This window comes from Moschus berezovskii, chromosome 6, assembly GCF_049115385.1.
Source record: "Moschus berezovskii isolate FMDL1 chromosome 6, NW_MosBer_1.0, whole genome shotgun sequence".
Lineage (NCBI taxonomy): Eukaryota > Metazoa > Chordata > Mammalia > Artiodactyla > Moschidae > Moschus > Moschus berezovskii.
The window spans coordinates 61,828,117-61,900,205 of NC_142465.1; the positions used below are offsets into that span (position 1 = coordinate 61,828,117).

General features: G+C 42.8%; 1 protein-coding gene and 2 pseudogenes across 2 annotated transcripts; 1 reads left to right on the forward strand and 2 right to left on the reverse strand.

The window, feature by feature from the left end:
* The first annotated feature begins 10,418 nt into the window (after positions 1–10,418).
* LOC148777628 (elongin-C-like) lies at positions 10,419–12,827 on the forward strand. Of its 2 annotated transcripts, XM_088836701.1 has the most exons (2): positions 10,419–10,428; positions 12,499–12,827. In XM_088836701.1, the coding sequence occupies exons 1-2, from the start codon at positions 10,419–10,421 to the stop codon at positions 12,825–12,827; spliced, it is 339 nt and encodes a 112-aa protein (XP_088692827.1). The 2 variants fall into 2 exon arrangements, with proteins under 2 accessions (XP_088692827.1, XP_088692828.1); XM_088836702.1 differs by lacking the exon at positions 10,419–10,428 and having other exon boundaries at positions 12,492–12,827.
* Positions 12,828–19,002: 6,175 nt separating this feature from the next.
* Positions 19,003–30,096, reverse strand: LOC129536323 (retinol dehydrogenase 16-like; annotated as a pseudogene).
* Positions 30,097–67,294: 37,198 nt separating this feature from the next.
* On the reverse strand, positions 67,295–67,977 carry LOC129536471 (exosome complex component CSL4 pseudogene; annotated as a pseudogene).
* Positions 67,978–72,089: the final 4,112 nt, after the last annotated feature.

Sequence of the window (72,089 nt, forward strand, 5' to 3'; positions counted from 1 at the left end):
GCTTTGACTATAAGGACATTTGTCAGAAAAGTGACGTCTCTGCTTTTTAATATGTGGTCTAGGTTTGTCATAGCTTTGCTTCCAAGAAGCAAGCATCTTTTAATTTCACGGCTGCCATCACCATCTGCAGTGATTTTGGAGCCCCCCCAAAATAAAATCTGTCACTGTTTCCCTTTTTCCCCCTTCTCTTTGTCATGAAGAGATGGAACTGGATGCCATGATCTTAGTTTTTTGAATGTTGAATTTTAAGCCAGTTTTTTTTTCACTGTCCTCTTTCACCTTCATCAAGAGGTTCTTTAGTTCCTCTTTACTGTTTTAGAGTGGTATCATCTGCATATGTGAAGTTGTTGACATTTCTCCTGGCAACATTGATTCCAGCTTGTGATTCATTCAGCCCAGCGTTCCGTATAATGTTTATGCAGAGTATATCATGCAAAATGCTGGGCTGGATGAAGCACAAGCTGGAATCAAGATTGCCAAGAGAAATATCAATAACTTCAGATATGCAGTTGACACCACCCTTATGGCACAAAGCAAAGAGGAACTAAAGAGCCTCTTGATGAAGGTGAAAGAAGAGAGTGAAAAAACTGGCTTAAAACAGCATTCAAAAAACTAAGATCATGGCATCTGGTCCCATCACTTCATGGCAAATAAATGGGGAAATAATGGAACAGTGACACACTTTATTTTGGGGGGGCTCCAAAATCACTGCACATGGTGATGGCAACCATGAAATTAAAAGACGCTTGCTCCTTGGAAGAAAACCTATGACAAACCTAGACCGCATATTCAAAAGCAAAGACATCACTTTGCCAACAAAGCTCTGTCTAGTCAAAGCTATGATTTTTCCAGTAATCTACATGGGTGTAAGAGTAGGACTTGAAGGCTGAACACCGAAGAACTGATGTTTTTGAACTGTGGTGTGGGAGAAGACTCTTGAGGGTCCTTTGGAATGCAAGGAGATCCAACCAGTCCATCCTAAAGAAAGTCAATCCTGAATATTCATTGGAAGGACTTATACTGAAGCTGAAGCTCCAATATTTTGGCCACCGGGTGCAAAGAACTGACTCATTGGAAAAGACCCTGATGCTGGGAAAGACTAAAGGCAGAAGGAGAAGGGGGTGACAGAGGATGAGATGAATGGATGGCATCACGGACTCCATGGGCATGAGTTTGAGCAAGCTCTGGGAGATGGTGAAAGACAGGGAACCCTGACGTGCTGCAGTCCCTGGGGTCACAGAGAGTCAGACATGACTGAACAACTGAACAACAACAACACTGTGCGTGTAAGTTAATAAACAGGATGACAATATACAGGCTTGACGTACTCCTTTCCCAATTTTGAACCAGTCTGTTGTTCCATGTCCAGTTCTAACTGTTGCTTCTTGACCTGCATACAGGGGTTTCTTAAGAGACAGCTAAGGTGGTCTAATATTCCCATTTCTTTAACAGTTTTCTAGAGTTTGTTGTGATCCACACAGTCAAAGGCTTTAGTGTAGTCAATAAAGCAGAAGTAGATGTTTTTTCTGGAATTCTCTTGCCTTTTTTATGATCCAATGGATGTTGGCTGCCTGTTCTAAATCCCTTGTACATCTGAAAGTTTTCAGTTCATGTAGCGTTGAAGCCTAGCTTGAAGGATTTTGAGCATTACCTTGCTAGCATGTAAAGTGAGCGCAATTGCACAGTAGTTTGAACACTCTTCTATTATTGCTTTTCTAATAGGCAGAGTAAATTAGTACAACTCTTTTAAAAATTATTTTGAGAACACTCATCAAGATTCTTAATGCTTTACTATTGGCATTAGCATTTTCACTTTCTATAATCCATACTTTTAAAATATGCAAATAGATAACACTTCTGCACAAACATCTTAGTCGAACCATTATGTATACAGTGAAAAGTTGGTAATTACCTAAATGTTCCACAGCAGTTTTAAAAAGTTATTTTCCTTTTTAACAGACAGACTATTACACAGCCATTAAATTCATGGCATAATAAAAGACAAAAAGAAAAAAAAATGGCTTATGTTAAATAAAAAAGAGCAGGAAATAAAACTGTATATATAGTATAAACTCAACAATGTACATATATGCATTATAAATAAATCTAGAAGGAAATATACCAAAATTTAAATCTTAATTATCTCTTACTAGTAGGATAATGGATTATTTTTCTTCATAACTATTATGAATTGTCTGTAATTTATATTTTTGTAATGAGCATAGAATATTTTATTCATAATTTATAATAAGTATAAAATATAGTTCACTTTAAAGCAATTTAAATTTTTGTAAAAGAAAATACAATCAGTTCTGCTGGAATATTTGTTTTTAAATGTGAATTTATTCCCTAATAATTAGTGATGTTGAACTAATTCTCATGTGTCTGTTAGCCATCCGCATGTCCTTTTTGGAAAAATGTCTATTCAATTCTGCCTGTTTTAAAATCACTGAATCCAAAATTCATTTTTTATTATTTTATTTATTTATTTCTGGCTATGGCAGGCCTTTGTTGCTGCTTTTCTCTAGTTGTGGTGAGCGGGGGACTCCCTCTACTTGTGATGCACAGGCTTCTCACTGTGATGGCTTCTCTTGTGGAGCACAGGCTCTAAGGCACTCGGTCTTCAGCAGTTGCGGCTCACGGGCTCTAGAGTACAGACTCAGTATCTGTAGCACACGGACTTAGTTACTCTGTGGCATGTGGGATCTTCCTGGATCAGGGATCAAACCTGTGTCTCCTGCATTGGCAGGATGATTCTTTACCAGTGAACCATCAGGGAAGCCCTGAATCCCAAATTCTTAATGGACCATTTTACCCCATCACTTGCCTTCTCCACAGATCACCCTCAGATATTAAATCCCAACCAGAGCTTTCTTTCTCTCTGGATGGTGCCTCCTGAACTGATACCACCCTTTCTCAGAATGTCACCTTCTCAGTATACTTGACCCATACCATGGATCCCACTAATTCATTAGCCTATCATCAACCCTCTATACTGCCCAATACTGTCTCACTCCACTTGAATTCTGACTCAGTCGGACTTGGTTCAAATCCAGCTAATCACTGTCCCAGAAAGCTCATCTCCAGGTAATAGGTATTAGTTTGCATCTTCTGTCCCAGTAACTTTAGGCTGTGCAAACATTCTCATTTCAGCCTTCTCCACTTGGCAGACATCAGGGAACAACTTGTTCCTCTCTACCTCTTCATGTGATGATTTTCACCAAAACCTTCCTTCTCTGAGGTTGCCAGAGACCTGTCTCTTGAGAAACCCAGCAAACCAGGCATGTTGAAGCTGATAGCCTTTTGCCTCAGCCCTGATGTTGCAGAGCTTCTGGAGATAAAAATCTTTCTTGGAAGAAGTAAAGGGAAAGAAAGGGATCATTTTCAAATAACTCATTCTGGCTTACCATCTGAATTCTTCTGGGGATACTTCTGGGCAAGATTTCTCAACCTTGTTACTATTAACATCTTGGACCAGATAATTCTTTGTTGTGAGGAGCTGGTCTGTGCATTGTAGTATATTTAGCAGCATCCTGGTCTCTACTCTCTTGATGGCAGTAGTACCCACCTCAAGTATGAGAACCAAAAAAGTCTCCAGACATTGTCAAATGGCCCTGGGGGGACAAAATTACCCTTCCATTGAGAAGCACTGCTTTGGAGTCACTTAATGACAGGCAGGATGCTTGAGCTCTGTTCTTTCTGGAGGAGCAAAAGCAAGTCAGACCGTAGCACAGTTTTCAGCAGCACCCTGATTCCAAGAACTTCAGAGGAAACATTTGCAGCAGAAATGAAGCCAGCCTTTCTAGGGTCTCCTTTCTCTGTACAGCTGGTCCCTGATGTCTTCTATCTGATAGTTATTTCCCCAAAGTCTCCCTTTATCTTATTCAAAGGACTCAGTAATAACTCTCCACATTCAAATGTAGGCTGAAGTATTCCCATTGTTTCCCCAATTCCAGAGATGCCACATCCTGAGGCCCAGACTCTATATTTACCACAAATTCTGCCCCAAATCAAGCCCAAAGCTCTGGTTAATGTCTGCCCCATGTTCACTTTGAAACTTTTTCTCCAGTTCCTGCTCCTTCTCCCCACAAAGAGTCAGTTAGGTATGAGATATGGTCTCTAACTCAAACTGAAACTCAGCAAACTCTGCAGAGTGGCACTACTGCAGAGGCAGCTAGACAATGGGTGGGGCTTGCCCTCCCCTGAGGTTCAAGGATCTTGGAAAGTATTTAGTCCTTTATCTCCTAATCTTTCTGCTTACAACCTCATCTTCTGTGGATCAGCCTCCATCCTTCCCACAGCATTCCCCCCTTCCCTAGTAGCAAGTTCCGAAAGCACCTGTCTGGTGGGGTGTGGCCCACAAGAATCAAGAGTCTCTAGCACTCATGAAATATCAGAGCAAATTCCCAAAGATATTGCAGTCCAAGAGCAAAAATGAACTCTCATGGCTTCTTGGTTAAGGACCAAATGAGCAAAACTCCAGGGGTAATAGTGTCGAGGCACTCAAGAAACTTTCATGTGAGCAACTCAGGAAACAACCAACAAGGAAATGACAAAACAAGTCTGAGGAGAGGCCCAAAAGATCATTTATCAAAGGGCTCAGAATGCTGTCCCATGAGGGGTCTGGGGATTGACTGTGAAGGAGGTAGAAAAGGATTTAATGAGTCTCTGAAGGATTGATTCAGAGTGACTTATTGGGATCTCAAAGACCTGGAGAAGAGAGAAGTAGAAGACACCTTCATGGTACATCTGGGCAAGAGCTGGGACAGAGCAATCAAAATAGGATCCCTGTCCATGTGTGCCACTCGTGGCTTGCTGCCAGCTGTACATCATCCTCCCTGGGAAGTTCCATAGCCACTTCCAGATCAGAAATTTAGTATCCTCGCTGGGTGGGAAATTTGCCTGACTGTACAATGAGAGTACTTTTTCCCCTTGATGCAGGAGCTTAACCAATACAAGTCCATATTATGTGACTTGGGTGTGGCAGATGTTGGATTTCCCTCCTAATCTCCTTGAATCCATAAAACTGCTTCAGTTGAAAGAGGACTAATCCCAGCCCATTTCCCTCCTTAGTCACTCATGTTTCAGGGGCTAACCCCATAGTAAAGTTTGCCAAATTCCTTGGAGGAAATTCTCAGACAGGTTGCAAAGATAAGGTACTGTAATCAGGTGCTCAGGCCAAGTTGTCTTTGCAACTATGGACTGTTAGCCCGCCAGGCTCTTCTGTCCATGGAATTCTCCAGGCATGAATACTGGAGTGGGTTGCCATGCCCTCTTCCAGGGCCCAAACCAAGGGTTTAACCCATGTTTCCTACATATCCTGCATTGGCAGGCAGTTTCTTTACTAATAGACACACACACACACATACACACACACACATACACACACACACACATACACACACACACACACACAGACACGAATTGGTCCCCACCCCAAACAGATAACCCTTTATCTTCTCCCTGCCCTCTCACCTCAGGGTAAACAAGGGCCAAAGAGTGCTGAGACCATCCCCTCAGATATTGTCCATGGCTTGCAGAGAGCCCTGAGATGAGGGAAGAGAGCAGACTCTTCAGTCCCTCATACCCAGCCTACACACAGAAGCTCTGCCTTCTGATATAGTGAACTTCTTCAGTTCAGTCGTTCAGTCATGTCTGACTCTTTGTGACCTCATGGACTGCAGCACACCAGTCCTCCCTGTCCATCACCAACTCCCGGAATTTACTCAAACTCGTGTCCATTGAGTCAGTGATGCCATCCAACCATTTCATCCTCTGTCTTCCCCTTCTCCTCCCGCTTTCAATCTTTCCCAGCATCAGGGTCTTTTCCAATGAGTCAGTTCTTCGCATCAGGTGGACAAAGCATTGGAGTTTCAGCTTCAGCATCAGTCCTTCCAATGAATATTCAGGACTGATTTCCTTTAGGATGGACTGGTTTGATCTCCTTGCAGTCCAAGGGACTCTCAAGAGTATTCTCCAACACTGTAGCTCAAAGGCATCAATTCTTCAGCACTTAGCTTTCTTTATAGTCCACTCTCACATGACTACTGGAAAAAACATAGCTTGACTAGACAGACCTTTCTTGGAAAAGTAATGTATCTGTTTTTTAATATGCTGTATAAGTTGTTCATAACTTTTCTTCCAAGGAGCAAGCATCTTTTAATTTCATGGCTGCAGTCACCATCTGCAGTGATATTGGAGCCAAAAAAAATTAAGTCTGTCACTGTTTCCACTGTTTCCCCATCCATTTGCTATAAAGTAATGGGACCAGCGGATGTTGGCAATTTGATCTCTGGTGCCTCTGCCTTTTCTAAAACCTGCTTGAACATCTGGGAGTTCACGGTTCACATATTGCTGAAGCCTGTTTTAGAAAAGGCAGAGGCACCAGAGGTCAAATTGCCAACATCCGCTGGATCATGGAGAAACCAAGAGAGTTCCAGAAAAACATCTATTTCTGCTTCATTGACTATGCCAAAGCCTTTGACTGTGTGGATCACAATAAACTATGGGAAATTCTGAAAGAGATGGGAATGCCAGACCACCTGACCTGCCTCTTGAGAAACCTGTATGTAGGTCAGGAAGCAACAGTCAGAACTGGACATGGAACAACAGACTGGTTCCAAATACGAAAAGGAGTACGTCAAGGCTGTATATTGTCACCTTGCTTATTTAACTTATATGCAGAGTACATCATGAGGAACGCTGGGCTGGAAGAAGCACAAGCTGGAATCAAGATTGTTGGGAGAAATATCAATAACCTCAGATATGCAAATGACACCACCCTTATGGCAGAAAGTGAAGAGAAACTAAAAAGCCTTTTGATGAAAGTGAAAGAGGAGAGTGAAAAGGTTGGCTTGAAGCTCAACATTCAGAAAACGAAGATCATGGCATCTGGTCCCATCACTTCATGGGAAATAGATGTAAAAACAGTGGAAACAGTGTCAGACTTTATTTTGGGGGGCTCCAAAATCACTGCGGATGCTGATTTCAGCCATGAAATTAAAAGACGCTTACTCCTGGGAAGGAAAGTTATGACCAACCTTGATAGTATATTAAAAAGCAGAGACACTTTGCCAACAAAGGTCCGTCTAGTCAAGGCTATGGTTTTGCCCGTGGTCATGTATGGATGTGAGAGTTGGACTGTGAAGAAAGCTGATCGCCGAAGAATTGATGCTTTTGAACTGTGGTGTTGGAGAAGACTCTTGAGAGTCCCTTGGACTGCAAGGAGATCCAACCAGTCGATTCTAAAGAAGATCAATCCTGGGTGTTCATTGGAAGGACTGATGCTAAAGCTGAAACTGCAATACTTTGGCCACCTCATGCGACGAGTTGACTCAGTAGAAAAGACTCTGATGCTGGGAAAGGTTGGGGGCAGGAGGAGAAGAGGATGACAGAGAATGAGATGGCTGGATGGCATCACCAACTCTGTGGACACGAGTTTGAGTGAACTCCGGGAGTTGGTGATGGACAGGGAGGCCTGGCGTGCTGTGATTCATGGGGTCGCGGAGAGTCAGACATGACTGAGCAACTGAACTGAACTGAACTGAATGGGACCAGATGCCATGATCTTAGTTTTCTGAATGTTGAGTTTTAAGCCAACTTTTTCAGTCTCCTCTTTCACTTTCATCAAGAGGCTCTTTAGTTCTTCTTCACTTTCTGCCATAAGGGTGGTGTTATCCGCATAACTGAGGTTAATGATATTTCTCCTGGCAATCTTGATCCCAGCCTGTGCTTCATCCAGCCCAGCGTTTCTCATGATGTACTCTGCATGCATATAAGTTAAATAAGCAGGGTGACAATATACAGCCTTGATGTACTCCTTTCCCGATTTGGAACCAGTTTGTTTTTCCATGTCCGGTTCTAACTGTTGCTTCCTGACCTGCATACAGGTTTCTCAAGAGGCAGGTCAGGTGGTCTGGCATTCCCATCTCTTTCAGAATTTTTCACAGTTTGTTGTGATCCACACTGTCAAAGGCTTTGGCATAGTCAATAGAGCAGAAATAGATGTTCTTCTGGAACTCTCTTGCTTTTATGATGACCCAGCAGATGTTGGCAATTTGATCTCTGGTGCCTCTGCCTTTTCTAAATCCATCTTGAACATCTGGAAGTTCAAGTTCATGTACTGTTGAAGCCTGGCTTGGAGAATTTTGAGCATGACTTTACTAGTGTGTGAGATGAGTGCAATTGTGTGGTAGTTTGAGCATTCTTTGGCAATGCCTTTCTTTGGGATTGGAATAAAAACTGACCTTTTCCAGTCCTGTGGCCACTGCTGAGTTTTCCAAATTTGCTGGCATATTGAGTGTAGCGCTTTCACAGCATCATCTTTCAGGATTTGAAATAGCACAACTGGAATTCCATCACCTCCACTAGCTTTGTTCGTAGTGATGCTTCCTAAGGCCCACTTGACTTCGCATTTCAGGATGTCTGACTCTAGGTGAGTGATCACGCCATCATGATTATCTGGGTTGTGAAGATCTTTCTTATATAGTTTCTCTGTGTATTCTTGCCACCTCTTCTTAATATCTTCTGCTTCAGTTCAGTTCAGTTCAGTTCAGTCGCTCAGTCATGTCCGACTCTTAGCGACCCCATGAACCACAACACGAAAGGCCTCCCTGTCCATCACCAACTCCTGGAGTTCACTCAAACTCATGTCCATCAAGTCGGTGATGCTGCTTCTGTTAGGGCCATACAATTTCTGTCCTTTATTGTGCCCATCTTTGCATGAAATGTTCCCTTGGTATCTCTAATTTTCTTGAACAGATCTCTAGTCTTTCCCATTCTATTGTTTTCCTCTAGTTCTTTGCACTGAACACTGAGGAAGACTTTCTTATATCTCCTTGCTTTTCTTTGGAACTCTGCATTCAAATGGGTATATTTTTCCTTTTCTCCTTTGCTTTTCATTTCTCTTCTTTTCACAGCTATTTGTAAGACCTCCTCAGACAACCATTTTGCCTTTTTGCATTTCTTTTTCTTGGGATAGTCTTGATCCCTGCCTCCTGAATGGTTTCATGAACCCCCATCCATAGTTCTTCAGGCACTCTGTCTGTCAGATCTCATCCCTTGAATCATTTTGTCACTTCTGCTGTATAATTGTAAGGGATTTGATTTAAGTCATGTCTGAATGATCTAGTGGTTTTCTGTACTTTCTTCAATAAGTCTGAATTTGGCAATAAGGAGTTCATGATCTGAGCCACAGTCAGCTCTTTGTCTTGTTTTTTTGCTGACTGTATAGAGCTTCTCCATCTTTGGCTGAAAAATATAATCAATCTGATTTTGGTATTGACCATCTGGTGTTGTCCATGTGTAGAGTCTTCTCTTGTGTTGTTGGAAGAGGGTGTTTGATATGACCGGTGCATTCTCTTGGCAAAACTCTATTAGCCTTTGCCCTTCTTCATTCTGTACTCCAAGGCCAAATTTGCCTCTTACTCCAGGTATTTCTTGACTTCCTACTTTTGCATTCCAGTCCCCTATAATGAAAAGGACATCTTTTTTTGGTTGTTAATTCTAGAAGGTCTTCTAGGTCTTCTTAGCCTTGTAGGTCTTCATAGAACCATTGACCTTCAGCTTTTTCAGCATTACTCATTGGGGCATAGACTTGGATTACTGTGATATTGAATGGTTTGCCTTGGAAATGAACAGAGATCATTCCATTGTTTTTCAGATTGTAGCCACGTACTGCATTTCAGACTCTTTTGTGTCCAATATAATGCAATCTGACCTCAAATTCCAGCTCCATTTGACCCTTTCTTCAACTTTCTGCCCCTCTATCCTCACAGTGGTGTGCTGGGCCTCCACAAAGGAACTAGAAGTCACCCAAAGGGAACTTTTCTCTTAAACACCTTAAAAAATACTTGCCTGCCATCCCTGCTTTTCTCTTTCTTTCCTGCTAGAGTGAAGATCCCCCAAACTAGGACTGATTCCCTGATGTTCCCCATCACAGCACTTTTCACACTGTGTTGTAACTGGCGGCTTAACTGTCCATCTTTCCTGAGGCTGGAGACACTGCTTACCTTTCTTAATGCTCTACCCCTAGCATAAGGTGCTTAACATCCAGTAGGTACTCAATCTTCTGGGAGAATGAGAATCCTCAAGGGAGCATACCTGGGTGAGAGGCTCCACTCCGGGGGGTGGGTGAGGCCAGTTCCTGGACAGGGGCAGCTTCCTAGAGGCACCTCTCTGGCTTCATAACTAGAAGTTACCTTGTCTTCACAGCTTCCAGAAGATGTAGCTGGAGATATAATCTCACTGATGAGGTTCTGGCAGAGTTTTCTAGATCTTTGAGGGATCTTTAAGCCTCCCTGGCCTGAAAGATTCAGCTGGACAAGATTGATCCAAGCAGGGCTCTTCAGAAAACTTACGCTAAAGTTCTGTGCATGCTTGCTAAGTCGCTTCAGTTGTGTCCAACTCTTTGCAACGCTATGGACTGTAGTCCACCAGTTTCCTCTGTCCTTGGGATTCCCAGGCAAGATTACTGGAGTGGGTTGCCATGCCCTCCTCCAGGGCATCTTCCCAACCCAGGGATCAAACCCCCATCTCTTTTTTTTTTTTAAGTATTTTTATTTTTATTTTATTTATTTATTTTTTTACTATGAACTCTGTATGTTTCTTTCTTTTTTTTTTTATTGGAGGCTAATTACTTTACAATATTATATTGGTTGGTTTTGCCATACATTGACATGAATCCACCCTGGGTGTACATGTGTTCCCCTTCTTGAACCCCCCTCCCACCTCCCTCCTCCCCATATCCTCCCTCTGGGTCATCCCCATGCACCAGCCCCGAGCATCCTGTATCATGCATCAAACCTGGACTGGTGATTCATCTCACATATGATAATATACATGTTTCAATGCCATTTTCCCAAATCGTCCCACCCTCACCCTCTCCCACAGAGTCCCAAAGACTGTTCTATACACCTGTGTCTCTTTTGCTGTCTCATATACAGGGTTAAGGTTACCCTCTTTCTAAATTCCATATATATGCGTTAGTATACTGTATTGATGTTTTTCTTTCTGGCTTACTTCACTCTGTATAATAGGCTCCAATTTCATCCACCTCATTAGAACTAATTCAAATGTATTCTTTTTAATGGCTGAGTAATACTCCATTGTGTATATGTACCAAAGCTTTCTTATCCATTCATCTGCAGATGGACATCTAGGTTGCTTCCATGTCCTGGCTATTATAAACAGTGCTGCAATGAACATTGGAGTACACGTGTCTCTTTCAATTCTGGTTTCCTCGGTGTGTATGCCCAGGAGTGCGATTGCTGGATCATATGGCAGCTCTATTTCCAGTTTTTTAAGGAATCTCCACACTGTTCTCCATAGTGGCTGTACTAGTTTGCATTCCCACCAACAGTGTAAGAGGGTTCCCTTCTCTCCACACCCTCTCCAGCATTTATTGCATGTGGACTTTTGGATAGCAGCCATTCTGACTGGTGTGAAACGGTATCTCACTGTGGTTTTGATTTGCATTTCTCTGATTATGAGGGATGTTGAGCATTTTTTCATGTGTTTGTTAGCCATCTTTATGTCTTCTTTGGAGAAATGTCTGTTTAGTTCTTTGGCCCATTTTTTGATTGGGTCACTTATTTTTCTGGAATTGAGCTACAGGAGCTGCTTGTATATTTTGGAGATTAATTCTTTGTCAGTTGCTTCATTTGCTATTATTTTCTCCCATTCTGAAGGCTGTCTTTTCACCATGACCCACCTCCCAGAATATTGGAAATAAAAGCAAAAATAAACAAATGGGACCTAATTAAAATTAAAAGCTTCTGCACAGCAAACCCCCATCTCTTAAGTCTCCTGCATTGGCAGCCAGGTTCTTTATTACTAGCACCACCTGGGAAGCCCACTCTAAAGGTCTGCTGCTGCTGCTGCTAAGTCACTTCAGTCGTATCCAACTCTGTGTGACCCCATAGATGGAAGCCCACCAGGCTCCCCCATCCCTGGGATTCTCCAGGCAAGAACACTGGAGTGGGTTGCCATTTCCTTCTCCAATGTGTGAAAGTGAAAAGTGAAAGTGAAGTCGCTCAGTCGTGTCCGACCCTTAGTGACCCCACGGACTGCAGCCTACCAGGCTCCTCCATCCATGGGATTTTCCAAGCAAGAGTACTGGAGTGGCTTGCCATTGCCTTCTCCGTCTAAAGGTCTAGGTTGGGCTAAATAACACTTTCTCTGATCCACATCATGCTTCTCTATATCTAATTATACATTTTACTGAAATTATCATTTTAAGTGTATATCTCTCTATAGTAGAACACTTGGGGTACAAGTGATAGAAATCCAAACCAAACTATCTTAAGAAAAAAAGAAAGCAGCCACTACCCCGGAACCTAGGCAGGGTGGGGATGGGGGGTGCAGGGAATCCCTGGTGTAGGGACTGTGGTGGTGTGCAGGGACCCAGTGCAGTGGCTGGGATTGCTGCGGAGCTGATAAGAAACTACTAAAGTTCCTGTGGAAGCCAAGTAGAATTTCATAAGAACATAATTAATGGAGAAGAGAAAACCTATGGTGGCTGTGAGGGCCCTGATACCATGTATGTCAAACTGATATCTTCAGATGGTCATGAATTTATTGTAAAGAGAGAACATGCACTAATATCAGGAACAATAAAAACCATGCTGAGTGGCCCAGGTCAGTCTGCTGAGAACAAAACTAATGAAGTCAATTTTAGAGAGATTCCTTCACATGTGCTATCAAAAGTATGCATGTATTTTACCTACAAGATTCAATACACTAACAGTTCCAAGGAGATTCCTCAATTCCCAATTGCACCTGAAATTCGACTGGAACTGCTGATGGCTGTGAACTTCCTAGATTGTTAAATAAAATAAATTATAATAAATGGCTAACTCTTTTTCGGTATTTAACACCTGTAGTTCAGGTAGTAATTTTTTCATACGTAACATGTTGCCTGTGTACAGTTGAACTTTAAAGTTCATTGCAAAGCAGATTATCTTCTATTCTTTTGCATAGCAATCAGAGTTGAAGTTGAAGTTTGTTTGCTACATCAACAAACTAAGGACATTTCCACAAATTGAGAGATAAACAAATATACAAAAAGAAAAGAAAGCATCTCCACATAACCAGGACAGGGAAATCCAGGGAGGTTACTAGCTTCATGGGGTCGCAAAGAGTCAGACACAACTGAGCAACTGAACTGAACTGAACTGAACTAAATTAGCTTATGGCCCTACTGAATCCAGGGAACCAAATAATGTCTTTGCAGTTTCTCATCCCAGCTCTCAATTCTACTTATCACTGCTTGGCTTTGCGCTTCAAAAAGAATTGGCTCTTTCCATGAGGTAGGCAAGATGGCCACCAGTACCCTATACTTACTGTCCCCAGATAAAAAATCCTAGAGGAAAATGAAATTTTCACTGTAGCCACATATCAATCCCTACTAATGACCTACTTTATTAACCTTATATAAATCTTGTGCTTATCTCTAAACAAAAGGCTATGGCCAAGGGGATGGAGCTTTGTGATGGGTCAAACAGATCCTCCATGTCAATATGGCTTATGGTTTTTTGTTTTGATCAATTGGCTAAATATCTCTTTTTTAGATATTTATTTTGATGCTCAAATACTCACAGATTTGTTCAGTGGGAGCTCCTGGAATCTACCTTCTGTGTCATTTTGACAAATCTCTTCATCCTTTGAGTGCTTACTGCCTTTCTCCTTTGACAAGATGGTCCAAACTCATCTTGCATATTCCCAGCACCTGTCCAGAGTCAACCACTTCTCTAAGTAGTCCTGTTTCCTTTTAGTAGACAATGGTAGGTAGAAGTCAAGATCTAGATACAAAGTTTTCTGATTGCTATTGCTATTGTGTAATTCTTCCCAAGCCCTTTTAGTGAACAAGACTAGAGCACCAAAGAACTGATGCTTTTAAACTATGGTGCTAGAGAAGACTCTTGAGAGTCCCTTGGACAGCAAGATCAAACAAGTCAGTCCTAGAGGAAATCAACCCTGAATACTCATTGGAAGGACTGATGCTGAAGCTGAAGTTCCAATACTTTGGCCACCTGATACGAAGAGCCGACTCATTGGAAAAGACTGATGCTGGGAAAGACTGAAGGCAGAAGGAGAAGAGGGTGACAGAGGATGAGGTGGTTGGATGGCATCACCAATGCAATGGACATGAACTTGGTCAAACTCCTGGAGATGGTGAGGGACAGGGAGGCCTGCCATGCAGCAGTCCATGGGGTCACAAAGAGTCGGACACGACTTGGTGTCTGAACAACAACAAAATGTATAGGTATGGATATGTGTATACATATCGGGGACCAGCCTCGATATGGCCCAGGGTATCCTTGGGACGAACGGCGTCGGCGTCAGAGAGAGAGAGAGAAAGAGAGAGAGACAGGGGCTGATGATTCCTTGGTTTATGCTGGAAACCAATAAAACCCCAGCACGGGGCTTGCTCTGTTTACGTAGGCCGCAGGCGCCCTCTCGAATCACTGGAGGCACCCCACCAGGGCACCCCCTCGAGTGGGTCTTAGAAGCCCAGGCAGATAAGTAAACTCAGAGGGCCCAGCACTCCAAGGATCTCAACCAGAAAAAGGAGAATAGAGAAAAGGATGGAAAAAGAGAAAGAACGACACGGGGAGACCAAGCTTCAGTGAGCAAGGCCCAAAACTTTATTTTCCAGTGCTGCTTTTATACCCTAAGTTTGCACATAAAAAATAGAGAAAGAGAGGTACAGAGTCACGCCAAAATCACGCGGGGTCAGCAGTCTTGACCCTTATCAGGATCAGGGCTCATTTTTGTATGTCTCATGATATACAAAAGTTTTGGGTGGTTTACATCATCTTCTGGCCAGGTGGCCTGCTAACAGTTTATGGCCCTCTCTCCTAACAAAGGTTAGTTAGCTAGAAAAAGTCTTATATTCTTTTAAGATGATTTTCCTAAAGTCAGGTGCTAGACATATGACAAGGTTACATTCCTATAAGGCACAGGTGTAGTGAGCTACAAGAAAGGAATTTATTAACTTAAGATCTGATGTGGTTAAATCAAAGGCCACTACTTATATTCTCTATATGTGATTAATATATTTCCAAGGATACAATAGATAGGGGAAACTTTGCAGCAAGCATTGATTCAACAATGAAATCTTTTTTAGTACTATTCTAATGATTTTAACTTCTTCAACAGATTCCTGTATTTTAGAATATTAGGCTTTCTGTCCTTGCATGGCTGGGAGGCTATAAACAGTCACACTCATAGTTGTAAGAGCCCGGACAAACTTGTCATGCAAGTTAGAAAGCTATCAGAGAGGCTTGGATTGGAACACTCCTATTAAGCCGAGGAGAACTTTTAAACTACAGCTCTGAATTAATGTTTTCAGAGAAAAGTGGTTGGGGGGAAGCCCCCGTAAGTATTAGAGGACTTGGTAAGAGGCGTAAGATAGTAAAGCAGTCAGATTCCGGTTTTCTTTGGGGTAGATGCTCAGGTAAGTCCAGGGGGTTCCTCGAGTCCTGATTAGCCTTTGCCCGTCAGGCCTCTTCCCCAATTGACCTTTGCCACGGGTAGGATTTCCCTCGCTGGCTCCCGGCATATACATGTGTATAAATGTGTATACATATTTAAATCTATATTTACTTGTATGGAAAACCATGGACTCACAACAATACCTCCAGTTTCAGTCCAAAATCAGAGTAGAGTTTTTGCCTTTGCATATTTATAGCTCCTTTCTCTATAAGTAAGAAATCTTATTAATATAGTCATTTATTCAATCTGCCCCCTTCACGAAAGCAATTTCCCATCACTGCCGCAACCCCTTCCATGTGCAAACACCCTCCTTACTTCCACTGGGCTCCAACAAGCCATGTTGGGCAGCCCTCCTATGTGACCACAATACTCACCCAGGTGAATCTGGACAGCTCTCCTGCACATGCAGTCCCCTCCTTCAGCTCATGCTCAGATTCTCTGACACTCCACCTATTCCCCAAACCCTCCACAGTGTCAATGCCTGCCTTAACTTGACTCATCGTTACGGTGTTGAGTGAATTCTCAGCACCTCATTTTTTTAATGTTATTTTATTACTACGTATTAAATTATAATGTATATCTATGTCCTTATTTTTTAATTATAGCATTGCAAATAATACTTGTCTTTTTTGACTATTAGCCTCAACTTTTGGTGTTTTCTTTTTCTCGAGTAGTAACCCTTGCATGCCATTAGCTTAATGTATATGCTTGTATTTTTGAAGTTTGTATTCATATATATATATAGTCCCCAAAGAAGCATAATATACATCTTACATGGACTTCCCTGGCGGCTCAGACAGTAAAGACACAGCCTGCAATGAAGGAGACCCGGGTTAGGTCCCTGGGTCAGGAAGATCTCCTGGAGAAGGAAATGGCAACCCACTCCAGTATTCTTGCATGGAAAATTCCATGGACAGATGAACCTGGGGGCTACTGTCCATGGGGTCACAAAGAGTCGGACACGACTAAGTGACTAACACTTTAACTTTCACTTATATGGTCTTTCCCCTTCACTTTGTTCCCCCTTTTCTAGGATTTAGTGTAGAGGTTACTGCTGCTGCTGCTAAGTCATTTCAGTCGTGTCCAACTCTGTGCGACTCCATAGACGGCAGCCCACCAGGCTCCCCCGTCCCTGGGATTCTCCAGGCAAGAACACTGGAGTGGGTTGCCATTTCCTTTTCCAAGGTTACAGTAATTTCAGTCTGCTGCCATCTTTTTAAATAACTTTATTTAGTTAGTTATTTTTGGCTGTCCTGGATCTTCGTTGCTCTGCGGGCTTTTCTCTAGTTGTGGTGAGCAAGGCCTACTCTCTTGTTGTAGAACTTGGGCTGTAGGTCATGAGGGCTTCAGAAATTGCGGCACGTGGGCTCAGTAGTTGCAGCTCCTAGACTCTAGAGTACAGGCTCAGTAGTTGTAGAGCTTGGGCTTAGTTGTTCTGAGGTGTGTGGGATCTTCCCAGCCCAGAGATCAAATCTATGTCTCCTGCATTGGCAGGCGGATTCTTTAACCACTGAGCCACCAGGGAAGCCCCTGCTGCCATCTTAAAATTGAGAGCTGTATTTCACTTTTCCTTCACCACTTGGCCCAATGACTAAGATGTAGTAGTTACTCAATAAAATGTTGCTTTTATTGGATTTCTTAAGCTAGATTTCAGAAATCAAGTTATTTATTCTTTAAACTTTTTATTTTGTACTGGGGTATAGCCAATTAACAAACATTGTTGTGACCGTTTCAGGTGAACAGTGACGGGACACAGCCATATATACACATGTATCCCTTCTCCCCCGAGCTCCCCGTCCATCCGGGCAAAACATTTTTTAATCTGCCAAACTATTAGAATAAAAGAGGTTAGATTTTTCTGCCATCAGAACTCTGAGGATAAATGCTATGCTTATCAGGGCTTACAGTGAGACCACTGTCCTTACCACGGATCTCACATGTTTGACTCTTTTAGCATACTATTAACTGGTAGCAATATTCATGTGAAATCTTCAACTTAGGAGGATCTTAGCATATGATGATTTATTTATGATGGTTTGATTTGTTGGTCACCTCATTTTAGAATTATTCTTATTGAAAATTATGGCAAAACGGTGATGATAAATTTTCCTCTGTAACTGTCCATTTGATTCGGACCAGGTCTATGCTATCAAAGATAGCAGAAATCAGTATTCTCTCATTTGTAAAGCAGAATAATTCTGACAGGATGCATGTATTATACAGACAGCAAGTTCCCATGTCTCCAAACATAGCAATGATTCCAGCACAGACATAATTTTCTCTTTGAAATACCTAAGATTCTGCCTGGGTAGGACATCAAATGAATAATTTTTCAATGTGAAAAATGTATCATTTTATCACTACAAGAATAGAAATGTTGGCATACCCTGAGAGTTCTATTTATCCATTTAGGCAACCATGGGACTTGGAGTCAGGAGACCTGTCCTGCCCTTAGCTGGAAATTCTCAGAACTAAGAGAAGTGAGCCATTCTCAGTTTGAGTTTTCACAAAAGTAAGCGGGGATAATAAGAGGCTGCCTATCTCACAGCATTATCCCCCATGAGCTAAGTATTTTTAAATGTAGATATGGTATGATGAGTCCAAAGCATCATATAATTAGATATTGCTAAGAGAGTCCCAGGTGGCTCAGTGGTAAAGAATTTGCCAGCCAATGCAGGAGCCTCAGGAGATGCAGGTTCAGTCCCTAGGTTGGGAAGATCCCTGGAAAGGAAAATGGCAACCCAGTCCAGTATTCTTGCCTGGTGAATCCCACGGATAGAGGAGCCTGGTGGGCTACAATCCACAGGATCACAAAGAGTCGGACACAACTGAGCGACCAAGCATAAAGAGAGACACAGGACAAATGGTTAGTTTTAGAATATTTGAAGCGTAACTTCCAAGAATATCCTCCAGAGGCAGAAAGAAGGATCCATCTCAGAGCACCTTGAGTCTCTCTGAACTCTTGAAACAGACATATGGGACAACATTATTCTCATTTAAGAGAAGCAAACTCAGAACAATACTTTTGCCCAGAGTTATACAGTCAGAAATAGCAGAGTTGGGATCCAACCTTGGCCCTTTTTGATTCCCAAGGCCAGTTTCCCTACACTCAATGTACTCTCCCCAAAGCTAAGTGGGGAGGGGAGCAAAACTGAGAGGAATTGGGTGATGGAAGGAGAGTGAGGTTGATCTGGGGCAAAGCAGGGGTCAAAAAACAAGGTAAGGACTAGAGGAACACTTCCACAGAGTCATGCAGGTGACCACTGCCAGAGAATCTGGGCAGAGGTAGTTATGTGCATGTGTGTGTGTTAGTCACTCAGTTGTGTCCGACTCTTTGCTACCCCATGGACTATAGCCCCCCAGGCTCCTCTGTCCATGGGATTTTCCAGGATTTATTTGATAGAAAAGTAATTTTTAGAAAAGTAAGATTAAAAAAAAACTGCTGGAAAGAAAATTATATCTAAAATAGAAAACCACCAATAATGTGAGACTCTCAAGTTACTAGCTAATATCATGCCCACACCCCTTACACCAGGTTGTTAAGAGACAACCTTTGAATTTTGAATTTTGAAAATTCTCTCGGCAGAGTCAACCCACACTGGAGTGATCCAGCTAGAAAGTGAGTGCCACGAGGCAGGGACCTTGTTTTGTACATGGATGAATCTTTAGCACCCAGAACTGTGCCTGGAATATTGGACGTATGCACCAAGTATTTTTTGAAAGAATCTGAAAATTTGTGAACTAAAATATGGCATCATCTCTGAGGACCCACCGGAGCAGAGAGCTGCATGTTCCTCTGGTTCGTTCTCCTTTCAAGAAGAAAATCTGATGACTGCTCCCCATATGGAATCAAGTGTTTAGGTTGAACCCACAGACTACAAAGCATTTTAGGGCCCAATTGCCTATAAAATATGACAAAGGATAAAGTCTACCACAGATGTTGGTGAATAAGAGCAAAAGTGAAGCATTTGCTATCTCAGTCAATAGAGTAGCGGATACGAGGATGAACAGCAGTCAGGGCGTGCTCCATGCAGTTGGTGACCAGGCTCAGATTCTCCTTTCCCTTAGCAATGAAGCCATGAAAATACTGGCAATCTGTTATAGAGAGGGGAAAAAGTTAGAACTGTGGTAACACATTAACTTGAAAAGAAGCAGGAGAAAATACAAGGTACAAGCAATATTGGAGGAGTGGGGGAGTACCTTGTTTTCCAGGTCTGAGGCTGGGTGGTAGCTGCTGGAGGGCTGTGCAAGAGGGTGCAGGGTGCAGGGTTCAGGGCACAGGCTCTGCAGCTGTGCTGTCCAGCACTGCAGCCAGAGCCACATGTGGCAACTGAGCATAAGAAATGTGGTCTGACTGAGATGCACAATAAATGTAAAAATTCACATTGGGTTGCAAATGTACAAAGAAAGAATGTAAAATATCTCAGTCGTAATTTTTTATATTGATTTGTTGAAATGACAGTATTTTGGATAGAGTCTGTTCTGAATTATTTTTTTTTTTTTGAACAGAGGAAAATTTATGCGTCGAACCTGTTCTGAATTAAATTCACCTGTCGTTTTTCTTTAATGTGGCTGTTAGAAAAATTAAAATTGCATATATGGCTAACAGTTGTGGCTAGCATTGTATTTCTATTGGGCTAAAGTTGTCTAAAGCAACATTATATGTGTGTGTGTATATATGTGTGTGTGTGTGTATGTAACACACACATATATATGTTTGTGTGCATGCTCAGTCTCTCAGTCATGTCCAAACATTGCAGGATTCAATTCATCACTCTGCCACTGACTTGCAGAGTAATCTTGGGAAATGACTCAATATTTCAGGCTTCAGTTTCCTTATCCGTAAATGAGGGATAACACCACCACTTTCCTTCTAGGGTTATGAGAACTGACAGAGTTAATTCTTCCATAGCACCTGGCACAGAGCTCTCATATACTGAGCAGGTATTGGGGCTCAGGGGAAACCTGACAGCCTGAGTGAAGCAGGAGGGACAGCAGCAAGTGAGCTGGGCCTCCTGCTATACACAGCAAGGACTTGAGAAGTTAATAACTCTGCCATCCCCACTCTGGGGGAATAGAGGAAGAACTTACAGTCTTCAAAGTACTTCTGTCCGTAGCTCTCTTTCACCTCTGAGGACACTTGACTCCAGATCCCCTCGAGTATATCCTGCATATTGTCAGGGAAAATGGATGTTTTGTACTTTCCAGGTACTATGAGAACAACACAAATGCCAAAATGACTGAGCTCCCTTCTGAAACACAAGCTGAGAGAGTGTTAACCAAGGAAACGATATCAATGTCTGACCTAATCAATCTCATCCCTTCTTAAGCAAAGAATGCCCAAGACAGAATGTTTCAAGAAAGGCATTTGGGTCAGGGAAGAATATGAAAGAGTACACTGAAGCATCTTGGGAAGATGTTCAAGTCAAATGAGAAGGGCCAACACCCATAGATTGCTTTCTAAAACGCTTCAGATCTGGGCTTTGATGCTGCCTCTTGCTGCCCATCTCACACCACTTTCTTACAGACCCTCCCCCCTCTGTGACAGCTCCCTGAACCCCTGAGCCTCTTCCTCCTTACCTACTGCTCAGGTTAGAACTCAGTGTCTTTGTGAAGCCTTCCTTGGCCTCTGCCCCAGGGAAAGGTAAGTCACCCCCTTGTCGATGCCTCTATGCACCAGCACATACTCATGTTCATATTTGCTGTACGCCCACTCCAGAGATTTTCACCCACAGAACTGAGTTCAGATCCTGGCTCAACTTCACATTTGACCATAGAGAATCATCATGTCTTATGCATGAGTTTTCTGTGAGGAGTAAATAGAATGCTTGGGCCAGAGCTTTCCCTTTAACTCACCAAGGTTCAGTCTTTCCTTATGAGAACTGTCAGTCAGGTTTAGTGACTTAAGGTACTTAATTAATAAGGCAAATAATTTTTTAGTGACAGACTCTTATCATTCACATGTGAAGTGTACATTACATGCATAATATTCATTTATATTTTATACATATATATGTCTTACAGAAATATATTAAATTTATTTGAAACGCATAGAAATCTTATAGGAGTGGCAATTAAGACCAAATAAATCCTAATACATTTTTCACATTCCCTAATGTATTACCTTATATTGTGAAAAGATTTGGACATTCCATTTCCAAAGTTTCTCATTTTAGTTGCCATCTATATATCAGGAAACCAGGCTCACCATTCACAAATACACTCCTAGCCACAGTCAAGTCTTCCTCAGAGGTTGGGCCTTACCTCAGACTGTCGGAAAAATCTTCTACCCCGTACTTAAAAATGCAGTGGCCACCGCCAAACAGGGATACTCTCCCAGCTGGACTAGAAACATTGACTACTCTTCCCCTGGTCTTTCTGATCAGGGGAAGAAAGCTCAGTGTCACCTCGATGCGGTCAATCAAGTTCACACGCAAGATCTTGGAGAAGTCATCTTTGGTCAGCCATTCATTCAGGGTAGCAGGCAGAAGGATGCCGGCATTGTTCACCAAACCCCAAGGGCCTGGGGTAGAAACAAAGGGTATTAGAGACAGAAAACCCATTTACGAATCATTTCAGTGTTCAAACCACATTCTCTTGAGGAAGATAAACAATAAATCCAATAGATTGGCAAATTATAAAGTATGTTTTATGTGTGCATGGTAAGTCACTTCAGTCATGTCCAACTCTGTGTGCCCCTATGGACTGTAGCCTGCCAGGCTCCTCTATCCAGGGGATTCTCCAGCAAGATTATTGGAGTGTGTTGCCATGCCCTCCTCCAGGGGATCTTCCCAACCCAGGGATTGAACTGCATTTGGTCTCCTGCATTGCAGCCAGATTCTTTACCACTAGCACCACCTGGGAAGCCTGATGGAGTATGTTAGTAGTGTTAGTTGCTCAGTCGAGTCCAACTCTTTGCGATCCTAAGGACTGAGCCCTCCAGGCTCCTCTGTCCATGGGATTCTCCAGGCAAGAATACTGGAGTGGATTGCCGTTCCCTTCTCCAGGGGATCTTCCTGACCCTGGGATCGAACCTGGGTCTCCTGCATTGCAGGCAGATTCTTTACCGTTTAAGCTACAGAGAAGACCTAAAGTATATTCAGTTCAGTTCAGTTCATTTCAGTCGCTCAGTCGTGTCCGACTCTCCGCGACCCCATGAATCACAGCACGCCAGGCCTCCCTGTCCATCACCAACTCCCGGAGTTCACTCAAACTCATGTCCACAGAGTCAGTGATGCCATCCAGCCATCTCATTCTCCGTCGTCCCCTTCTCCTCCCGCCCCCAACCTTTCCCAGCATCAGAGTCTTTTCCAGTGAGTCAACTCGTCGCATGAGGTGGCCAAAGTATTTAGATGGTGGTAAATAGTAATGGATTTAAAAAGCTGGTGAGCAGGACTGGGTGGGCTGGTGAGAACTGTTTGTCACCATACTGAGTGAGGTGGTTGGGACAAGCTTCCTAGTAAAATAGAGAACTGAGCAAGTTCTATTTTACAGAAGAAAAATGGGTCAAAGGACCATCTGGAGCTTAGATAGGTTTAAGTTAAAAACAACAGCTGCAATAAATACTGTCAGGCAGGAGGATGCCTGGCCTGATGGAGGAACAGCAAGAAGACCAACGTGTCTGGGGCTGAAGGCAATAGTTAGGTAACAGCAGAGAGTCGGTCAGGGAAGCAGTGGGATGCCAGATAATACAAGGCCTTTCAGGTCACTTTAAAGAGTTTAGCTTTTACTTCAGGTGACAAAGGAAGCCATTGTAGGATTTTTGCGGGTTTTGTTTTTGTTTTTTCGTGCTAGATCTTCATTGCTGTGAGCAGACTTTCTCTAGTTGCGGCAAGTAGCATGCGGGGGTGACTCTTCTTTGCAGTGTACAGGCTTCTCTTGTTTCCGAGCACAGGCTCTAGGCATACGGGCTGTAGTAGTTATAGCTCGCAGACTCAGTAGTTGTGGCACATGGGCTTAGTTACTTTGCAGCATGTGGAAACTTCCTGACCAGGGATTGAACCCATGTCCCCTGCATTGGCAAGAAGATTCTTAAACACTGGGCCACCAAGGAAGTCTCACTGTAAGGTTTTCGGTAGAGCTGTGACATATTGAATTTATTTTTTAAAAGGTACTCTGTGTCTGCTATGTTGAACTGATGAGAGTTGATGCAGAAGCACCTGGAAGGATGTTATTGCAGTGATCCAGACATGAAATGATGATGCCTAGTGCTGGACTGCTAGAACAGCAGTATCAAAAAAAAACAAAAAACCTCTAGACAAATTTTCAAGACACAATATAAATCTCTGACTTTTTGAATATGGTGAGGGAGAGAAGTGACACCAAGAATGATTTTTCTGAAATGAACAACAGAATGAAGTTATGATTAATGAAATGGGAAATATTGGGAGACGGGCAATAATCAGGTGTTTGGCACACTAAGGTTAAATTTGAGATGTTTCTCAAGATATCCAATTGGAAGCTATTAGAAATTTGAGTCTGGAATTCAGGATAGAGATATGGCTTGGAAATATAAGTGTAAATATCCTCAGTTCAGTTCAGTCGCTCAGTCGTGTTGGACTCTTTGTATCCATGGACTGCAGCACACCAGCCTTCCCTGTCCATCACCAATCTCTGGAGCTTGCTCAAACTCATGTCCATCGAGTTAGTGATGTCATCCAACCATCTCATCCTCTGTCTTCCCCTTCTCCTCCCACCTTCAATCTTTCCCAGCATCAGGGTCTTTTCCAATGAGTCAGTTCTTCACATCAGGTGGCCAAAGTATTGGAGTTTCAGCTTTAGCATCAGTCCTTCTAATGAATATTCAGGACTGATTTCCTTTAGGATGGACTGCTTGGATCTCCTTGCTGTCCAGAGCACTTTTAAGAGTCTTCTCCAACACCACAGTTCAAAAGTATCAATTCTTTGGTGCTCAGTTTTCTTTATAGTCCAACTCTCACATCCATACATGACTGATGGAAAAACCATAGCTTTGACTAGATAGACCGTTGTTGGCAAAATAATGTCTCTGCTTTTTAGTATGCCATCTAGGTTGGTCATAGCTTTTCTTACCCTAGATCTCCAAAAATTAAGCCCTGAGCACATTCTACTTTAATGATCTGGAGGAAACGGAGAAACCAGCAAAGGAAACTGAGAGAAAATACTGAGACAAGAGGAAATAAGCTGTCAGAGAATAGTGTTCTGAAAACCAAGGATAGAGGGTATATCGAGAAGGAAAGAGACAGAGAAAGTGGTCAAATTTTGCTATGGAGAGTAGAGTAAGGACTGAGAATTGTCCCTTGGGTGGAGAAGGTGGAAGTCATTGGATACCTTGATAAAAGCAGCTATGGATGCATGATTGGAAACATTTCAGTAGAAAATAGGAAGAGGGATTGAAGGCCATGAGCATAGACAAATCCATAGAGGAACTTGGTTGTAACAAGAAAAAGATTTGGTGGTGGTGACTGGAGGTAGCAGTAAGAGGATGGCAAGATGGGAGAAATAGGTGGTGGAGAGCAAAACATTAATGGTTCAGCAGACAAGATAGAGAGTAGAACCACTGGAAAGGTGTGCTGAATAGGCTGAAAGGGATATGCTCTATTGCACAAGTGAGTGGACTGGATTTACACAGAAGGAAGGTAGGACAGGTTTTGCTGGTACAGATGATGGCAGGTGGGTAGAGGAGATAGGAAGAGTCTAGGGAAATTCTCTCCTAATTGCTTCAGTTTTTCTCAGTTAAGTAGGTCATCAGCCCAGAGCAAGAGTAGGAGGGAATAAGTTGGAGGTATGAAGAGAGGAAAAGTTTGAAATGGTTGTTTGGAAATTAGGAGAATGAATGAAGTATAACCATATAAACAGCAACAGCATAAAAGCTCACTAGAGAGTTGTGGTCATGAATTTTTCCACAAGGGCAGGCATGGGGCAGTGAGAGATGGTATTACCCAGGCTTGTGGTTTTACCAAGTACCACGAAGAGAGAAAAGGGGATGAGAGAGTGTCAGGCATATGCAATGGGGTGATCACAGTAACAGATCATGGTATGAAGACAGGGGGATAAGGATTTGTGAAAAATACTTAAATCAATGGATTGGAGGTCCTACTGGGCCAGAAAATTTGGGATCTGGGGGAGAGTTGCAGTGAGCTGGAAAAAGTAGAGGTGGTTGTTATAAAAATGGGATGCAACTAAGATGTCTCAGGCTTCTAGGAAAGTAATGAGCCCAGCAAGCCTCAGCCCCATTGCCCTGTCTTTGCTTTGAAAACCTTGCAGAGCTCAGTAAACAACAGGACCAAAAATTACTTATTTTTATATCATTAAGCTTTGCATGCAATATCCTGAAGCAGCATGTTCTCATGACTCAGTTATTAACTCTCACACTCTCCCATACCTGAGATGATAGTACTACACTTCCCTCCCTTTTAAAAAACAATGGAAATGTGAGTGACCAACAGAGAGTGAAATCAAAGATAATCTTAACTCCTTTCCAATTTATCTTGAACCCTGTACAACCTTGAAGTGAAGTGGTTCAGTCGTGTCCTACTCTTGGTGACCCCATGGACTGTAGCCTACCAGGCTCCTTCATCCATGGAATTTTCCAGTCAAGAACACTGGAGTGGATTGCCATTTCCTTCTCCAGGAGATCTTCCCAACCCAGGGATCGAACCCAGGTCTCCTGCATTGCAGGCAGACGCTTTACCATCTGAGCCACCAGGGAAGCCAAACTTAGTAACTCAAATATTAATTTTTAACCAACATTAATTTTAATATTTAATTAAAATATTAATTTTTAACCAATAAATTACTGTACTGTCCCCATGATTTTTGATACATCCTGATGTTTTCACACACACTGACTAAGAACTGCCAATGTTGGGCGATGTTCAGAGTAAAGTTACCCAAGTGGCAAGGTCCTGGCAACAGGGCAGTAACTCATAGAGAACAGATTGTAACTTACAAAAATAAACAAAGGGAAAGGTCTTAAATTCCATGTTCCTTCATGTGTGTGAGTGCTAAGCCACTTCACCCCGTGGACAATAGCCTGCCAGGCTCCTCTGTCCGTGGGATTCTCCAGGCAAGAATGCTGGAGTGGGTTGCCAAGGCCTCCTCCAAGGCATCTTCTCAACCCAGGGATCAAACCGACATCTCTTACATCTCCTGCATTGGCAGGCAGGTTCTTTACCACTCTCACCACCTGGGAAATCCCTTCACATTTCTTTCATTGTCTCACAATTCCTGGTCTTCTCTCCACCACTCTCACAACCCAAAAAGACTGAAAGGAAGAGAATATACACTCTTGTATTGTGAGAATGCTGTTTAAGTAATGATTCCCCAATATCAGTATTACTTTTTTTTTAAACAATATTACTTTCTTTCCTTTAATCATTTTTTAGAACTTTGCAGAGGATGGAGGATGTGAATAGGAAAGAAATGACATCTGCCATAATTTATGTCCTTGGCTCAAAATCCCAGCAGAGGCCATTCTCCACTTCAGAGATCCCATTCTCAAAAGACAGAGAGTACCTGCTGTATAGTACAGGGAGCTCAGAGCAGGGCTCTGTGATGACCCAGATGGGGGGATGGGGGAAGCGGGTGGGGGAGAGGTCCAAGAGAGAGGGGATATATGTATGCTTATAGCTGATTCATTGTGTTGTACAGCAGAAACCAACACAACATTGTAAAGCAAGTATATCCCATTTTTTTTTAAAGGGGAAGAGTGTGAGGGATCTGTGCTGGGGTGTTCACTGATTCTTATGTGCCAATGTCATCCAGTCTCATAGAAGACTGTATGTGTAAATAATACATATTCAAATAGTTAAGATATCAATCATTCTCTCAAGAAATTTAAAATTGCTTGCAATAAAAGTTGTATTGGGAAAAGGGACTACACTGATAATCAGTACAACCAAGATTAAATTCCAAAAAAGTCAGAAATGTATGCATAACTAGATTTAGAGAGAAGGCTTCAGCCAGGGGTGGCCTTTAAAGGAGAGGCTCCAATTCAGAGATGCAGAATGAAGAAAACGGTGACCACAGGAAGCCATGGGCGTCAGCAGTCCCCAAATGCATCAGATTTAGCTCCTTAAGGAGGAGGCTTATTTCTGGAACCTTGAGGGTGTGAGGTTTTGAGGCTCCAACCTTTCATTAACATATGGAGACTTATCTCTAAAAGGGCCGAACCCCCTTTTCATTTTTCTCTCATTACTACGGGAGAGGGAGAGAAAAGCGAAACTTCAAAGGAGACATGCATCCTGGGGCTCAAGAAATTTTGGGGTGCTTTGAAAATACTTGAGGCAGTGAAAAGTCCTTATTCACTCCAAGATCTTGAAATAATGTGACCAAATAGAACACTTTTTGAAATAAATGATTACAAAATACATGTCAACCTAATTAATGGTTCATTGTTCTGTAAACAATTTAAGAGTTCAATTTTCTCACATCAACAGAATTTCCAAGTGTTTGTGATGATAGCTACAGAGTCGCAATCACCAATTAAAATGAATTATAGTTAGTTATGACAGTTTTATTTCTAGCACTAGTTTGTTTTCAAACAAAGCTTTATTTTAAAATTTACTTTTTAACTAAGAGAAAATCTTTTCTCTACATGGGTGTAGCTGCATTTCCACGCCTTTGATCTGATGTGCAGTGCAGGGTCTCTACAGTGACCAGCTGGACATTCAGCTGAAGCAAGGCAATATCTCATCCTCTTTTATTTGGCCTCAGTAGCTATGTAGCTCAAACAAAAATTTAGTAAGTTTTTGTGTCATGAATTTAAACTAGAAAATCATGCTGCTGTCAGTAATTGTGAACAAGCATTTTGCCAAAGTGCCAAAAGAAGACATTTAAACAGCAGCGCCCCCCCCAAAAAAAAAATGGTCCCAGAGCCTTTTACAAAAATAAGGATAAAGTGTCCTCCACCTGTGCCAACGACTGGAACACTTGCAGCTGAGAGGACCACCCAGCATGGACAGAGGGAATTAATTCTCGATTTCCTTTCAGCACTGGGAGCAGAAGGGCTATGCAAGGGAGAAACATGCAGAACTTGAGAGAAAGCAGCAGTTCCTTCAGGCTTCCCAGGCGGTGCTAGTGGGAAAGAATCCGCCTGCCAATGCAGAAGATGCAGGAGATGTGGGTCTGATCCCTGGAATGGGAAGATCCCCTGGAGAAGGAAATGGCAACCCACTGCAGTACTCTTGCCTGGAAAATCCCATGGACAGAGGAGCCTGGCAGGCTTCAGTCCATTGGGTCAGACATGACCTAGAGACTGAACAACAACAGCAGTTCCTTCATGTTGAGCGCAGGACGGGCAGTGGGACGGTCAACGTGCCTTTCCTTGGCTTCAGCCTGTCTCTCAGGGATTTCCTGTATTCAGAGTTCTTTCCCAGGATGCACATGTGTCAAGGCCAGGTGAGTGCAAGAAAGGGAGAAAGAACCAACACCTACAGCTATTAGTCTGCAGAATGCTCACTCAGCTGAAGGACATACCACTTTCAGATCCCAAATGGCCGGCCCTGGACTTTCTTCTATAAAATTGAGAAATCTGGCTGCTCCCTTGCCAAAGGTCAGGCACTTACTTAGCCTCACAGGAAGCCCTCTCTGCTGCTTGCCTGGGCTATCTGAGAAACTCACACCAGGACTGATAAGAGGGGACAGTTCACACAGATTTTGCTTGGGTCTTGGTGACAAGAGTTTGGGTATACCTTGATCTCAATTATTTTCTCAAGGTCGACTCATCATAAATTCACTGTTGGCACTGACTGAACACTAAAGACATTTCCAGAACCCTCCCTGGATACAGTAGGTTTTTCTGATTCTCACCATTTGCTAACTTTAAGAAAGACAGGTTTATACTGTTCTCAAGAAAAGACATGTAAAATTATATACAAGCAACATAATGGCAGCCTGCTCGTGGCAGAGTTAACATTTTTACTCTGGACTTTCAGAGGATACCACACACACAAATTACGGTTTCTGCACCACAGTCACCTCTTTCTTTCCCCTCATTGCCTTTCTAGCCTTCATTCTATCTTCCCTACCTATACATACTCTTACCTGTTAAACATGTTTCCTCACTGTTTTACCTTCCACTCTGATACACACATATTCCATACAACCTGACTTTTTTAGGCCAGTCCCAAATATGTTCACTTACTTCATGAATGCCAGTGTATTTTTGAGTCTTCATGTAATAAAACATGTCCCAAATTTATCCCCACCCTGATCCCCAAGACTTTTCACCTGGCGTGGTTTTTGCTAATTCTAAAACACTGAATACAAAGCAGCCTATCCAATGGACAGACTTCCCCTGGCCATAATTCTGTCCCCAACAAGTTCCTTCACCCTCTTGGTGGCCGCAGCAATGCTCTCTGTCTTGGTGACGTCTAGGATTACCGTCTGCAGCCTGTCTGATGTCTGGTTCCTCATCTGCTCAGCTCCCTGCTCTGTCAGACATGCAGCCAGGATCCTCAAGCCTCATAGGTCCAGCTGCCTGGCCAGCAGGTTCCCGAAGCCCGAGTCACAGCCCGTGATGAAGATGAACTTGTCCTGGAGGTGGCTCACCACCTGCCTCTCCCGGTACCAGCGCAGGAGGTAGTACAGGCCCACGAGGACTGCCAGGTACAGCCACATGGCAGAAACCTGTCCTTCCCTTTAAGAAAAAAGAAAATTCTTCCAGACTCAAACAGGTTAGGGTTATGTTTGCCTGCTTTTTTATTGTTTTCTAGTTTACGCTTAATCTACTCAATTTAGTTAATGACTCCTATAAAGATTAACTTTCTACATAATAATTCTGAAGGTCAGTTATTTAAGAGGTTTTTGAGGAATGTATTTGAAAATAGGCAAGCAGGATGATTCTATCAGGTTTAGGAATTAATATGAAACTCCTGGTCATGCTGTTTTAAAAAAAGGAGTATTTAACAAAAATTTAGATGTGTTGATATCAGGTAAAGAAAAGAAATAATGAGTAAGTTGGCAACTTCAAGCATTCAGAAATAGATACATCTTGACTCTTCAAAATTGAATTTGTCAAAATTAAAAGTGTTTCTATTAAGATATGCAGACTGCAAATTGATTTTTCCTTCTTTGTTCTCTCCTCTTTTAAACAAACAAACAAAAAAGTACATTTACGCAACTTTATAGACTAAAGATCATAATTATAATTAATTTAATCTTAATTTTATCTGATATTGAGTGTTCAATTAAAATGTTAATTTATATTAACATCCCTGTTATGTAAATACAGTGAAGGAGAAAGATAAATAAGTAAATATACATATTTAAGATCAAGAAGGGAAACTCAAGAAATAAACGAAAACTATTGTAAAAACACTAAGAAGTGGTAACTAGACGTTGGGAGGAGAACAGGATGAATAGGTAAAATGTAGACAATTTTTAGGACAGTGAAACTATTCTAGATGACACTGTAATGGTTGGCATGATCTCAGACAGTCAACAATGAGCAGTCCTGAAAAGAGTTCTTTGTTCTCTGCCTGGAAGTTGAACCGGGGTAGCCTGGATAAAAACTGAAAACCCTAGCCACTAGACCACCAGGGGCTAGAAGCCAGAAGCATATTTTTCCTGGCTCTTACCCCCATGGAAAGCAAGGATGTTTCAAGGAGGCAAAAACTGTAAAAATAGGTACAAAGTTTATTTTTGGAGACACAGCATTACAGAGAAACTATTTAAGACAGAAGCAAGGCAGTAATTACACAGCCAAAAAAAAAAAGTGTGGGCATCCTATCTAATGAGGAGGAGCCCAGGAAAAAGGTGACTTAAATCACTTACATAGGATAATCTTTCCCGGTCCTTGTTCACCTTTGGCCAATTATCTTGTTTTCTTTTCACACCTTACTGGTTCTAGGACCCTCTGCAACATTCGAGCACAACTATTTGCTAAGATAGATCCCATCACAGAGGCCTGTGGGGGTATGTCCACACTAATTCTGGGTGGTACCCCCTCCCTTTTTGACCCCCCAAGGAGCCTTCCTGCACATGTGCAGACAGCGAAGTTTTTCTTGACCTCAGGAGGGGTCATCTTATCTCTTTACTTCAGTAGAGCTCAGCTTCTACCACTAGCTTTGTTCTTAAGAGTGTCAGGGTGAAATAAAAAGCTTCATTTCTACTCCACTTGACAAACTCTAACTGTCCAGCCCACAGGCCCATCTATCTCCTACCACAGATACCTGTCATTATACATTTGTCAAAACTCACAGAAGGTATGACACGAAGAGTGAACCCAGTGTAAACTGTAGACTACAGGTAATAATGATGTATCCATGTAGGTTCATCAATTGTAACAAATATATTATTCTGGTGTGGGACATTTCATAGTGAGAGAGGCTATTATACGTGGGGTCAGAGTGTATATAGGAACTCTATACTTTCTGTTCAATTCTGCTGTGAGTCTAAAACTTCTCTAAATACAAAGTCAAAGGAGAGAGAAAGATAAAAGCCATGAGATGTACCGAGATCAAAGAGGAAAGATAGATTATATCTGGCTGGAGAAATGAAAGCTATGAGTAACTTCTAAAGGGCTGAGACTCTCTCAGAGTAACTTTAATTGATATTTCTCTGATAGAACTCATATTCATCTACCCTACTGTCTTCTTGACATTTGTTATACAGAATCACAGGTTCATAAAAATGTTAACCTATAAAATATAAAATACAACACTCAAATAGAAATAATATATCAGATTTAAAATCTTGAAAGAGAACTATTATTCATCTTCCTGCCCCAAATTACTCTCTTCTTAAATCTTTCTTATTTTAATAAATAGCATCTCTCCACCCACTTACATGAGCCAGAAACTTGAGAGTCATTCCTAAACCTTCTTGCTCCCTCAGGCTCCATGTGCAATCCAGATGTTGATTAGATGTACCTTTTTTTTAAATTGGGGTATTGTTGCTTTACAATGTTATGTTAGTTTCTGCAGAACAGTGAAAAAACTATTCAGTTCAGTCACTCAGTCGTGTCCGACTCTTTGTGACACCATGAACAGCAGCACGCCAGGCTTCCCTGTCCATCGCCAACTCCCGGAGTTCACTCAAACTCATGTCCACAGAGTCGGTGATGCCTTCCAGCCATCTCATTCTCTGTCATCCCCTTCTCCTCCCGCCCCCAACCTTTCCCAGCATCAGTCTTTTCCAGTGAGTCAACTCATCGCATGAGGTGGCCAAAGTATTGCAGTTTCAGCTTTAGCATCAGTCCTTCCAATGAACACCCAAGATTGATCTCCTTTAGAGTGGACTGGTTGGATCTCCTTGCAGTACAAGGGACTCTCAAGAGTCTTCTCCAGCACCACAGTTCAAAAGCATCAATTCTTCAGAGATCAGCTTTCTTCACAGTCCAACTCTCACATCCATACATGACCACGGGAAAAACCATAGCCTTGACTAGACAGACCTTTGTTGGCAAAGTAATGTCTCTGCTTTTTAATATACTATCAAGGTTGGTCATAACTTTCCTTCCAAGGAGTAAGCGTCTTTTAATTTCATGGCTGCATTAGGGTTGCAAAAAGTCGGACATAACTCTCCCTCATATAGGTCATCACAGAGCATCAAGTAGAGTCCCCTCTACTGTAGCTTATTGATTCTGTTTCTAAAATAAACCTAGAATCTAATAACTTCTTTCCATTTCCACAGTCTGTCCAGAGACTCTGCCATACCTAGGCTGAACCTTACAATTGTCTCTTCAGTGGTCTCTGAATCCTGTTTGATTTTCTATAGTCCTTCTCCACCCAAGGGTTAGAGTAGTCTCACAAAGGTACAACTCAGGTCATGTTGCCCCTGGCATGTCTTTCTTTTGTCCTTAGCACAAAATCTCCTATCAAATGAGTGATAAGGCCTTATGGGACAAGTCCCTTCTTCATCTCACACCCTTCTCTCCATTGCTCACTGCTTCCAGAGTATCAGTTCAGTTCAGTTCAGTTCAATTCAGTCGCTCAGTCATGTCCGACTCTTTGTGACCCCATGAATCACAGCATGCCAGGCCTCCCTGTCCATCACCAACTCCCAGAGTTCACTCAAACTCATGTCCATCGAGTCGGTGATGACATCCAGCCATCTCATTCTCTGTCGTCCCCTTCTCCTCCTGCCCCCAATTCCTCCCAGCAGCAGAGTCTTTTCCAGTGAGTCAACTCGTCGCATGAGGTGGCCAAAGTATTGCAGTTTCAGCTTTATCATCAGTCCTTACAATGAACACCCAGGATTGATCTCCTTTAGAATGGACTGGTTGGATCTCCTTGCAGTCCAAGGGACTCTCAAGAGTCTTCTCCAACGCCACAGTTCAAAAGCATCAATTCTTCGGCGATCAACTTTCTTCACAGTCCAACTCTCACATTCATACATGACCACGGGAAAAACCATAGCCTGGATTAGACGGACCTTTGTTGGCAAAGTAATGTCTCTGCTTTTTAATATGCTATCTAGGTTGGTCATAACTTTCCTTCCAAGGAGTAAGCGTCTTTTAATTTCATGGCTGCAATCAGCATCTGCAGTGATTTTGGAGCCCAAAAGAATAAAGTCTGACACTGTTTCCACTGTTTCTCCATCTATTTCCCATGAAGTGATGGGACCAGATGCCATGATCTTAGTTTTCTGAATGTTGAGCTTTAAGCCAACTTTTCACTCTCCTCTTTAGATAGGTTCATTTGTGCCATATTTTAGATTCCACATACAAGTGATATTATATGACATTTGTGTTTCTTTTTCTGATTTACTTCATTTAGTATTATAACCTCTAGCTGTATCCATGTTGCTATAAATGGCATTATTTCATTCTTTTTTATGACTGAGTAGTATTCCATTGTATAACAATATTTTAAAATAATATAATTCCTTTGAGAAAAAAAGTGGAGAAGAGTGGGGTAAAATATTTAAGAAAGTCAGAGAGCATAGCTAAGATTAAATTGAATAGGAACATGAAAATTACTGCAGAGCTGGGATTTGGACTGGTGACCAACCCCCACATTGACCAGATGTCAGATTTCACAATGATTCTTCTTGTGCAGTATTCTAAGGTTTTTTATTCCACTGTTTTTTGGTCTCATTTTGCCTGCCTGACTCCATCCCCCAAATGGGCATTGCTCAGGGTCAAAAGGGAACTTTCCAATTAAAAAGAGTTCTCCTCACCAGGAACAGATGAGCAGAGTAAGCAACCAGCTTCCTCAGCCTTTTGGGGTACTGCACAAATATCCCATGTTTGTTTCAACCCACCCAGACCAAAAAAGCTGAGATGTGTAGAAATATCTAGGAACAAGGAAGAAAAGCAGGGGCTGCCAATAGCAGCCACACAGCAGGAGCAATCATGGTCTACAGTGACCTGCTCTCCATCAGATTTCACCACAGTCACCCTGGAGATTACACAAGTTTCCACCCTGGACTTTGTGCCACCCCTTGACCCAGCACTCCAGAGTGCCCCCACCGGCAGGTGAAAGTCTTCCCTTACTGAAGTCAGCCCACAAAGTCTGGAAGAGGGAACTGCTTCTTCAAATGCACAAACATCTGCACAAGGCTACAAGGATCACAAAGAATCAGGGAAACATGACTCTACCAAAAGATAATAGTAAACCTCTCTTAACTGGCCCTGAAGAAATGAAGATGTGGGAACTGCCCAACAAATAGTTCAAAATAATAGATCTAAAAGATGCTCACATTGCTACAAGAGAACACAGATAATTTTATGATATCAGAAAAACAGTACAAGAACAAAATGAAAAGTTAAAAAAAGAGAAAACAAAAGAACCAAACAGAAATATTGGAGCTAGAGAACAGAATAATTGAACAAAGTAATTTGATAGACACTTCCAGCAGCAGACTTAATCAAGCAGAAGAAAGATGAGCCTGAAGATGGATCAATTGACAGAGAAGTAGAAAGAAAATTAGACTTTAAGCTCTGAATCAGCCTCACTCACCGGTGGGCAGACGACAGCCCCAGAACAACTGTAGCCACCCATACCCAATCAGCCCACTCACAAGCAGACCCTGGGACTGGCTGAACCCCAGCCTCACACACCAGTGTGTGAACATCAGCCCCAGTACAACCACAGCCCTGTAGCCTGTGGGCCCAACTCACCCACCAGCAGACCAACACAAGTTTTGGGAACCCCAGACCTTGCAGCCAAATGTATCTGTAAGGTCGGACCCTGGTGGCCATCTTGGCTTCCCCTCCCCGCTGGCCATCTTGGCTCCTTCTTCTTCTTATTTCCCACCAGTGGGAAATATCCCTGGCAGGAAAGTCCCCGATGAAAATCCCCTCCAGAAAGTCCCAAGTCACCCCACCCAGGGGAGACCAATGACAGGCCGCCACGGTCAACCATGGGGCGACAGTAACACTCCACCTTGAGGGGCCAATCAGGCTACAACACCTCGACCCGCCTCGACCCTTCAGCCTATCCTGACACTCCCTTCCTTGCCCTACCATTTTTGGAATAAAACTCTGCTACCCTGCGCTGTAAATCTATATAAGCCACTTCCTGACCCAGGATGCGCGCAGACTTCCTCGATCTCGCTCTGTTGGGTCTTGGACTCCCACCTGGGGCCGCCTAGCCATTAAAAGCCTGTTGCATTATTTATTTGGTGTCTGGGTTCTCTAATTCGACAACTTTGGGCCGTCTCGACCGTTCTGACCTTACATTTGGCGCCCAACGTGGGACTTGAGGTGAGAGCCCACCCTGCCAGCCACGGGGCCTGTGGCTCCCTCAAGCCTGACCCGCGCCCTGGGCTGATTCATCGCCTTGATAAGACTGCTCTACCATCCGGCAGAATACAGGTAAGTCCCTTGAGTCAGGTTTTGGGGCAAGCTTTCCCTTTGGCGAGCGATCCTAGGGAGTCCGGTATTTCTTACGGGCCAGGCCCACCCCGAAATTGCGGCCGTGTCCGGCTCCCTCCCACAGGCCAGGCCTGCTCCTCAGCACCAATCAATTCAGAGCCATCCGTCTCAGCTGCAGTGGCCCTACCATTTCTCAGCACCAGTCGATTTCGGAGACATCTGTTTCGACTGCGGTAGCCCTCCTTGCTGGGGTGTTGAATCACTCGGGGACACGTGACTGACTCGACCCCTAAGCCTAATTCCACCGCTCGCCATGGGGACTGCCCCCTTAGAGGTCAACCCCCTTAGAGGGCCTCCTAGCCAACCTTAAAACTACACCTCTCTCAAGACAACCGCTGCAAGCAGTTGACCTTTCTTTGTTCTGAGGCCTGGCCCCGATATCCTCTTGACAACGGCTCCCAATGGCCTTCGACGGGGACTTTTGATTTTAACATCCTCCGTGATTTAGATAATTACTGTCGAAGGACGGGAAAGTGGTCTGAGGTGCCCTATGTACAGGCTTTTTGGTTGCTGCGCTCCCGCCCCAACCTCTGTACTAACTGTTCCCTCTCTCAAATCCTTCTAACTATGGCCCCCACTGCCCCTTCTCCGCCATCCAAAACATCATCCGCACAGGCCGACAAAAACTTTGCCCCTGGCTCCATGCAAACAGCTGCAGAGGCCCTCGGCTCACACAGCCAGGCACAGCAGCAACAACCGACTGAGGAAAACTCCACTCTTACGGTTCCTCCAGAAGACCTGATGGTGCCCCCACCTTATACCTCCGCTCCTGTTACCCCCTCAACCCCTTCTTCCCGGGTGTCCCCAACCCCTTCGTCATTAACGCTTTCAATGCCTTCTTCACAGCCATCTTCCTCCGGAGATAGATCCCCAGAAATTTGCCTGAAGACTCCCTCAGCTCCGTCGCTTTATCCACCCCTCCCTAAACTTACTTCCCTTCCTGACACGCCTGACTGTTCTCACACCAAGTCACAAACTGCCCTGGAGACACCCTCAGGAACTCCTTCTGTTACAGCGCAATATCCGTCCCTCCCTAAACTCCTTCCCCCTTCGGATTCACCTGTTAGCTCCCACATTAGATCCCAAACTGCCCCTAACCCTACACTCCACACGTCGCCAACCCCGCTATTTCCTCTCCGACAAGTGGCTGGCCCGCATGGTCTAGTCTATGTGCATGTATCGTTTTCCCTTCAGGACCTATCTCACATTGAACAAAAACTGAGCTCTTATTCAGCCAATCCCTCCAATTATATCAAAAACTTCACCCAGCTGTCCCGGTCCTATGCCCTTACCTGGCAAGACATCTATGTGATCCTGGGGTCCACCACAACACCCGAAGAAAGACAGGCCATTTGGACGGCAGCCAGAATGGTAGCTGATCAACGCCACCTGGCAAACCCAGCAGATCCTGCCCGACCCCCTGGGGCAGCTGCCATCCCGGATGTCGACCCAGACTGGGACTACCAGGAAGGACAGAGGGGAAAAGCAAACATTCGATACATGTTAGAGTGTTTACTAGAGGGAATGGAAAATACTTCTCTTTAGGTTGTTAATATGTTAAAACTAGATGAAGTAACCCAGGGTCCAGATGAAAACCCAGCAGCCTTTCTTAACAGGCTGATTGAGGCCCTCACCACATATACCCGCATCGCCCCTGACTCCCTGGCAGGGGTCACCACCCTGGCTAATCGCTTTATATCTCAGTCAGCCCCAGACATCAGAAAAAAGCTGTCCAAGGCTGAAGAAGGACCTCAAACTCCTCTCCGAGACCTGGCAAAAATGGCATTTAAAGTATATAATGCCTGGGAAGAAGTAGCCGAAGCCAGCCGCAAGGCAAGACTTAAACAAAAGGCCGAACTGCAGGCCAACCTCCTTGAGAGGCACACCCAGACACTGGTAGCAGCCCTGCGGCTGGCCACGGAACAAAAGGTGAGTCCCTAGAAGCCACCTCTGGGAGTCTGCTTCAAATGTGGCCAAGAGGGTCATTGGGCCCGTCAATGCCCAAATCCCAAGTTTCCAACTAGGCCATGCCCTCGCTGTAAACAAAAGGGACATTGGGCGAGCAACTGTCCCCAGGCAGCTCAGGTCTCAACCGCATCGGGCCGGGGCTTGGGTTCCCAGAAGGACGCCCCGCCCTTGTCTCCCACCTTGGAGCTTCTCTCCCTTGATGAAGATTGACGGCGCCCAGACTCGGGGACCCCCATAACCCAAGCCGAGCCCAGGGTGATGCTTCAAGTGGCGGGTAAGTCTATCAATTTCTTGATAGATACGGGGGCTACTCTCTGTTCTTCCCTCTCACGGGGGCCCTTTAATTCCTTCCCAGATCTCGGTGGTGGGTATAGATGGCAAGCCCTCACAACCTCTACAAACAGGACCACAGCTCTGTCAAATTGACCAACACCTGTTCACACATTCCTTCCTGGTAGTTCCTTCGTGTCCTACTCCACTATTGGGATGAGAGATCTTGACCAAACTCAAAGCCACCATACTTTTGCCCTCCTCAGATTCCTACGGTTCTCACTCTCCCACTCTACCTCTACTTCTTCTCTGTGCCCCTGAACCTTCCCCTATAGACCCTACAATATGGGACACCGAGGTACCCACGGTGGCTGACCACCACACCCCCATCCTAATTAAGCTAAAAGATCCCTCACATTACCCACACAGCCCCCAGTTCCCCATTTCTCGAGTTCACTTATGTGGCCTCAAGGCCATAGTGGACTGTCTCCTGGGCCAGGGTCTTTTGGTTCCCACAACATCACCTTGTAACACACCAATCCTTCCGGTACGTCTTCCGGTACTTAAGGCCTCAGGCAGTTACCGCCTGGTCCAAGACCTCCGGTTGATAAATGAAGCTGTAATCCCCGCCCATCCGGTAGTGCCTAACCCTTATACCCTGTTTTCTAACATCCCGCATAACATGACCCACTTTACAGTCATCAACCTCAAAGATGCCTTCTTTACTATCCCTCTCCATTCAAACTGTCAGTTCCTTTTTGCTTTCACATGGACTGATCCCGAGACTCGACAGTCGTCCCAGCTCACTTGGACTATACTCCCACAGGGGTTTAGAGACAGTCCCCATTTCTTTGGTCAGGCCCCAGCTCGGGATCTGGCCTCTTGCCCCCTGACCCCCAGCGTCCTCCTACAATATGTAGATGACCTCCTCCTCTGTAGTCCCTCACAAGCCCTTTCCCAAACTCATACAATGGTTCTTCTTAATTTTCTCAGTTCTTGGGGATACCGAGCTTCTAGACAAAAAGCTTAACTGACACAGCCTTCCATAACCTACCTAGGCCTAAAGATCACCCCAACCACTAAGGCCTTCCCTCTCGACCGGCTGAGCCTCCTTCGGGAACTCTCTCCCCCATCTAATGGGGAACAGATATTATTCTTTTTGGGATTCACGGGATTCTTCCGCCACTGGGTGCCTAACTATGCTACTCTAGCCCAACCCCTCTACCTAGCTGCAAAAGAAACTCCCACAGGGCCACTTTCCTCAGAGACAGACGTCCGCAAAGCTTTTAACAGTCTCCGTTCAGCCCTACTGTCCTCTTCTCCCCTATTTCTGCCCAACCCTAACCTTCCCTACCACCTATATACAGATGAAAAAAAGGAAATAGCATTTGGGGCCCTCGTGCAGCCAGCGGGCCCGCAGATGCTTCCAGTAGCATACATTTCCAAGCAGCTTGACCCCACCGCCCAGGGATGGTTTTCTTGTCTGCGAGCCTTGGCTGTGGCAGCTTCTCTTTACACCGATGCCAGGAAGCTCACCCTGGACCAGCCTTTGACCATCTTCTCCCCACATCGCCTGACTGATCTCTTGGCTTCTAGATTCTTATCGGATCTTAGCGAATCCCAGCTCCAACAGTTTCATCTGACTTTCCTTGATAACCCTCAGATCACCCTGGGTCACAGTCCCCCGCTAAACCTCCTATCGTCCCTTCCTGCACTCCCTGTCTCCTCTTATGTCGACAACACTAAACCTCACTCCTGCCCAGAAATCTTGGAGACCCTCACCCAACCACCACCTAACCTCTTTGCCACGCCGCTAACGAACACCGAGGTTACGCTGTTTGTAGATGGCAGCTCCAAACGAGGGTCCGATGGCCGTCGATTGGCCGCTAACACCATAGTCACGACCACCGATGTGATCAAGGCTCATCTGCTGCCAGAGGGGACCACCTCCCAAAAGGCAGAACTGAAAGCCCTTACCCGAGCCTTGCTTCTGTCAGCGGGAAAGCGGGTTAACATTTACACTGACTCCAAATATGCCTTCCCGATTGCTCACTCACACTCCGCAATCTGGAAGGAGAGGGGCTTCCTCACCACCAAAGGTTCCCCAGTCACTAACGCCCCCACTTATTGCTAAACTCCTGGAAGCCATCTCACACCCTACCCAGGTGGCTGTTATACACTGTAAGGGCCACCAGACATCACATGACACTGTGTCTCTGGGCAACAACAAAGCCGATCAGATAGCCAAATGGCTAGCCTTAGACCAGGCACCCTCACCCATTCTATTTCTCAAGACTCCCCTCACTCCTCACTACTCTGCTGATGAGGCCAAGGCCCTACTCTCAAAAGAGGGCTCTTCCACACACCCTTCTGGTTGGATCATGCTTCACGATAGGCTGGTCCTGCCAGAAGGACAGGCACTAGAAATAATTACAGATATTCACAACTCTTTACATATTGGGTCCCGAGCCCTCCTAACCTTCCTCAGCCCTCTTTTTTCTCCATTACACCTCCAACCTGCCACTGCCTCGTTTGCTCCAAGGCCTCTCCCCAAGGGGGACTCAGACCACCCCAAAAGACTCACCAGCTAAGGGGACACCTTCCAGGACAAGATTGGCAGGTTGACTTTACTCACATGCCACGGCACAAGGCCTTTCGATACTTTTTGGTCTTTATCAATACATTTTCAGGATGGGTGGAAGCATTTCCAATGGCCAAAGAAACGGCTGGCATCATTGCTGACACAATCCTCAACCACATCCCAAGGTTTGGCCTGCCTAACTCCATTCAATCTGACAATGGCCCTGCCTTTGTCTCCCAGGTAACTCAACAGGTCGCTAAATCATTAAATATCTACTGGCACTTACATGTCCCCTACAGGCCTCAATCATCAGGCAAGGTTGAACGGACCAATGGCATTCTCAAGGCCCACCTGGTGAGAATGTCCTCTGAGTTACACCTCTCGTGGGTTGACCTTCTGCCGGCAGCACTCACACACATCTGAACAACTCCCCACTCCAAGACCAGCCTCACGCCATTCGAGCTTCTGTACGGTAGGCCGTATCTGCTCGCCAATCTCCCGGAACCCCCCCGCTACCACCTCTCGGAACATATCTGCCCTATTTCACACTCCTCCGATCCCTACTACGGGAACAGGCAGACTGCACCCTACCCCAGCCTGCTAACAACACATGTCAGGAGTCTCAATTAACTACCTTGGCACCGGGAGACCAGGTTCTTGTAAAGACGCTGACACCTACCCCCCTCCAACCGCGGTGGACTGGCCCCTTTACGGTAATTCTCACCACCCCAACAGCGGCCAAGCTCCTGGGACACAAACCCTGGTACCACATCACTAGACTCAAACGGGCCCCCTTACATGGCTTGCCCCCTCCACCGTCCACAAATACTCATACCTACACTTCCAAAGTTTCCGGGCCCACCAGGCTCACTATTACCAAAGTACCTATTCCTCTCATAGACGAGTAATGACTATTAGGCTCAACTGGTGGGACTTGCTTCTAGTCATCCTCCTGGCCATACTTTTTGCCATAGGCCTTGCTTCAACCACCCCACTGGAGTGGTCCATTGCTCTTCGCCTCATTCTGGCTCTCGCCTATGTCATAAGCTGCACTATACTTTTGGGGTGTTACTATTTTTTGTAGTGATCTCCTTTTTTTTTACATGTCTCTCACATTAGCCAGTCTTGAAAGCTTTCTGTCAGATCTCCTGCAAGACCTTTGGCTTGCCACTCCTATGAATGACTTTGATTCCCTCACCCAGACTATCATTGAACTTTGGCTACAGGGAACCTTTCTCTCTTATACCAACACTCAGATTAACTTCTACACCTTGGTTCTCCTCTGCTTAATATCCTAGTCAATCATGCTCATTCCACTGCTTCTCCTGACTACCCTGATGTGGGAGGGCGCTCCGGCGACAACAAAACCATGCCCACTGGGGTGCACCGAGCAAGATCGCTGGGGATCGGGATTGACAGCCTACACTTATGCTCAATTCCCAACCCACTAAACCGTGCCGACAAGGCCACAGATATTACTGGACAGCCAAAAGCCTTGGGACTTCTCGGTCCAGTTCCTCCTCAAACTGCTATAAGGCAAAGGGAAAAGATCTCTGCTTCACCGTGCAAACCCATTATGGGATGACAGACGGGGGAGGGGCTCAGGACCAAAAGCGAGAGGAAGTCCTGCAACAGGTCCAGCAAAACTTAAAAAGCATAGCTTTAAAATCACCCTATGACCCTAACAAATGCCTAGACCAGATTCGACAAGCCCTCAAACCCTTGGACTTGTCTGCCCAGATTCTCACCAACCTGAATGACACATACCAGACACTAGCCGGAAATTCGTCAACTTTCACATGCTGGCTCTGCCTTCCCTTGAAACCCCATCCCTTCGTGGCCCACTCAGTGCCTGGTGAATGGGTGGCTGCTCAAAATCTCACCCGCGATAACACAAAAATCAATCAGACGCTGCCAGTGGGGCCCTTAACCACTGAAGTGCTGGATCTCTCGACCAATGTTTCCTGTGTCCGGCCCAATAATACCTCACTCATCCTGGTGGCATGTAACCAATCCGGACTGGACCCCCTGGTTCCTTCTCCTTCAGTCTGCGGAAAAACCTGAATATTCTTTCTGTGTAACCAAACTACCCTAATTCACTGCTTCCCACCCAAGTGGACCCAACCATGTACCCCGGTCTTCCTTACCCCCTATCTAACGATCTTGACTCCACAGGATATGGAAGATCTGACCCAACGAGCTCCCTGCCAAAATAGGGCACTAGCCCCCTTACTCCTGGGGGAAGGCCTGATCACGGCCCTGGGATTGGGAGCAGGAGGACTAGGTTCGGCCACCCATTTTTACTACAAGCTCTTGACAGACCTTAATCGAGATTTAGACAAAGTAGCTGACTCCCTACTGGCGTTGCAGACTTACATAACTTCTCTAGCAGCAATGGCCCTACAAAACCGGTGGGCCCTGGATCTCTTGACGGCAGAAAAAGGGGGAATCTGCCAGTTCCTGGGGGAAGAGTGCTGTTTCTTCATCAACGCCTCAGGGATAGTTCAAGACAAGGTCCATGAGTTAAGGGACAGTATCAGGCGCAGACAGACCGAATTAGATGGCTTCGATCTCTCGGACTGGTGGAGATCGTCATGGGTTAAATGGCTCCTCCCATTGCTAGGGCCTCTTGAAGCCCTAGTCCTGATGCTTTCAATAGGACCGTGCATATTCCAACTTCCTCCGACGGATGAGAGAGCTGACCCAGACCACCACCAGCCAGATGATGATGGTGGTCGCTTATTCCAGACTTCCACCCCACAACCCTGAAAACCCCTGAAAGACACCAAGTCCGGCCATGACCCAAAAGCCCCAAGACGCCCCTTTCCAGCCGGAAGTAGCCAGAGACGACAACGTCGCCCCTTATCCTATCAAAAGGGTCAGAATGTAAGGTCGGACCCCAGTGGCCATCTTGGCTTCCCCTCCTCAGTGGCCATCTTGGCTTCCCCTCCCCGCTGGCCATCTTGGCTCCTTCTTCTCCTTATTTCCTGCTGGTGGGAAATATATCCCTGGCAGGAAAGTCCCTGAAGAAAATCCCCTCCAGAAAGCCCCAAGTCACCCCACCCAGGGGAGACCAATGACAGGCCGCCATGTCAACCATGGGGCGACAGCGACACTCCGCCTCGAGGGGCCAATCAGGCTATGACACCTCGACCCGCCTTGACCCTTCAGCCTATTGTGATGCTCCCTTCCTTGCCCTACCATTTTTGGAATAAAACTCTGCTACCCTCCACTGTAAATCTATGTAAGCCACTTTCTGACCCAGGAAGCGTGGGGACTTCCTCGACCTCTCTCTGTTGGGTCTTGGAATCCCGCCCAGAGGCCGCCTAGCCATTAAAAGCCTGTTGCATTATCTATTCAGTGTCTGGGTTCTCTAATTCGACAGCTTTGGGCCTTTTTGACAGTTCTGACCTTATAGTATCAGGAACTGGCCCCACCCACCAGTGATTTGATACCAGCTCTGGGACCTCTTGACCCTGAAGCCAGACACCAGGAGATGGCTCTGCCTGCCAGTGGGTTTGCACAAGCACCAGGACCTGGTGGACAGGCACCAGTCCTGGGATCTCCTGAACCCAACCCCACCCACTGGTGAGCCAGCTAGTGATGGGGCCCCCTGGGTTCTTCACCAGCTGCCATGTGACCCAAATCATTAACAAGTAGCCAGCAGTCTCTGCACAAGGCAGAACCTAGCAACCAACCAGACCAGGGGCCAGCCAACCCTACCAGATTGCCCAAAGTAGTCACCCACCACAACAGAAGGACCCACGCGGTCCACTTAAGGGGAACTCTGAGAGCATATAGCTCTGGTGACAAGAAGAAAATATGCTGCTGGGATACATAGGACATCTTCTACAAAAAGCCATTTCTCCAAGGCAGGGAGTAGTCATCTCTGGCTACTTATAACCAGATATAATACATTAAAAAATATTAATACATGAATACAAAATACTAATACATGAAAACAGATATTAATACATGAAATAAAAAATGGTAAATTAGGCAAAAATGAGGCAATAGCAGAATATTAACAAATTAAGAAACAAAATAAAATCCCAGAGGAAGAAGATCTAAGTGAAGTGTAGATAGGTAATCTGCCCAAGACAGGGCTCAAAGCAGTGATCATTATCAAAATGGGGCTTCACTGGTGGCCCAGTGGTTAAGAATCTGCCTTCCAATGCAGAGGATGCAGATTCTATCCCTAGTTGGGGAACTAAGATCCCATATGCTGTAGGACAACTAAGTTTGTGCACTGCAACTAGAGAAACCCGCTTACCACAATGAGAAGCCCTCAAGCTACAACTCGAGAAAGCCCTTGGGCTGCAACAAAGAGCCTGTGTGCCACAACAGAGACCAGCACAGTCAAAAAAATTGTTTTTTTAAGGAAAATAGACATTGGAGTGGAGCGGGCAATGGCACCCCACTCTAGTACTCTTGCCCAGAAAATTCCAAGGACGGAGAAGCCTGGTAGGCTTCAGTCCATGGGGTAGTTAAGAGTCGGACACGACTGAGCGACTTCACTTTCACTTTTCACTTGCATGCATTGGAGAAGGAAATGACAACCCACTCCAGTGTTCTTGCCTGAGAATCCCAGGGACGGGAGAGCCTGGTGGGCTGCCGTCTATGGGGTTGCAGAGAGTCGGACACGATTGAAGTGTCTTAGCAGCAGAAGCAGCAGACATTGGAGACCGTCTCCAGCATTGTGATTCATCAAAAGTTTGGCGACAAATTTTCAAGACAATTTTGGGAAAATTGTCTCATCAGATGTCATCTGCTTCAATTCCAGGAAATCTTTATTTTTAGGTTAACAGATGATATATAGGTCCAGTCAAGGTTCAGTCCTTTCTTTAAGTGTATCACGTGAGTCCAGGAGTCTATTCCTTGGGGTTCGGTGGCACAGGTGTTGCTTAGCAGTACCTGATAGGGACCTTTCCAACAAGGTTGAAAGGAGTTATTCTGAAGGTATCTTTTGCAAAAGATGAAATCTCCAGTTTCCAACTTGTGATACTTAAGGTCTTCATCTCCTGAGAGTCCACTGTGAAAAGACTGCTCTACCAAAACATGGTTATTTTTCATAGAAACATTTAGGCCTTTGCAATACTGGAATATCTCTCCTTTTATCGGTTGTGGGTCAAAATAAGTAGAAGCCAACTGTGTTAGGTGTCCTTTATTATCTCAAAGGGTGAGATTCCAAAAGAGTCAAATGCAAGATATAAAACGACCAACGTCAATGCTTTTGGCCAATGTATTTGGAGAGTCTCGACAAATTTTGCCAAATGAGTTTTAATAATGCAGTTGGTGCATTCAACTAAGCCAGCCAATTGAGGATGGTAATCACAGTAAAGGTGTTGTAAAACTGGCCAAACAGTGCAAACTTGCCAAAGTATCTGGCCAGTAAAATGGGTTCCTTGATCACTATGCAGTTTGAGAGGAGTTCCCCAGGTAGGGATAATGTTTTCCAAATGGAATTTAGTCACAGAAGAGGCAGAAGCCTGCTTGCAAAAGAAGGTTTCAGTCCAGTGTGAAAACAAACAGATAATGACTAAATCATATTTATATCCACTAGACATGGGAAGTTCTAAGAAATCCATCTGCCAGACCTCGATGCTCCATTAGGCAGTTTAAAATGTCAGAAAGCAGGCCAAGCCAAGTGGGTACCCAATTCTACCCACCAGCAGGCCGTCACAAGCCCCAGGACACACTTGGGCACAGCCCCACTTACCAGCCTGCCCACAGCTGTCGCCTTGTCACAACAGAAAGGTCCATGCAGCCCACATAGAGACAGCCTTAGAGAATATAGCTCTGATGACCAGAGGAGAGTGTACCTGGGCCCCAAAGGCATCCCCTCCATAAGGCCACTTCTCCAAGATTGGGAAATGTAGCCAACCTACCTATTAATAATCCATAGAAATAAAAACAGAGAACTAGTCAAAATGAGGTTGCAGAAGATATTCCAAATGAAAGAACAAGACAAAACCCCAGAAGAACTAAGCAAAGTGGAGACAAGCAATCTACCCAGTAAAGAATTCAAGCTAATGATCATAAATATGCTGACAAACTTGGAATAAGAATGGATGAACACAGTGAGAAGTTTAACAAAGAGTTAGAAAATATACAGAAGAACCAAATGGAGCTGAAGGGTACAATAATTAAGTTTAAAATACACTAGAAGGAGTCAACAGTAGATAATACAGATGAATGAATCAGTGAATTTGAAAAGAATAGTAGAAATCACCAAAACCGAACAGAAAATATATTTACTATCAACGTAAATGTGGGCAGCTTTGTCCTGGGCTGAAGTGCAAGCCTATGTAAGAGCATATAATTCAGACAGTTGGGCCAGTGTTGCTGTTAGGTAAAGATGCTGTCTTAACAACATCAAAAGAAGTTGCAGTATCATACTTAGCACAGTATTTGCATCATCACCTTTTAAGTAAGAGCCATCAGTCAACCAGAAGTCCATGTTACCTAAAGGTATTTCCTGTAGATCATTACAGGAGTCAGAAGATGATCTGTCAGCATTAAGAAACTGTGATGGACTTTGTTGGTAATGAAGGGAAAAAGAGCCAAAGGGGATGAAAGCTTACAAAACTTCCAGTTAAAAATACATAAGTCAAAAAAAAAAAATACATAAGTCACGGGGATATATTATACAGCACGCCAATTCTATTAACACTGTATTGCATATTGAAAGTTGCTAAAAGGGTAAACCTTTAAAGTTCTCATGACAAGAGAAACAAATTCTGTAACCGCGTATGGGGATTGATGTTAACCAGATTTATCGTGGTGATCATGTCACAATATAAACAAATATGAAATCATTGCACTGTACATCTAAAACTAATCAAATGTATAATGTATACATTATAATGTATAATCTAAGGTATAATGTCAATTATATCTCAATGTTTAAAAAAGAATAACAAGTATAAAATGAGTTCTGCTGAAATATGGAGAATCATTTAAATTTATATAATTTTTATTAAAGTAATATAAAAAATATTAAGGCTAAGATTACCATGATATAAAAGAGTAATGTGAGGGGCAGTTAACAAAAAGACTGTGTAAGAGTTGAGGTGACTGACTGAGAAATGTTGAGTGTGGTGAGAGTTCAGAAAGGATTCTACTGACAGGTATAAACGCTATTTTTAAAATGGATAACCAACAGGGACCTATTGTACACCACAGAAACTCTGCTCGATATCCTGTAATAGCCTAAATGGGAAAATAATTTGAAAAAGAATAGATGCATGTATATGTATAACTGAATCATTTTGTTGTACACCTAAAACTAACACAACATTGTTAATCAACACTACTCCAATATAAAAGTTAAAAAAAAGAATTTACTTTCAGTGCGAATGGATTTAAGTAACACATAAGCGTTAGGGATAACAGGGTATGGGATAAAAATGTTATTTATTGCTCAGGCCAGGACAAACCTCCACCCTTGATCCTTAGGTTTTCTTACTGGTAAAATAGGAGTGTTATGGGGGCTAGTGCAAGGAATAAAGAGGACTTGAGCCTTGTCACAGCAGCAGCAGAGCCTTGTAATCTTCTACTATGAACTTTATGCCTTGAAGGCTTTCTTTACTGACAGGGAATTGATTAATTCTGGGAAGAGGTTTTGAGAGACCTACTTGAATTTTGATGGGAGATGCACTGTAGATTTTGCCAACATCATTTGGAGATTTTACCTATAAGGATGGTAGTTGATTCAATAGAGACAAATGATGGATGTTTCCAGAATCAGCTCTAGTACTATCAGAAATAGAACAAATAAAAGATGTCAAAATGTCATTTAATTCACCTGATGGTTTACTTTGATGACTACTGTCAAATTCTAGAATTATTTCCTCCTTTTGGGAGAAAGAAATTCTGGTGTAATACTTCTAAGAAGTCTCAAAAACAGAATGACTATCAGAATGAATAGGGGCAGAGTTCCTAAGGGAAAAAAGGTGTGTCTCTCTCAAAGGGTCTAAACAAAGGTCTAAACCTATTCTGTTCAGAGACAGGCCCTCTTGAGGTTCATTAAAGATCTCCACTATTTGAACTGTTTTAGTTCTCTGAGGCAGTGGCTGCTTTACAGTAGTGGGATTGAGCATCAAGAATGTGGCTACAATGTCAGTTAGGACTGTGAGAAATTCATCCCCAATCTGGAGAAATGTTTCTCAAAGTTGATTAACAAGGAGGGTTGGAAAGAGCACCTGTAGTTCCTTGGAGCCCCATCTGTAAGATTTGGGAGGAAGTTGGAAAGTGCTTAAATTTGGAACAGTCTCTTTCCCAATATCCTGGATCTTTGCAAAAATAGCAGAAAATAGGAGGGCTTTGGTTTCATTTAGGAGCCTTCATTTTCCAGAGTTGAAGATTAAGAATCTTGGTGGTCTTCCTTAGAGATGACTCATCTAGACAGTGTAAGAGAGCTGCTTTACCAGATTAATGAAATCTGAAGTGGACGTAGTTTCTGATTCCATCCTGGTCCTTTTTCCTAAGCGGGAAAGCTCCTGGTTTACCCCTTAATAAATATAGAAATAAAAACTACCTTGGAAAAAAGACCAGAATTTTCTTTAAAAACAATCTGAAGTTGTTTAAAGTAGTCATGAACATGTTCATCAGTTTTTTGTGTGGAAGCCTGAATGTGGTTCCAATCAACAAGTTTTGGGAAAGCCCTGGGCTCAAGGCCTCAGACAAGAGCTGTCTGCATTGAAAAATAAACAAGTGGAATCTGAGTGTGTGTGTGCTAAGATACTTCAGTCGTGTCTGACTCTTTTCCACCCAATGGACTGTAGCCTGCCAGGCTCCTCTGTCCATGAGATTCTCTAGGCAAGAATCCTGGAGTGGGTTGCCCTGCCCTCATCCAGAGGATCTTCCCCACCAAGGGATCAAACCTGCATCTCTCCTGCAATGGCAGGCAGGTTTTTTTACCACTAGCTCCACCTGGGAAGCCCCAAATAGAACCTAATTAGACTTTAAAAAATTTGCACAGCAAAGAAAACATGAACAATACGAAAAGACAGCCTATTAAATGGGAGAAAATATTTCTTGATTATATGACCAAAAAGAGGTTAACATCCAAAATATATAAACAGTTCATACAACTTAACATCAAAAAAAGCCCAACCTGATTAAAAAATGAGAAGACCTGAATAGACCAAAAGCACACAGATGACCGGCAAACACATGAGAAGATGGTCAAGATCATTAATCATCAGAGAAAGACAAATTAAACCACAATGAAATATTACCTCACACCCAACAGAATGGCTGTTATCAGAAAAGACGCAAGTAACAAATACTGGCAAGGATATGGAAAAAAGAGAACTCTTGTGCACTGATGATGGAAATACAAATCGGCGTAGCCACTATGAAAAACAGAACAAACTAGTGGTTATCACTGGGGAGAGGAGTATATGCCTGCTCAGTCACTCAATCGTGTCTGACGCTATGGACTGTAGCCACCAGCCTCCTCTGTCCATGGAATTCTACAGGCAAGAATACTGGAATGGGTTGTCATTTCCTCCTCCTTGCATCAGGGGATCTTCCTGACGCAAGGTTGGAACCTGCATCTCCTGCATTGCAGACAGATTCTTTGCCACTGAGCCACAGACTGATGAAGCCCAGAGGGGAATATTTGTTAATGTTGTTCAGTTGCTAAGCACATCTGACTCTGCTGCCCCATGAACTGCAGCACGCCAGGCTTCCTTGTCCTTCACTATCACCTGGAGTTTGCTCAAATTCATGCCCACTGGGTCGGTGATGCTATTTAACCAACTCATCCTCTGTCACTTCTTTCTCCTCCTACCCTCAGTCTTTCCCAGCTTCAGGGTCTTTTCAAATGAGTCAGCTCTTCGCATCAGGTGGCCAAAGTATTGGAACTTCAGCTTCAGCATCAGTCCTTTATAAATATCAGGGTTAATTTCCTTTAGGATTGACTGGTTTGGCCTCCTTGCAGTCCAAGAGACTCTTAAGAGTCTTCTCCAGCGGGAGAAGAAGAGGATGGGATGATTTGAGAGAATAGCATTGAAACATATGTATTGCCACATGTGAAACAGATAACCAGTGTGAGTTTGATGTATGATGCAGAACACATGAAGCCGGTATTCTGTGACAACCTGGAGGGATAAGGTGCAGAGGTGGGACAGAGGTGATACATGTATACCTATGGCTGGTTCATAGTGATGTATGGCAAAAACTATCACAAAACTGTAAAGTAATTATCCTCCAATTAAAATAAAATAAATAATTTTTTTTAAAAAAAGAGTCACCTCCAGCACCACAATTCAAAAGCATCAATTTTTGGTGTTCAGCCTTCTTTATGGTCCAACTCTCACATCCGTACATGACTATTGGAAAAACCATAGCTTTGACTATAAGGATCTTTGTCAGCAAAGTGACATCTCTGTTTTTTAATACGCTGTCTAGGCTGGTCATAGCTTTCCTTCCAAGAAGCAAGTGTCTTTCAATTTCATGGCTGCAGTTACCACCCACAGTGATTTTGGAATCCAAGGGAATAAAATCTTTCACTGCTTCCAATTTTCCCCCTTCTATTTGCCATAAAGTGATGGGACCAGATGACATGATCTTCGTTTTTTGAATGTTGAGTTTTAAGCCAGCCTTTTCACTCTCATCTTTCACTCTCATCAAGAGGTTCTTTAGTTCTTTAGAAGGGAATATAGCCAATATTTTATAATAACTATAAATGGACTATAACCTTTAAAAATTGTGAATTTAAAAAAATTTGCTATACTGTAACTTATATCAACTATATTATACATCAACTATATCTCAATTTAAAAAAACAGAAATTTATAAAAAATAAACTGTCTGCATTTTAAGGACCAAAGTAAGGTGGTCACCAGGCCTAGACTAGAACTGAGGTCACTAAGGGTCATGGAGCAGACACACACACACACACACAGACACACACACACACACACAACTTGAATCAGGAAAGACACCCTTCCTCCTATAATGTCCCTCCAGCACCCTCTACTGGTCTCTACTGGCAATGCATAATTTAAGAAACTGCTTGGGTTTTTTTTTTTTTTTTTTTATTGGAGGCAAATTACCTTACATTAATATATTGGTTGGTTTTGCCATACATTGACACGAATCCACCCCGGGTGCACATGTGTTCCCCCTCTTGAACCCCCCTCCCACCTCCCTCTTCCCCATATCCTCCCTCCAGTTCATCCCCGTGCACCAGTCCCAAGCATCCTGTATCATGCATCGAACCTGGACTGGTCACATATGATAATATACATGCTACAATGCCGTTCTCCCCAATCATCCCACCTTCACCCTCTCCGACAGAGTCCCAAAGACTGTTCTATATACCTATGTCTCTTTTGCAGTCTCGTATACAGGGTTAAGGTTACCATCTTTCTAAATTCCATATATATGCGTTAGTATACTGTATTGATGTTTTTCTTTCTGGCTTACTTCACTCTGTATAATAGGCTCCAATTTCATCCACCTCATTAGAACTGATTCAAATGCATTCTTTTTGATGCCTGAAAAATACTCCATTGTGTATATGTACCAAAGCTTTCTTATCCATTCATCTGCTGATGGACATCTAGGTTGCTTCCATGTCCTGGCTATTATAAACAGTGCTGCAATGAACATTGGAGTACACGTGTCTCTTTCAATTCTGGTTTCCTCGGTGTGTATGCCCAGGAGTGCGATTGCTGGATCATATGGAAGCTCTATTTCCAGTTTTTTAAGGAATCTCCACACTGTTCTCCATAGTGGCTGTACTAGTTTGCATTCCCACCAACAGTGTAAGAGGGTTCCCTTCTCTCCACACCCTCTCCAGCATTTATTGCATGTAGACTTTTGGATAGCAGCCATTCTGACTGGTGTGAAACGGTATCTCACTGTGGTTTTGATTTGCATTTCTCTGATTATGAGGGATGTTGAGCATTTTTTCATGTGTTTGTTAGCCATCTTTATGTCTTCTTTGGAGAAATGTCTGTTTAGTTCTTTGGCCCATTTTTTGATTGGGTCACTTATTTTTCTGGAATTGAGCTGCAGGAGCTGCTTGTATATTTTGGAGATTAATCCTTTATCAGTTGCTTCATTTGCTATTATTTTCTCCCATTCTGAAGGCTGTCTTTTCACCTTGCTTATAGTTTCCTTTGCTGTGCAGAAGCTTTTGATTTTAATTAGGTCCCATTTGTTTATTTTTGCTTTTATTTCCAATATTCTGGGAGGTGGGTCTTGGAGGATCCTGCTGTGATTTATGTCGGAGAGTGTTTTGCCTACGTTCTCCTCTAGGAGTTTTATAGAATCTGTCTTACATTTAGCTCTCTAATCCATTTTGAGTTTATTTTGGTGTATAGTGTTAGGAAGTGTTCTAGTTTCATTCTTTTACAAGTGGCTGACCAGTTTTCCCAGCACCACTTGTTAAAGAGACTATCTTTTCTCCATTTTATATTCTTGCCTCCTTTGTCGAAGATAAGGTGTCCATAGGTGCGAAACTGCTTGTTGAACAGTCCAATCCAAAGTCACAGAGCAGTTTCTGAAGAATGAATTTGGAGTTCAGAGGCAATAAATTGGTAATTGGCACAGACAATGTATTGTTCCAATACAAGTTAGTGAATATTCATTCTTTTCTAAGTTATTTAAAACATTATCCTTACATTTGCATACATTCACGGTTCTGTTCAGGGATTCTGTATCCTACAAAGCTTTTTGCAAATCTCTGTGTTAGTACCACACAATTGTTTTGTTTTGTTTTTTCTCTCCTATTTCCCACTTTGAACAGTATTTTTCTAACAGTTCCAATGCCACCTTCTCCCTGTTGCGTGCCTTTATTACAGATTCCTGGATCACAGAATAAACTTTCCCAGAGTCTCAGGTCTTTACTGGCCTATATGGTCTTTTCTTCTATTTTCCCAGGAAGGAGAGGCTTAGGAAACAAGGCCAAATTGGCAAGAGTAAGATGGAGCCAGAACATGATATTCTGTGCCCCACACTTCTAGCCAGCACTATCTATGACCTTTGGAGAAGTCTTTGTTTTTTCCAGCTGCTCTGTGTCTTAGTTGCAGCTTGCGAGCTTCTCTACTTGCTGAGCACAGGTCCTAGAGCACGGGCTAATAGTTGCAGCACACAGGTATAGTTGCCACAAGGCAGGGAGGATCTTAGCACGCTGACCAGGGATCAAACCCAAGTCTCCTGCATTAGAAGGCAGGTTCTGAACCTCTGGACCACCAGGGAAGTCTCAGTACCACATGGTTTTATCACTATTGAAAAATGAATTTTGACACTTGTTGAGGCAAATTTCCCCTCATTGTTGCTTTTCAATTATTTTTGTAATATTCCCAAGCTTTTTTTTCCAGGTGCTCTTTATTATCAACTTACCAAATCCAGTTGGTTTACATTAAATTCACTTGTTAACATGGATAGATTTACAATATCAGCCTTCCTAAGTACTTAAAAATAAAATTACTTTTAAAAAAATTAGCCACTGTGGAAAACAGTATGGCTTAGAAAATTAAACAAAATTACCATATGATCCAGCAATTCCACTTCTAGGTATGTAGCCAAAAGAATTGAAATTCAGGGCTCAAACAGTTATTTGTACACTCGTGTTCATAGCAACAAAGCAACCTAAATATTTACAGGTGGATGAAAGGATAAATAAATGTGATATACACATACAATTGAATATATCCAATCTTTAAGAAGGGATGATATATTCTATAACATGGATAAACCTCAAAGACACTGTGTTTAAGTGAAATGAGCCAGTCACAAAAGGACAAAAATCATATGACTCCACTTACACGAGGTACCTAAAATATGCAAATTCACAGGGACAGAAAGCAGAAAAGTGGTTACCAGGGTCTGGAGGAAGGGGAAATGGGAAGTTCATATTTAATGGATATAGAGTTTCAGGTGGGAAAAATGAAAAAGTTCTGGTGACAGATAGTGGTAATGGTTGCACAACAATATGAATGCAAAAGTTATGACCAACCTAGACAGCATATTAAAAAGCAGAGACATTACTTTGCCAACAAAGGTCCATCTAGTTAAGTCTATGGTTTTTCCAGTGGTCATGTATGGATGTGAGAGTTAGACTAATAAAGAAAACTGAGCGCTGAAGAATTGATGCTTTTGAACTGTGGTGTTGGAGAAGACTCTGGAGAGTCCCTTGAACTGCAAGGAGATCCAACCAGTCCATCCTAAAGGAGATCAGTTCTGGGTGTTCATTGGAAGGACTGATGTTGAAGCTGAAACTCCAATACTTTGGCCACCTGATGCAAAAAGCTGACTCATTGGAAAAGACCCTGATGCTGGGAGGGATTGGGGGCAGGAGGAGAAGGGGACGACAGAGGATGAGATGATTGGATGGACATGGGTTTGGGTAGACTCCGAGAGTTGGTGATGGACAGGGAGGCCTGGCATGCTGTGGTTCATGGGGTCACAGAGTCGGACACAACTGAGCAACTGAACTGAATGCTACTGAACTAACTGTACATTTTCAGTGATTCAAATGGTAGACCCTATGTTATATATATTTTACTACAATAATAATAAAATGTGCACATTTTGTTTTATTAATTATAAAATGATACACATGCAATATGAAAATATAGAAAAAATTTTAAAAGTTATCCATAGTCCTATCAATTAGAGATGATATTTAAATTACTGATGTGTTTCCTTCTAGTTTCTAAATAATGTTTATACATACATGGTTGACAGTATGCTTAATATGCTTTGTATCCTGCCTTTTTAACTGAAGCACTTTCCTTATGAATTAAACTTCTTCAAAATATCATTATAAGGAGTTCCAAAATGGCAGAGCGAAGGAGTAGGTGGTCATGGAGTGCATCTCTCTCCACAGATGCATCAGGAATCTATCTACAGACACAACAGTTCTCACAGAACACTGGCTGTATACTAGCCAGGGTCCTTGACCACCGGAAAGGGCCATATGGATCCATGCATAACTGGGTATGATGAAAGAAAGAAGGGAATAGAAGAGCAAGCAGGATGGAACCTGAACCCCAGGGTGGGGGAGCCGAAACAGGGAATGGATTATTGCATCTGGGGAAATTGGCTGGGACAGAAGAAAAGCATTTGAGGCTTTTGGAGGAGGGTGAAGCAGCTGATCTGTGACAGTCTGGATAGAGTAAGAACCATACAGACAATCTGTACCCCACGAAGTATACATACCCTTGACTGGAACATGTGTATACTGGTGTGCACGGGGTGAAGCTAGAGTGTGGGGATTGGAGAGCAAGCCTGGGGCAAGGACTGCTGTTGGCTGCAGGGAGATGACCGGAGGAAACAGGATGGAGGAAATTAGCAACAAGAAATGCCTTTGGAGGAAAACCAAACTGTCATGAAAGCAGGGCACTACTACTAAATCATGTGCAAGGGTTGGAGCCCAAGAAAAATCAGCCAGAGCTGCCTCTTGTGCCCCTGCTGCCAGAGGCTAAAAATGGCTCCTTGTAAAGCCACATCTCTTGCACCACAGTCACTAGCTTCCCTGCACACCTGGCACCATTGGACTCCCCACGATTCAAGCAGCCATGCCACCTCCACGCCCTATCCTCATTGGGGCAGACCCAAGTCCTTCAGGGCAGCCTCAGGAGCAGACTCTTGTGGGTGGCCCACATTCAGAGGTGGGGCTAAAACCACAACTGAGTTCCAGCAGTGGAGTAGCTAAGGAAGAGAATTGAAAAGCTTTCCATCCAAATTGAAGATTAAATCCACATGATTAACTAGGTAGACTCTGTGTCTATGCAAAATGTGAAAGGACAGTGAGTGTTCCCACAAAGAAAACACTCTAGCTCTGGCAGCTATGGACATTGGAGGCAAGCACACACAAGGGTAGGGCCAGATTAATGTCCAAGCTATCCCCACAGGTCCCACAGTAGATCTAGAGACCAGCTCTCCCCAGCATTGGAAGGGCTCCAAGAAAGATAGAGGTGGGCTTTGGCTCATGGTGGGGGCAAGGACAATTGACAGTTGGAACCCTAAGAAAACATTTTTTATTATTATTATTATGTTTTGATTCATTCTATTGTTGACTCTGGGTTTTTCCCCCTGTTGTGGTGGTTGCTTTTATTACTATTATTACTTCTGTTTAAGTTTACAGGATTTTTTAATCATACTTTTTATTATTTTATGTATTTCTACTTTGGTTTTCTGTTGTTCTGTGTTTTGTTGCTGTTGTTGTTGTTTTGGTTCTTTTTGTTGTTGTAGTTGTTTAATTGGAGAAGGCAATGGCAAGCCACTCCAGTACTCTTGCCTAGAAAATCCCATGGACGGAGGAGCCTGTAAGCTGCAGTCCATGGGGTCGGGAAGAGTCGGGCACGACTGAGCTACTTCACTTTCACTTTTCACTTTCACTTTTCACTTTTACACATTGGAGAAGGAAATGGCAACCCACTCCAGTGTTCTTGCCTGAAGAATCCCAGGGACTGGGGAGCCTGGTGGGCTGCCGTCTATGGGGTCACACAGAGTCGGACACGACTGAAGTGACTTAGCAGCAGCAGCAGTTGTTTAATACATATAGATCTTTTTATATATACTTCTATTTTAACTTTGCCTTTCTGTTGTTCTTTCTTTTTTAAATCATTTTTGTCTGCTTTGTTTTCTTGGCTTTATTCCTCAGTTGGCATTCTGCTTTGGTTTTGTTTTCCATTTGTGTTTTAGTTAGTTTTCTTCTTAATTGGCCGATTTCATGTTTGGTTTCTCTTTTTCATCTGGTTGCTCTCTTGTACTTTGTTTTCTTTGGTTCAGTTTTGGTCCTTTTGTATGTGTGTGTGTGTGTGTGTGTGTGTGTGTGTGTTCCTTTGTGTTTGTTTCTATTTGTTTCTATTTGGCTGATTTTTCTTTTACCATTTGCCTGGGTTTCATATTTTCTTTTTTATTTTTGTGTGTGTTTGCTTTTTTTGTATTTTTTAAATCACCTGTTTTGCCATGACAAACAGCTTATGGGTCTTGGTTTGGTTACCAGAAATCGGGCCTAGTGTCCAAGTCCAGGACACTAGACCACCAAAGATTCTTGGCCCCACAGAATATTAATCAGTGAGAACTCCCACAAAGGCCTCCTTCTAAATCCAAGACCTAGTTCCACTAAACTGCGTGCAGCAACCACACTGAATGCCTCATCCAAAAAACAAACAAGACAGGAAAACAAACCCATCAATCATCAGATTGCTAAAGTCATACTAAACCCACAAACACCCCAAACACATCACCTGACATGGAGGGAAAAAGTTACCTCCATCTACCCGGACACAGATGCAAATCCCCACCACCATGAAGCCTACACAAGCCCCTGGACCAACCTCACCCACCAGGGACAGAGACCAGAAGCAAGAACTACAACCCTGTAGCTTGAGGACAGGAGACATCAAATACAGTAAATTAAACAAAATGTAAAGACAGAGAAATATCATACAGGTGAAGGATCAAGGTAAAAACCCGTAAGACCAAATAAATGAAGAGGAAATAGGCAATCTGAAAAGAAATATAGAACAGTACTAGTAAAGATCCAAAATCTCGAAGATAGATTGGAGAAGATGAAAGAAACATCTAGAAGAAATGAAGAATAAACAGTAATGAACAACATAATTACTGAAAGTAAAAAATACTCTATAAGGAATAAATAGCAGAATAACTGAGGTAGAAGAACAGATAAGTGAGTTGGAAGATAGAATGGTGGAAATAACTGCTGAAGAACCAGATAAAGAAAAAAGAATGAATAGAATTGAGGACAGTCTCAGAGACCTCTGGGACAATATTAAATGCACCAACATTCTAACTATAGGGGTCCCAGGAAAAGAAGAGAAAGAGAAAGGGTCTGAGAAAATATTTGGAGAGATTATAATCAAAAACTTACCTAACATGGAAAAGGAAATAATCAATTAAGTCCAGGAAACACAAAGTTCCATACAGGATAACCCCAAGGAGAAACATGCCAAGACACATATTAATCAAGCTAACAAAAATTAAGCACAAAGAAAACTGTTAAGCGCAGCAAGGGAAAAAAGACAAATAACCTTATGGGAACCTCCATGAGGTTAACAGCTGATCTTTCAGCAGAAACTCTGCAAGTCAGAACGGAGTGGCAGGATATATTCAAAGTAATGCAAGGGAAAAACCTACAACCAAGATTACTCTAACCAGCAAGGATCTCATTCAGATTTGATGGAGAACTCAAAAGCTTTACAGACAAGCAAAAGTTAAGAGAACTCAGCATCACCAAACCAGCTTTACAACAAATGCTAAAGAAAGTTCTCTAGGCAGGAAAAACAAGAGAAGAAAAAGATCTACAAAAACAAATGCAAAAAATTAAGAAAATATTAATAGGAGCATATATATCAATAATTACTTTAAGTATAAATGGATTAAATGCTCCAACCAAAAGACACAGATTGGCGAATGGATACAAAAATAAGACCTGTATATATACCGTCTACAAAAGACCCACTTCAGGGGCTTCCCTGGTTGCTCAGTGGTTAAGAATCCACCTTGCAATGCAGTGGAGGTGGGTTTGATCCCTGGTCAGGGAAATAAAATCCCACATGCCACAGAGCAACTAAGCCCATGTGCTGTAACTACTGAGCTCATGTGCTCCAGAGCCCATGCACCACAACTAAAGAGTCCATGTGTTGCAATGAAAGATCCCACATTACACAACAAAGATCTTGCATGCTGCAACTAAGAACCAACACAGCCAAATAAATATTTTAAAAAGAGAGAGAGACCCACTTCAGACCTAAGGACACATATAGACTGAAAGTGAGGGGATGGAAAAAGATATTCCTTGTAAATGGAAATCAAAAGAAAATTGGAATAGCAATACTCATATCAGAAAAAAATAGATTTTTAAAATAAAGACAGTTACAAGAGACTTGAGAGTCCCCTGGACAGCAAGGAGAACAAACCAGTCAATCTTAAAGAACATCAAACCTGAATATTCATTGGAAGGACTTATACTGAAGCTGAAGCTCCAGTACTCTGGCCACCTGATGCAAAGAGAGGACTCATTGGAAAAGACCTTAATGCTGGGAAAAATTGAGGACAGGAGGAGAAGCGGGCAACAGAGGATGAGATGGTTGGATGGCAAACTCAATGGAGATGAGTTTGAGCAAAATTCTGGGAGAGAGTGAAGGACAAGGAAGCCTGGTGTGCTGTAGTCCATGGAATCACAAAGAGACACAACTGTATGACTGAACAATAACAAGAAATAATGAGGGACACTACATAATGGATCAATCTAAGAATGTGTGTGTGTGCTTAATTGCTCAGTCATATCTAACTCTTTGCAACCCCATGGATTGCAGCCCACCAGGATTCTCTGTCCCTGGGGATTCTCCAGGCAAGAATACTGGAGTGGGTTGCCATATCCTCCTCCAGGGGATCTTCCCAACCCAAGGATCAAACCCAGGTCTCCCATACTGCAGGCAATTCTTTACCAACTGACCCACCATGGAAGCCCCAATTTAAGAATAAGATGTAACAATTATAAATATTTATGCACCCAACACAGAAGCACCTCAATATATAAGATAAATGCTAACATATATAAAAGGGGAAATCAACAGTAACACAATAATAGTGTGGGACTTTACCACCCCACTTACACCAATGGACAGATTATCCAAATAGAAAATTAATAAGGAAATGCAAGCCTTAAATCACATATTAGACCAGATGGACCTAATTGATATTTATAGGACATTCCATTTAAAAGCAGCATAATACACTTTTTTTTTTCAAGTGCACATGGAACATTCTCCAAGATAGATCACATCTTGGGTCACAAGTCAAGTCGCAGTAAACTTAAGAAAATTTAAATCACACTAAGCATCTTTTCTGATCTCAACAATATGAGATTAGACATCAATTACAGTGGGAAAACTGTTAAAAACTCAAACACAGGGAGACTAAATAATATTCTTCTAAATAACCAAGTGATCTCTGAAAAAATCAAAGAGAAAATAAGAAAAAAAAATAGAAACAAATGACAATGAAAACATGACAATCAAAAACCTATGGGATGCAGCAAAATTAGTTCAAAGAGGGAAGTTCACAGCAATACAATCCTACATCAAGAAACAAGAAAAACATCAAATAAACAACATAACTTTACACCAAAAGCAACTAGAAAAAGAAGAATAAAACACAAAAAAATTAGTAAAATAATAAATCATAAAGATCAGAGCAGAAATATATGAAAAAGAAATGAAGAAAACAATCGCAAAGATCAATAAAACTAAAAGTTGATTCTTTGAGAAGATAAAATTGATAAACCATTAACCAGACTCATCAAAAAAAAAGGGGGTGGGGGAGAGAAGACTCAAATCAATAAAGTTAGATATTAAAAAGGAGAAGTTACAACAGACACCACAGAAATACAAAGGATCATAAAAGACTACTACAAGAAATTATATGCCAATAAAATGGACAACCAGGAAGAAATGGACAAATTCTTAGAAAATTTCAAGAGTCCAAGACTGAAGACTGCCTGCAATGTGGGAGACTCAGGTTCTAAACCTGGGTCAGGAAGATCCCCTGGAGAAGTAAATGGCAACCCACTCCAGTATTCTTGCCTGGAAAACCCCAAGGACAGAGGATCCTGGCAGGCTATAGTCCATGTGGTCACAAGAGTTGAACATGACTTAGCTACTAAACCTCCACCACCACCAAGACTGAACCAGAAAGAAGTCAAAAATGTGAACAGACCAATCACAAGCACCAAAATCAAAACTGATCAAAAATCTTCCAACAAAAAAAAGCCCAGGGCCAGATGGTTTCATGGGCAAATTCTATCAAATGTTTAGAGAAGAACTAACACCTATTCTTCTCAAACTCTTCCAAAAAATTGCAGAGGGAGGAACACTTCCAAACTCATTCTACAAGGTCACCATCACTCTGATACCAAGATCAGACAAAAATATTACCAAAAAAAGAAAATTGCAGGCCAATATCACTGATGAACATAGATGCAAACATCCTCAACAAAACACTACAACAGAATTCAACAACACACCAAAAGAATCATACACCATGATCAAGTGGGGTTTATCCAAAGCATGCAAAAATTCTCCAATATATGCAAATCAGTCAATATGACACACCATATTAACAAATTGAAAAATAAAAAGCACATGATAATGTCAATAGATGGAAAAAAACTTTTGACAAAATTCAACACTCATTTATGATTAAAAGAAACTTCTCCAGAAAGTGGGCATAGAAAGAACCTACCTCAACAAAATAAAGGCCATATACAACAAGCTGACACCAAACATTATCGTCAACAGTGAAAAACTGAAAGCATTTCCTCTAACAAGACAAGGGTGCTCACTCTTGTCACTCATCGAAACATAGTTTTGGAAGTCCTAGCCACAACAATCAGAAAAGAAAAAGTAATAAAGGAATCTGGACTGGAAAAGAAGAAGTAAAACTGTCACTGTTTGCAGAGGACATGATATATACATGTGTGTGTGAATGCTCAGTCACTCAGTCATGTCTGACTCTATGCAATCCCCTGGTCTCTAGCCCACCAGGCTTCTCTGTCCATGGGCTGTTCCAGGCAAGAATACTAGAGTGAGTTGCCATCCATTCTCTAGGGGATCTTCCCGACCCAGAGATTGAATCTGCCCAGGGATTGAGTCTCCTGCCACTCCTGCATTGACAAGTGGAGTCTTTACCCCTGAGCCACCTGGCAAGCCCATACTATACATGGAAAATACTAAGGATTTAGGATTTAGCCACCAGAAAATTACTAGCATTAATCAATCAATTTACTAAAATCACAGGATAAAAATTAGTACACAGAAATCCCTAGCATTCCCATACACTCTCCACCAAAAATCGGAAAGAGAAATGAAGGAAACAAGCCTATTCACCATTGCAAGAAAAAGAGTAAGTACCTAGGAACAAGCCTATTTAAGGATATAAAAGACCTATGTACAGGAAACTATAAGGCACTGATGAAAGAAATCAAAGATGGCACAAACAGATGGAGAGATATGCTATATTCTTGGATTGGAAGAATCAATATTGTGAAAATGACTGTACTACCCAAAGTAACCTACAGAGTCAATGCAATCCCTATCAAATTACCAATAGCATTTTTCACAGAACAAGAACAAAAAATTTTACAATTTTTTAGAAACACAAAAGACCCAGAATAGACAAAGCAATCCTGAAAAAGAAAAACAGAGCTGGAGGAATCAGCCTTCCTGACTTCAGACTATATTACAAAGCTACAGTCATCAAGACAGTATGGTATTGGTACAAAAGCAGAACTATAGATCAAAGGAACAAGATAGAAAACCCAGAGATAAGCCAATTCTCCAGCTTTGTTTTTCCTTTTCAATATTGTATTTGATATTCAGAGTCCTTTGACTTTCCATATGAATGTTCGGATAAGTTTGTCGGTTTGTACAAAGAAGATAGCTTGGAATTTAAGGGGGAATGAATTGAAATTATAGATGAATTTGGGGGTTATTACTAGGAGATCCAACCTGTCCATCCTAAAGGAAACCAATCCTGAATGTTCTTTGGAAGGACCGTGTTGAAGCTAAAACTCCAATACTTTGACCACCTGATGTGAAGAGCTGATTCATTTGAAAAGACACTGATGCTGGGAAAGATTGAAGGCTAGAGGAGAAGGGGACAACAGAGGATGAGATGGTTGGATGCCATCACCAACTCAATGGACATGAGTTTGACTGAACTCCTGGAGTTCGTGATGGACAGGGAGGCCTGGTGTGCTGCAGTCCATGGGATCGCAAAGAGCTGGACACGACTGAATGACTGAACTGAATTGAACTGAACTATCTTAAGAATTTTAAGTCTTCACGTTCATGAACATGTAATGTCTTTACATTTATTTAGATCTTCTTCAATTTCTTTCTACAATGTTTTGTAGTTTATAGTGTGCAAGTTTTACACTTGTTTGATTAAACTTATTCCTAAGTATTTTATTCTGTTTGATACTATTGTCAATTGAGTTATTTTCTTAAATCAATTTTGTATTGTTCATTTTTATTGTGAAGAAATACAATTTATTTTTGTATATTGATCTTGCATTCTGTAATCTAGTTGAACTTATTTATTAACTCTAATAGCTTACTTTCTTTTTTTAATTCAAGTATAGGTGATTTATAATATTGCATTAGTTTCAGGTGCCCAGAACAGTGATTCAGTCTTTTATAGATTATATTCTGTTATACATGATCTCCTCTTCCTTTGGGAGATTAAGAGGGAGAGAAAGCTGTCTGAACGGTTTCATTTATAGTTGAACTCTAGGGTTTCCCTTGTGGCTCATCTGGTAAAGAATCTGCCTGCAGTGTGGGAGACCTGGGTTCAATCCCTGGATGGGAAGGTCCCCTAGAGAAGGGAAAGGCTACCCACTCCTGTATTTTGGTCTGGAGAATTCCATGGACTCTATAGTCCATGGGGTTGCAAAGAGTCAGACACAACTGAGCAACGACTTTCACTTTCACAGGTTATTACAAGATATTGGATAATAGGTAATAAAAACAAACAAATCTTTGTTCCTATCTATTTTACAAATAGTATTCAATATCTGTTAATCCCATATTCTTAATCTGTCCCTCCCCTCACCGTTTCTGCTTTGGTAATCATAAGTTTGTTTTTTCTGTCTGAGAGTCTATTTCTGTTCTGCATATGCAATCATTTGTATTATTTTTAAGATTCTACATATAAGTGTTATCATATAGTATTTATCTTTCTCTGACTTATTTCACTAAGCATTATATTCTCTGAGTCCATATTGCCACAAATGGCAATATTTCATTCTTTTATGACTGAATAATAGTCTATTGCATGTATATACCATGGGCTTCTCAGGTAGCACTAGTGGTAAAGAGCCCACCTGCCAATGCAGAAAACTAAGAGATGTGGGTTCGATCCCTGTGCCAGGAAGATCCCCTGGAGGAGGTCATGGCAACCCACTCTAGTATTCTTGCTTGAAGAATCCCATGAACAGAGGAACCTGAAAGCCTGGAGTCCACAGGGTCTCAAAGAGTCAGACATTATTGAAGTTACTTAGCATGCACACATACCTCAATAAAGCTGGGGGAGAAAAAGCTAGTGGGATATAAATGACAGAAAAATGAACATTCATTGAAGACCTACTACAAGCCACTGTAGTGAAATCTGTCTACATTCATGCAGACATACATACACAATCTCATTAACCTTCATATGGTTCCTGCCTCTTACAGGCCCCACATTTTCCATTAAACCTGATCTCTCACCAAGGTTCCCCTGCATGAATGTTTTCTTTAGGGAAGGTACCTTCTGCCCCAACTCACACCTGCAGAGGTCTGCTCAAACACTTTAACTCACGTTATCCAATTTAACAAGTACCTATTGAACTGCTACCAAGTACAATGACACAGACATGAAGAAGATTGGGTCCCTTGCTTAAAAGAGCCATCAGTCTCATCTGAGAAACCAAGTAGATGCTAAAGAACTAGCTACTTAAGGGTGAAAAGTTATCTACAACTTAGAACATATAATTTGTTGTACAAACCAATTCATGTTTGAGAATGTGAAGGGGCTATTAATAATTGTGCTGAGGTAATAGGAATAAAGTGGGCAAGAAGTAGAAATAAAGTGGGTGTATGAATCCCATAAAGAGAACAGGTCTGCATTACTGAAGAACCCTTTGTTTGCTGAAGTGTAAGAGGGACATGGATTTGCCACATGGGACAGGAAGTGGGACCAAGCTAAATCAGTCTGCATGGTGGAGAAGTTGATATTTTCAGGGGAAAACTCAGAGCAATGGGATAAAGTCAAGAGGCTGGGTGCAGCTAAAAGAGCATTAGGTAGAGAGGCCCCTGTAATGAAGGTAGCAGAGAACAGGTTTGAGGAAATCAAATCAAAGTCAATTATGCATTTTAAATTGCTTGCTTTGAGGCATATAGCTACCTTCTGGTTTTCTCCCACAAAAAGCCTCAGTGAAAGCTACATTTCTCATCACTACTCTTTTTTAAGTAGACTCCGGAGAAAATTTGGAGAGATTCTGAGTCCTGCTTTGTGGTTTAAGTGGAGCAAAACCACAGACACTACCAGAGCAAGAGGACAGAGAACAACCATATCTGGTTAATCAACAAAAGTAACATACAATAAATGCTGGAGAGGGTGTGGAGAGAAGGGAACCCTCTTATACTGTTGGTGGGAATGCAAACTAGTACAGCCACTATGGAGAACAGTGTGGAGATTCCTTAAAAAACTGGAAATAGAGCTGCCATATGATCCAGCAATCGCACTCCTGGGCATACACACCAAGGATACCAGAATTGAAAGAGACACATGTACTCCAATGTTCATTGCAGCACTGTTTATAATAGCCAGGACATGGAAGCAACCTAGATGTCCATCAGCAGATGAATGGATAAGAAAGCTTTGGTACATATACACAATGGAGTATTACTCAGCCATTAAAAAGAATGCATTTGAACCAGTTCTAATGAGGTGGATGAAACTAGAGCCTATTATACAGGGTGAAGTAAGCCAGAAAGAAAAGCACCAATACAATATACTAACGGATATATATGGAATTTAGAAAGATGGAAATGATAACCCTGTATACAAGACAGCAAAAGAGACACAGATGTATAGAACAGTCTTTGGGACTCTGTGGGAGAGGGTGAGGGTGGGATGGTTTGGGAGAATGGCATTGAAACATGTATATTATCATATGTGAAACGAATCGCCAGTTCAGGGTCGATGTATGTTACAGGATGCTCGGGGCTGGTATGCGGGGATGACCCAGAGGTAGGATAAGGGGAGGAGGGAGGTGGGAGGGGGATTCAGGAGGGGGAACTCATGTACACCTGGGGCGGATTCATGTCAATGTATGACAAAAAACCAACCAATATAATATTGTAAAATAATTAGCCTCCAATAAAAATAAAAATTAAAAAAAATTTTTAAAAAGCATCTCTCTTTTTTTTTTTTTTCATAAAAACATTTTCTTTGTCATAGCAAAAATACACATTTGTAACACTCAAAGAACAGGCTATAATCTACCATCATACAGTTTGTTTGCTGGTGCCTCCAAAAGAAATTACTCCAGAGAATCAAATCTGCTAAAAGATTTACAAGAAAAATGTTCCACCTACAGAAGTGATTTTTGTAAAGGTGGCTGCTGACCAACCCCTGATGTCACTCACACATGTACTCTTGGAAAACAGCTTCCCCTCTGCGTGGGAAAAGTGGCTTCTTAGGTCTGCAGGAACTCAGGCTGTACTCGGGCCACCTTCCGGAATTCTTTGGTGTGGGTCTTCGGGCACTGCATCTCATACCAGCTAATGGGGAACATCTGGACACCTGATTCGCTGTGGGCCACCACCACTCCCAGCTCATTTTTGGCAGTGGTTAGCAGGTAGTTGGACTGCGCATCACCTAGGGAGATCACTTTGGCCAAGACGATGTCCCCTGGGTGGAAGCTCTTATAAATTTCAACCTTGTCTTTTTCAGTAGCTCGGACGTCTTCTTTGCGGATGGTTCCTCGAAAAGAGTTCTTAAGTGGCATGGACCCCACATATAGGATGTGTACTTTGGCAAAGCGCGAATTGATGCTGGAGACCTTACAGGTTACTATAGCTCCTACATCTGGCAGTAACTGGGACTCTGTTTCTCTCATCACAGATATGACAGGAAGCGCGCCGTTCTCGCTGCTCTTTGTCAAGCAGCCCGCAAGCGACGAAAAGATGTAGCCGTGCCGGGTGTAGGTGCCGCTGCCCGGGCTGCCCTCCTCCAAGTTACACAGACGTTCGCCGGGGATGCAGTACCTCACGGGTGGCGCCATGACTGCCACTGTCCCAAGTCCCGAGGAAAGTGAGGCCGACCTCCAAAAAGCATCTCTTTTGTGTATATATCCTATACTGATAAACTTTAGCGGCTTTATGCATTTTCATTCATCTTTGAACAAGTTTCATTCCTTGTATAGTTCCAAAGTGTATGATATATACTATGGGTACCACAGGGAACAATCTATGAAGGAAGGAGTTTGGTCAGAAAAGGCTTCTGAGAGGCTTAAGAAAGAAAAAGAAGGAAAGACGATCTAAGAGGGATAGCATGAACACAGATGGTGATAAAAAAAAAAAAAAAATACGAGCTGGGTATTAACAGGGAGAGTGAGGAAGCCAGTCTCTTTGGAAAAAAATATTATACTGAGGAGCAAGAACAATGCCAGGAAAGCTGAAAAAAGGTTTCAGTATCTTTAGTCAGCAGAGTTAGAGAAGGGAAAAAGCACCAGCTGCAGCCTATTCACAAAAAGCCGCAGTGCCGCATTTCATCTTGATCTACACGCTTTCAGTCATTTGACCTATTTTTATTTTATTTTATTTATTTATTTTTGGCTGCACTAGGTCTCTGTTGCTGCGTGTGGGCTTTCTCTAGTTGTGGTGAGTGGGGACTACTCTTTAGCTGTGGTGTGCGGGCTTCTCATTGTGGTGGCTTCTCTTTTTCCAGAGTGTGGGTCCTAGGGTACATGAGCTTCAGATGTTGTGGCTGGCGCTCAGGCTGAGTTACCCCATGGCATGTAGGAATCTTCCCGGAGTAGGGATCAAACCCATGTCCCCTGCATTGGCAGGTGGATTCTTAACCACTGGACTACCACAGAAGTCCCTGGCCTGTATTTTTAACAAAATATGGAACATATGAAACATAATCTACATGTTACTAACCATATGCCATGAACATCTCCCATTCATTAAGCATCATTCTTCTACCATTTGATTTTTAAAGACTCTTTTTTACTCTTTCACAGATGAAGTATGCATGAAGTTTATGAGCAAGAGAATTGAGGTTGTCACCAAAAAAAATATTCTGAAAAGAAGGCTGGAGCAGTGGCAGCTAGACATGGAAGGCCCATTCAGAGGCCAGTGTAATCTTCCAGAGCCTGTGGAAGCTCCTAGAGAGACCGTGAGAAATGCAAAAGGTGCTAGCTCTCAAGGGCAGCACAACAAATGCACACAAGAAGGTGTACAGTGCAAAGCACCACAGGGGTGAAGCCAGAAACTAGCTCTGCAAGAACTCATAAAAGGATGGGAGGGGGTCTGGCAGGGCCTCCCAAAGAAGGGAGCAGGGATTGGCACATGGGACAAGGGGGCCCAGCAAGTACAGGCTGTCTTGAAAGAGCATGACATGCACTTAGGCCTCTTCCCTTCTGTCTGTTGTCTATTAGTCTTCGTGTTATGTTCTTCAAATGAGAGTAGAAATTTCTCTTCCCTACTTCTCTTTCCATCAGGAGACTCTGTTCTCACTTACTTTCCCTGACCCTCTCAGGAAAAGACCAGCCTGAAGAACCTCCAGCCACAGGGAGAATGACTCAGCATAACTTTTAACTGATTCCAAATCCTTGAAGATGATCTTTGACGACTTCATTTCATTCACCACGCACTTCATGCTTAATCAGTTGTGTCTTATAAGGCCTTTCTCTTTAAAACTTAAGACACATACACACACAGTTTCTTTAATTTCTGCTTCACCGTCAGGGTCTAGCTCATCTATCTGTGACATTCTCTGAGAAAATTTCCCCCAACTTCTTTTCTTTCTTCCCACCCCTCCAAAGTAATGGCTTCTTTCTCTGAGCCTGACAGCCCTAGTCCTAGTCATTGTCACAACCACACAATGTGATTGGCACCACACAAGGTGCCTGCGATAGCCTCAACAATATGCTCTCCAAAAGCAGGAATCCTGCCTCCTGGCCTCTGTGGCCCCAGTACCTGGCCTAAAGGAACTTAGTATTGTTAAATGGACACCAAATTGAAAAAATAAAAGTGAAAGAAAAGTTTAGGGGACATCAGATTTCCTTGGGCATAGACTCAAGAGTCCTCAGCTCTGAGTAACTTTTTTACATAATCACATCAGAAATTTTTTATGGCACTATTTTCCATTCAATTGCCTCCATGTCCTACGTGTTCCACATAAAACCACCATCTTATTACCGCTTCCACCCACACCAAAAACCTGCAGCAATCTCAATGAATAACTTTTCATATCAACAAAGCTCTGAAGTGCCTGTCTCTGCTTTCTCATTCAATGAATATTTATTAAGCAACTATTATATTTAGGGAACAATCTCTCTTGACATCCCCTGAAGCGCCTTTGAGACCCATTGCTTCAGATCAACAAAGGCACTATTATAAACATACACCCAGACACTGAATAAAGATGGATGAGGGTGCATCCAGCTTTCTTTCTGCAACTCACGCTTTCAAAGTCATTACATCCTGTACTTCCTGTGTCCCAGCTTTCCTTGTGCCTTTTAAACCTTTATAACTTGGAATATCAGCATGATACAAGCCATCTAGAAACAACTTTTTAAAGTAAGGCTATTAAAGTTTAGGGAAACTTTGTTGTACATGAAGCATATGTGTTCAGTCATGTCTGACTCTTTTGCGATCCCATGGATTGTAGCCTGCCAGGCTCCTCTGTCCATGGGATTTTCCAGGCAAGAATCCTGGAGTGGGTTGCCATTTCCTCCTCCAGGAGATCTTCCCGACCCAGGGATTGAGCCCATGTCTCCTGCGTCTCCTGCATTGGCAGACGGTTTCTTCACCACTACACTATGTTGCACATATATTCTCCTTTCAGCTACTATGGTTAGTGAGAAGTGGCTGCAATACATAAGTGTATGTATTGTACAGTGTACAGTGTATCCTCATGAGAGGGTAACAGGCAGGAAGGCCAGGGGTCGCCAAACGGAGGAAATAGGCTGCAAGTGAAACTAGTGTTATATTTTTTCCCCTTCTCTATACAAATTTAAAAAGAGGTTTCTCTGAAAATTCTGTGCTGCCTAATAACAGCTGGTTCCACCTGAACTTAACTTTTCTCAAACCTTGAGCTAACCAATGCATTTTTCTTATGGAAATATTTGTCTTAAGCTATGTTAACATACTATGTATTTACCCTTGACTCTGTCTTCAAGTCAGTTCTGACTAAAGGCTCAGAACCAGTATCTTATACTGATACATTGTTCTCCTAATCTGTGTTAATGAAACTATATATTTGTATGGAAATCTGCCTCTCTTCAAGATTCATGTCAATAGTTTTATGGCCCGGGATGACTCACCTGGTGCCAACATTATCTCAAAATGCATCTTGTGGATGAGGGACCTGGTGTCATTCTCTGAGTTTTGAGACATTTCCTTTCTTTATTAGCAGACTGCTAGAAGCTGTGTAACATCCAGCTAGAGACTAGCTGGCAGGGTACTCTTTCTGTCCCCTTCTGATGTCTATGCCAGAAGCTTTCTTTATCTCTTATATACTTTAGTAAAACGTTATTACACAAAAGCTCTGAGCAATCAAGCCTCGTCTCTGACCCCAGATTGAATTCTTCTCCAGAGGCCAAGAATCCCGGCGTCTTTTGTGGTTCAGCAACAGCCTTTCACTCAGACCACCAGAATGGAAGAACTTGTCCGCTGTAACAAAGCACATCACTCTTCCTCCTAAAACTAAACTGCATTGAACTAGAAATTCAGTTTCTAACTCAATAAAGAAGTTTACAAAGTTTGGTCTATGTAGAGAACAGAGCTGGTGTTGAAAGGTTGTTGGAGAAGGGACAGGCTACCCATGGGGTCGCAAAGGGTCAAACACAACTGAGGGACTTATACTTTCACTTTCTCTGTACTATACAGTAGGACCTTACTGTTTATCTATCCTATTTATGGTAGTTTGTATCTGCTAATCCCAAACTCCTAATTTATATCTCCCTACCCTCTTTTCCCCTTTGGCAACCATAGGTTTGTTTTCTATGTTAAGAATCTGTTTCTGTTTTGTAAATAAGTTCATTTGCATCATTTTTAGATGCCATATTTAAGTGGTATCATAATGGTATTTGTCTTTCTCTGACTCATTTCACTTAGTATGATAATCTCCAGGTCTATCCATGTTGCTCTAAATGGCTTTATTTCAGTGTTTTTATGGCTGAGTAACATCCTATTGTGCGTG